The sequence below is a fragment of the Megascapheus bottae genome, chromosome 5 (genome assembly GCF_031878675.1).
Source record: "Megascapheus bottae isolate mThoBot1 chromosome 5, mThoBot2.hap1, whole genome shotgun sequence".
NCBI classification, from domain to species: Eukaryota; Metazoa; Chordata; class Mammalia; order Rodentia; family Geomyidae; genus Megascapheus; species Megascapheus bottae.
The window spans coordinates 77,551,946-77,622,700 of NC_143513.1; the positions used below are offsets into that span (position 1 = coordinate 77,551,946).

General features: G+C 43.4%; 3 protein-coding genes across 3 annotated transcripts; 1 reads left to right on the forward strand and 2 right to left on the reverse strand.

The window, feature by feature from the left end:
* Positions 1-5,799: 5,799 nt before the first annotated feature.
* LOC150063703 (transient receptor potential cation channel subfamily V member 5) lies at positions 5,800-34,385 on the reverse strand. The gene is made up of 16 exons (XM_090333440.1): positions 33,422-34,385; positions 30,567-30,709; positions 28,432-28,529; positions 28,134-28,256; positions 27,477-27,614; positions 27,060-27,158; positions 26,764-26,936; positions 26,224-26,370; positions 24,096-24,308; positions 12,308-12,394; positions 12,129-12,205; positions 11,693-11,858; positions 11,434-11,500; positions 8,972-9,240; positions 7,117-7,223; positions 5,800-6,210 (listed from the first exon to the last, which is right to left on the reverse strand). The coding sequence occupies exons 2-16, from the start codon at positions 30,674-30,676 to the stop codon at positions 5,913-5,915; spliced, it is 2,172 nt and encodes a 723-aa protein (XP_090189566.1). The 5' UTR covers positions 30,677-30,709; positions 33,422-34,385; the 3' UTR covers positions 5,800-5,912.
* Positions 34,386-34,443: 58 nt separating this feature from the next.
* Positions 34,444-35,997, forward strand: Sofu1 (sperm-oocyte fusion factor 1). Its single transcript, XM_090333439.1, has 3 exons — positions 34,444-34,510; positions 34,628-34,748; positions 35,266-35,997. The coding sequence occupies exons 1-3, from the start codon at positions 34,475-34,477 to the stop codon at positions 35,442-35,444; spliced, it is 336 nt and encodes a 111-aa protein (XP_090189565.1). The 5' UTR covers positions 34,444-34,474; the 3' UTR covers positions 35,445-35,997.
* A 24-nt stretch (positions 35,998-36,021) lies between these two features.
* On the reverse strand, positions 36,022-53,565 carry Kel (Kell metallo-endopeptidase (Kell blood group)). The gene is made up of 18 exons (XM_090333441.1): positions 53,527-53,565; positions 53,150-53,291; positions 52,720-52,896; positions 51,523-51,647; positions 51,126-51,272; positions 48,222-48,284; positions 47,941-48,129; positions 47,436-47,584; positions 46,559-46,688; positions 40,044-40,154; positions 38,781-38,879; positions 38,510-38,587; positions 38,080-38,180; positions 37,833-37,943; positions 37,626-37,693; positions 37,249-37,418; positions 36,892-36,984; positions 36,022-36,260 (listed from the first exon to the last, which is right to left on the reverse strand). Exons 1-18 carry the CDS (start codon positions 53,548-53,550, stop codon positions 36,099-36,101), a joined length of 2,139 nt encoding a protein of 712 aa, XP_090189567.1. The 5' UTR covers positions 53,551-53,565; the 3' UTR covers positions 36,022-36,098.
* Between the last annotated feature and the right edge of the window lie 17,190 nt (positions 53,566-70,755).

The window sequence follows — 70,755 nt, forward strand, 5'->3', positions numbered from 1 at the left end:
ACGAAATAATGTCACACAATACATTAAAAAAACCTCTGGTTTCCGTATCTTGGAGCATCAATTTATATGGCCATTTGTACAAACCTACTGAACTATTGTGATTCTCCGCTAAGACTATCCTAGATATACACTATTTATTACAAATGAGGGTAACCATGTTTCTTTGGGTCTGGCTTACTTAGACTTGGAAAAGCATTTATTTTTTTTTAACAAATGTGCATTTTATTATTATCTTGAAGTAGTTGTACACAGGAGTTGCCATTCAACAAGGCAGTTTATGACTGCAATGTGTCTTGATCAGTTTCATCTCTTTCAACATCCTCACCCACCCCTTCCAACCCTCCCCTCTCACACTCTTAATTTTGTAGTATATACGTTGAAAATCTTGCTGCATGCTCCCTTCTTCTTCTCTTCATTTATCTACCTACCACCCCTTGACCCCATTTTATTCCTTTCAAGTAACCACTTTCTGGTAATTTGTTGAAGTATACTTTAGCCTTTCCCTCAGAATCTACCATATTTTAGTTAATCCATTTGTCTAGGCTTGCATACCTCTCAAGGTATTGACTTATATATGTATAAACTAAATCTGGCTTCCACACATGAGAGAAAACATGCAACCTCAGTCTCTCTGGGCCTGACTTAGCATAATTTTTTTTCTAGGTCCTTCCATTTCTTTGCAAAGGATGCAATATCATTCTTTCTAATGGAGGAGTAAATGTATATATTTTATCTATTCCTTGTCACTCTCTCTGGCAGGCCAGCAGAACAAGAACATCTGTTCTCTGCTTTCCTCCTTTAGCACAAAGTTGAAGGCCAGTTGTAGAGTTCACCTCCATACCTCTGATGACACTAGTGGATCAATCCACGGAACTCTGTCCAGATCTCAGCTCTTTCCCCTTCATATTTCTCACCTCTGTTCTTCTCTCCTCTTCTCATTGCTCCCTCCACTTCTTATTCTCTCTTTCTCCTATTTCTCCCTTTTTACTCCTACCTTCTCGCTGTGTTCATGTATCTGTATCCTCTCCATTCTATTTCCTCTCCTGCCTCTGTCTGTCTTCTTCTTGGCCCTCTTACTTTCCAAGGTAAATCTCATTTTCTCTCTCTTTCTTCTCTGCCAACCCCCTCTTTCTCTCACACACAGAAGCTAAGAGAATTTCCAACATCATTTGGTGTGAATGGCTGATATTCTGTCATGTGAGCCTTGCTTGCTTATTGCAAATGGAAGCTTGTGGACACGTTTTTCTGCCCGTGTTGGCCTGGAACCTTGATCTTTGGTGTCTTAGCCTCCTGAATAGCTTGGATTACATGTGTGAGCCACTTGCCACAAGTTCACTTTGGTTTCTTATTCTTTTCCAGGTGCTTCTACTCATATTATGTATTCATCTTTAATGAACACAACCCTACTCAAGCTTACATATTGTTACTTCTTTTACAGTAAACAAAATAAAACATAGTAAAACAAAAATTAGAACTAAAGCCAAAGTGTATGTGCAATCAGTGGGAGAGCTTAAACTAAAAATATTCATCAACCATTCATAAGTTCAGTGAATGAATATTTATTTCACAATACTTGTTACCAGGAACTATGCCAGGCAATGGGAATACAATAGAGAATAAGACAGGCACCATTTTGTCTTCAGAGAGCTAATAGTCTACTAACAAAAACAGATATTTAAACCAATAGGGGCAATGAAATGCGAGGCTTTTAACACAAAAGACAGTACAAATGATATAGAAACATAGACTTTGTATCAGTAACTATGATCCCCAGTGATCTCATATATGCATATTCACACACGCATGCACACACACAGAGCACATGTTTAATCTTTCAGCCAATACCAGTAAGATAGTCACAAAGAGGAAAAGGGAATGGGCACAGCAAAGGAGGAAGGACCATAAATCATGAGTAAAAAAGAATGACAGCTAATCACTGGTAATCCTAGCTATGCAGACAGCTGAGATCTGAGGATGAGGTTCACAGACAGCTCAGACCGGAGAGTCTATGACACTCTTCTGTCTAACTAAACACCAAAATGCTGGAGGTAGAAGTGTGGCTTAAGTGGTATAGCACATGTCTCAAGAGACAAAGCTAAGAGAGAGCACCAGGCTCAGAGTTCAAGCCTCAGTACCAGCCTCTCCTCCCTTTAAAAAAAAGGTGGGGCAGGGTGGGTGGAGAATTACTGCCCAGAACCTAAAAAATAATTCATCTTGTTATTGGAAAAGAGTGCAAAGGCTGATTAAGTTTCCAGGAGTCTTCTTAAGGAAGAGCTTCTCAAGGACCATAGTTTGAGGAAGTGGTTTCATCTTATTAAGATGGTTACATCTGTACTGGGAACTGTGGAGCAGAGAACAGGAGTTGTGCAAAGACAGCAGTTGGAAAAGTAGTCTTAAAATACCAGAAAGGATGATGTTGGCCTATTTTAGAATAATAGAAACAATGTTTGGAGAGGCAAAAACAGGAGATTTTCATTGTTGTCCTGTTTTCTGGAGATAGGGTTTCTCCATGTAGCCTCAGCTACATTAGATCAGCCCAGGCTGATCTTGAACATGAAAACCTCCTGTATTAGAGTCTAAGTACTAGGATTACAGGCATATGCTAACACGCTCAGCTCTGTTTTTTTCCTAATGTTATTAGTGGTATGGAAAAATGTTTGAAATACCCTAACCAGGAAAAGCAAGAATTTTATTCTGATCTATCTATCTATCTATCTATCTATCTATCTATCCTTTCATATTATTATTATATTTTTGTGGGTCATGAGGCTTTAGCTTGGCCTGGGCACTGTCCCCAAGCTCTTCAGCTCAAGGCTACTGCCCTACCCTTGAACCAAGCCCCACTTCCCTTTTTCTGGAAGTTAATTGGAGATAAGAGTTCAGATCTTTTTGTGCCTGGGCTGGCTTTGAACCTTGATCCTCAGATCTTAGCCTCCTGAGTAGCTAGGATTGCAGGCATGAGCTACTGTACCCAGCCCTTTCATATTATTTTTTAAAATGAATGCATTATCCATGCTTGGGTGTACTGAGTGTGGTTTTGGAGGGACAAAGAACACATTTTAAATGGTGAGTCTCCCTAGGGAAAACATCTAAGGGGCTAGGGCAGAGGCAGGACACCATTTGTTGTCTCATCAAAATTATTTTTCAAGAATATCCACGAGACCTGAGATTTGCTGGCTATGGAAGTGAAGACAGATACATCAAGAGTGACACCTAGGATTCTGGTTTAGGCAACTTTAACTGCATGTTGCCAATATTTGAATGAGCATACTGGTAGAAGAGCAGATTTGTTGAGGAAGAAGAGCTGCTTGATGTAGAGTTGAAGTGACTATAAACAGTCCAAGAAGAGCAGTCTTATCAATGGACATCCAAGCTGTTCAAGGGACAGATCTTAAACTGAAGATAGGAACCTGCCAATCACGAGCTGCTACGTGGTAAGCCTGTAAGGCCGCAGGTAGGACTGCCCAGATGGTGGGGGCGGGAAAGGGGGGGGGCTGTGCGACAAGGTATTTAAGGGAGTGGTAGAACAGAAGAGTGGTAGGAACGTGAGAAGTGGTCAACAGTCAACTATAATCACAATGTGACAGACAGTTCAAGCAAAACAGTTACAGCTCAATGGGTTTACCTTCAGGAAGACAACTCAAGCAAGAGTGGGATTAGTAACCTGGATCAGGTCAAATCACAATGGGTTGAGAAATCCATGGAAAGCCACCAGACAATGGAATCTATACTTCAAAAGCCTGCCCTTGAACAGGGAATAAAAAGGGCAGTCACTGAAAGGAGAGGTGGGGTTGAGAGAGAATTTTTAAAGGCTGAAACATATATATACTGATGGAGCTGGTGGAAGAGGAGTGGCCAAAGATAGCACAAGTGAGAAAGCTCAGAGGAGACACTTCTGGGCACAAATATCAGAAGCCAGAGAGGGAATGGGATTGGTGATACAAATGGGACTTTAGCTTTACCTGGGTGTGGAAGTGTGAGAGAAATAAAAGAAGAATCACGATGACTCAGAACTTGCAACCCATGTCTCCTATGTGTACCATGTATGAGAGTGCATGTGTGTGGGTATGCGTGTGTGTTTATGTGGTCTCTCACTGCTGGGCATGCAACTCTACATTTGTGTTTCTCAATGAATCAGTTAAAGTTTGCCTAAATCCCTCTGGTATATCAGACAACAATCCTCCTTAAAGTAGTTGTGCAGTTTTGTTGTTAGTGAAAGTCATAGAAGGAATATAGTAAGATGGAGTTGAGGATATGAGTTCTGATAAGAGACAGATTAACGTAAGTTTATGTAGGAAGCCCTGCATATTTAGTTCCACATTTTCCCCTTTGTACATATCACAGGTCCTTCATAATTGCGATTCACTTCACAACTCAGCAAGGGATAAGTGTAGTTGGGGCCAAGAATGGTGGTTACAGGACACAACCCAGGAGCCTTTGCTTGTAGAAGGATGATTATCTGCAAATAGTCTGAAGGATTAAGCCCCGGAAGGCCTATAGAAGAAAAAGCCCATTCAGACCAAGATAGCATGGCTTACCACTTATCCTCAAAAACACACTAGGATGCACATAAAATGCAAACTTTAGACTTCAAATCTCAAAAAGCAAGGAAAGAGTAACTCACCAACAACCACAGCAATGAAATAACCCAATTCAAAATGAGACAAAGCACTTAGACATTTTTTTTGCAAAGATATACAAATGCTTTACAAAGAAGTGTATGAAAAGATTCTTAATAACTTTAGTCTTTTGGGAAAGTCATATCAAGATTTCAATAAGATACTATTTTATACCACCCCTTAGGAGATGATATAAAATGGTGAAGCATACTGTGGAAAAACAGTATGTTAGCTCTTCAAAAATTAAAAATAGATGGGCTTATAATTAAAAAATTCTATTTTTAAAAGTGTACTCTTAAAGATTTAAAAGCAGGGACTTCAACAGATATTTTTACCCTAAATTTTCCTGATAACATTCATTATTCATAATCACCAAGAGATGGGGAAAATACAAACATTCACTGATAAATGAGTGGCTAAACAAAATATACTGTGTGTGTGCACACATGTGCATGCATACAGACATGCATGCTATGAAATACTATTATTAGAAAAGGAATAAAATTCTGGTACCTGTTACCATATCTATGAAACTTTGAGACTCTTCTGCTAAGTAAACTAAACCCGACATAATAGAACTAACACTGCATGATTCCATGCAGCGGTACCCAGAGGAGTCCTACTCAGAGAAAGTAAAATATTGGTAATCATGAACTGAAGAGAGGGAATGACGGGGAGCTATTGCTTAGTAGGTATAAGTTTCAGTGTTTGATGATGAAAAATATCTGTGGTGATGCTTCTACACCAGTTTGGATGCACTTTTTGTCACTAAATTATACATCTAAAATTGCTTAAAATGGCAAATTTGATATTACGTGCATTTTGCTACAATAAGAGAAATTTTAAAGAAAATGAAGCGAAAGAGCTTTTCTTCTTGCAGTTTTTCATCTGGAGCTTGGTTGCTAGGCACAGAGAGTCTTACAGAGGGGCAGAAAAAGAGGAAGAACCATAATCTCTATGGTATGCTAGCTCTCGCTACAAGTAGCCCCATGGAACTACAGTCTTGCTAGAATACTGGTGCCTACATGATCAAGAACAGAGGATCCTGATATCAATCTAGCCCCCCTACCATGTGTCTTCAGTTGGCAGCTACAATTTTTCTCCCAACATGTGAGACCTCCAGGAACCCATACAATATATACAACATTGACTGTGTCCAGAAATGCTGATGTGAATGGCATCCTTTAGAAACTCTTCTATCTACACCTTCTCAGGATTCACTAATGAACATGGGAGCTAGATGCCTGTATATGCAGATATCTTCTCCCTTTCTACCCCTGTCCAGATTCCTCATCAAAAATGATAGATCTCCTCTCCATCCCCTTCACCAATGTCCAGTCCGATATTCAAGTGTCCCAGAGTGTTTCGACGAAGGATCGCCCAGCCCCGATGGCTGCTGCTGCTTTGGGATGTGGTCCTGGACAGGGAGGGTGTCTGGAAGACCAGAGAAGACCTAGCTAGAGTCTCACTCTCAGCTATGGAGGGCCGTTTTTCAGACATCCGCTCCTGTCCGTCTTCTTTGTCTGAACATTTGAAAGCTTCCACATAACGAAGCACCCGGAAAGGATTCTGGTCCTGATGGTTCTCAACTCTGTTGAAGAGAAAGCAGAAGGAATTTCACTGACCTGAGGAGAGACAGGACAGCAGAGGTGAGCAAGGAAGAAATCCAATGGGAAGGCTAGAAGAGGTGAGGACCAGGATTGATGCAGGAAGAACATCTAGGACCAGAGGAGGAGGAGGTGGAGAAGAGGCTCAACTAGGAAGCCAAGGAAAGAGGAAGAGCAATTAGACTTGGAGGGTTTCAGGATATGTGTATGGCACTGACTGATGGGAATGTGAAAGAGAAAATAATCAGTTAAGGAGCCACAACTTCGAGAAGATGCAATTCAGGAAACGCCTTAGGGAAAGGAGTGCCAGGTCAGGAGATAAGGATAGAATAATCTGGAAGGAAGTTAGATTCAAGACCAGAGTAAAATGGAAGGGGACAAGTAGAAAACACTAAAGCAAGTTGGATCTTGCTCATTGGAGCAAGATCACAATACAAAACCACCACTACCCTGAGAATCTTTTCTTTTTTTTAAAAAATCTGTCATGGGGCTTTAACTCAGGGCCTGGGCACTGTCCCGGAACTCTTCAGCTCAAGGCTACCACCCTACCCTTGGACCTTGGCACTGTCCCTGAGCTCTTCAGCTCAAGGCTACCGCCCTATGGCTTAAGCCACAGCTCCACTTCAGTTTTTTAGTGGTTAATTGAAGATAAGAGTCTCATAGACTTTAGTGCCTGGCCTGGCTTTGAACCATGATCCTCAGATCTCAGCCTCCTGAGTAGTTAGGATGACAGGCATGAGCTGGCTCCAAGACTCTTTGTAACCCCTCCATTGCAGCTCCATCTCTTTCTGCGGGATAGACGTCCACAGTCTGGTGACATCATCACCCAGTGGCTCTTGCTTCCGTGATGCACCCAAGTCCCCAGGTCACGCATACACACTGGCACCCACCTCAAGAACCAGCGGTCCCCCAGGCCATAGTCACAACCGCAGATCCCCGATCGAGGCCATAGGAAACGAGGCATCTTCCTCTCCAGCATCACCGTGGTGGCCACGACCTGGAAGGACCCGAGAGTCTCTGAGAGTCTCAGCAAGAGACACCAGGTTCAGAAAGACACGGTGCTCATAACAATACAATGGGGCTGGCTCCACAGCAACCTACACAATGAGCCAGCCTGCACCAGGAAGATACTTAGCCCCCCCCTCCCTCCCTCCCTCTCTCTCTCTCCCTCTCTCTCTCTCTCTCTCTCTCTCTCTCTCTCTCTCAAAAACAGAATCTTTTATGTTTTGAAGAAAACATTGACTCCTAGGTGATCATTCCAACCTCTGGACTATGAATCATTGTGAACTAATTTCATTTCCTTTTGTCATAGAAAAGCCACCAACCAATGATTCTGATTTAAAGAAAATGGTTAAATAGCCTCTGTATGACCACAGGGATGAAATGATACTGTTCCAGTTCAAGGAGTTCACAGAAAATGAAGCGTCCATATCTTGAGATGAAAAGGGATTGATTAATAAATAGCTGCATACTTGGCAGGGAAGTTTCTAGTAGCAGGCCTTGTGTTCTGTCCTTTGCCCAGCCCTCATTAACACAGAAATTAAACTTATCAAACGTATCTGTGACACAAAACTGGGAGGGATACATGATAGACACAGTGACAAAGGCAATGTAGAATGATCTGACTAAACTGGAATGCTGTCCTTCAGTCAGTGACACAAACGTGTGGCACTACATTTATGTCTAAAGAGCTCAGCTAAGGCTCAGTCATGTGCTAGTTGATCATAAGCTTAGAAAGAGCCAAGTATTTGCTCGAAGACTTGACTCTATTTTTAAATGTTATTGATAGTAGTGTTATGCCCAAAGCAAGGGAAGGCATGACCTCTCTTTGTATCTCACAGCTCCCCATCATCAAAGACCATTAAAGTTTCAAAAGGATCATGGTCTGTTAGCACAAGAACAGAGTGTGCACTGGAAAGGTCAGGAGTCCTTAGTAGTGGAAAGAGCTGGACATTTTAAAATGTAGGGGTCATGTCCTTGTATTCTCTCTGTCACCAGTTCCTACTTCCCTTGGTTTCCTAGCTGCATCAGATTCGTTCCAATTTAGGACTTCCAGTCATTTTGTGCTTTCTGCCAAGGTTGCTACTCTTTTCCCCAAAATAGACGTTCATGGCATTAGTTGCCATGATCCAACCTCTCTTTTTGTTTGATCCAGAGGGTCACTCCTTCACCATTTTCAATCCATTGGTTAAAGCAGACCAGCCTTCACCATGTACTAGGTAGTCAGGAGATTCTCCCAAACAGACACAAAACAAGCAGGCCTCTCCTCTATTAGCACGCCTGCCAAGACCCTCCAGCCCGCAGCCCTTAGTTAGGTTCCTTAGTTGCATTCTTCTTCTTTTTGTTTTACTTTAAAAATGTGAGTGTTATCACAAAGGTGATGTGCAGAGAGTTGCGTCCTTCTTAATAGACGCATTTCTCTGTGGCACTTCTCCTTCTGTAACTTTGCAGCCTTCTGTCAGGTGGTTTGTTTATTGTATATTTCTAACCTACCTATCGTGTCTGGGGCCCAGCTCCTAAACACATCCCAGCACATAGCCATCTCTGAAACACTGTGGTTTTGTGAACGAAATGCCTGACTTGTTACCTGTACCTTCCATCTCGCCCCATTCCCACGCACATCAGTGTATCTACATCTCACAGCCGGAGACGACACCACTGGCTTGTTCTATGACTTTTCCCATCCTACTTTGAATGTTCCCTCCATTGTCGGCCATGTAGCAAGGCTGAGGCTAAGCATTTCACCTGGGCTCTCCAGAGCTCGTCCCTCTCCTGGGCCACGCGCCAGTGAGTGTCCCCCATCATGGCAATGAAGAGGTTGAGCATGAGCAGGGTGGCAATGATGGCAAAGGCAGAGTAAGTGAGGCTATACATGACAGGCAGATCCACACTGTAGTTGGCAGGGGCATCGACGATGGTGAGGAACAGCTCGAAGGTACTGAACAGGGCTGTGGGGTAGTTAGAGAATTCCCCCAGATTGGCTGGGTCTTCTGTCTGGAAAATGACATAGAATGCTGCTCCGCCCAGAAAGAAGATATATGGAAAGAAGTTGAATTATCACAGTAAGTGCAGACCTGGTTAGAATTAGTTCTACTTCTGATATATACATGCATATATATACACATAGCTACACATATATGTATATATATACATATATATGCCTATATCTGTGTAGATACATACATATGTGTGTATATATGTATACCTACACTTACACAGATAGACACAATCACACATGTCTAAATACAGTTACTTGTACAACTGGCTTTCTCTAAGGTATTCTATGACTACCCATGTTTATTGTGCTGTGTAATGATAATACCCAAGCATTTATCAAAAATCATTGTTCGTGTATGTGCATAATAAGTTACCTAACAGATTCTTACCTTGTAGAAAACTAAATATTTGAAAGATAAGTTGTTAAAAAGAATGCTTGGAATCTTCAGCAATTTTAAACAACAGAGCACATGATAAGGCTAAAAGAAGAGCCACCTCCTTCTTCTTCTTCTTCTTCTTCTTCTTCTTCTTCTTCTTCTTCTTCTTCTTCTTCTTCTTCTTCTTCTTCTTCTTCTCCTTCTCCTTCTCCTTCTCCTTCTCCTCCTCCTCCTCCTCCTCCTCCTCCTCCTCCTCTTCTTCTTCTTCTTCTTCTTCTTCTTCTTCTTCTTCTTCTTCTTCTTCTTCTTTTCTTCTTCTTCTTTTAATCTTGATGGCTTCATGATAAGTACTTACCATTCTGAGATTCCCTAGGTGAACTTGGCCCCTCATGGCAAAGTTATTCCTGCTCAGTATGGAGCCTTCTGGCTGATGGTAGTTGAGTATCCTGGCTCTTACAACAACATGAACCCATTAAGTTGGCTTCTGTGTATACAGAGTACTGAACCAGCAGAATCCAAGAGCAGAAATAGGATCCCAGGCAAAGAATCGCCTCCCATTTTAGAAAAAAAAGAAAAAACCATGCTCTGTGGCCAATAGGATCATTTAGAGAAATTTATAGAAAATGATTCTAATACTGTAACACTGTTTAGGGGATGGGGAGGGAGGGTGTCAATTCTGAGGCTAGAATGCAGGGCCTACAGATTTCCTTTAGCCTTTTCACTCAAGGCTGGCACTCTACCACTTAAGCCACATTTCCACTTCTGGCATTTTGCTTGTGAATTCTCTCAGACCCTTTTTATAGCTCCTCTTTTGGTTTGCTCTGCCATGCGCCAAACTTTCCAACCTCTTTGCTTGTATCCCCTTTAAAAATATCTTCACTTTTGCCTCCCCCCGACTTTAAATGACTACCTATAGAATGAGAGTTCATTTTGTGAATACTTTAACCTCTCTTCATTTGAACTGCAAACACAGGAGAGTGAAACATTACATCTTTCTCTTTGATCTTGTAGTTTCTGTTGTAGCTGTTGTTTGTTCTGAGGCCTGAACTCAGGGTCTTGGATGCTCTCTCTTAGCTTTTGTGCTTAAGGCAGGTACTCTACCACTTGAGCCACGGCTCTACTTCTGGCTTATTGCCAGAATCTCATAGACTTTTCTGCCCAGGCTAGCTTTGAACCTCAATCCTGAGATTTCAAAATCCTGAATCTCTAGAATTACAGCCATGAGCCACTGGTGCCCAGCTTCATGTGTATTTTTTAAGAAAAGACTTTCCATTGTTTCCTGTTTAATGTCCCCTTTTCTCACCAAAGGCCTTTCCCAGCTTTAGTTTAATGGTCTTACAGAAAAGTTAGTCAACATAAATGGTACTGGCCCCAAACCCATAGGTTTATCTTCTCAGCCAACCTCAGTGATTTTGTTTTGTCTTTTGTTTGCTTGTTTTGTAGGTCATGGGGCTTGAACTTGGCCTGGATACTGTCCCTGAGCTCTTCAGCTCAAGGCTACCATCTACCCTTGAGCCAAGCCCCACTTATTATTTTTTAGAGGTTAATTGGAGATAAGAGTCTTAAGTATTTTTGTGCCTGGGCTGGCTTTGAACCTTGATCTCCAGATCTCAGCCTCCCGAGTAGCTAGGATTACAGGCATGAGCCACAGCACCCGGCAAACCTCAGTGGATTTGAATCTATAAATGAAGGTGTGAGTTTAGACTCAGTTTTCATCAGAAGACAATAAGGATGATGAAATATAGCATAGATGAGACCCGGGATTAGAAGTAAAAGCAAACGTCCTTTTTGAAATTCCACATCATATGACCAAGAAGAATAAACTCTTCTTACCTGAGGCAAATCCCAGGATGACCATAGCCATAAGCCAGCAGAAACGCATTAAGTCTCCAAATATCATCTATCAGAGACACAAAAGAAGGGAGGCTGGGGTGATTCTTTCTTCTTGGTCTCTGAGATGGTATTTCTGACAGATCAGGAAGTCTCTATGGTTCCACCTGCTCTACTCAGAGCAGCAGTTTCTCTTCATACCTGTCCCCATCTTCATCTACCAAAATCCTGTGGCTGAGCCAGAGAGATCCAGAGCACTGACCTTCTGGATCATGATGGTGAAGGGACCCAGCATCTGAAATCCTTGCGCGAAGTACATCACACTGCACCAGCCCAACACCAGGGCCAAGGAGATGGGGACCACTTCCCCATTCAAGTTTGTGAGCCTCATCACCATGGTCACCAGCACAAGGGAGGCATAAGTGATGCTGTGGAGGGAGCAGGAAGCCGAGAGTGAGACGTGCACTGGGAATGTTGCCACTTCCCTCTAATATGGAGGTGGTTTGGCTGGTACCAACTGTGAAACTTTGATGTGAGGACTAAACCCAACATCCAAAACACGCATGTAGGTAAAATAAAAACCCACTTGAAGAGAAATCCTTAGACTTAGGGTCATCAGTTATCACGACGTCCAAGAATGAACTGGACACACCTAGAGTAATGCCAGTAGGTAAGGGCAGGAAATGGAAGACACTCACATAATGACATGAAATGGACCTCCCAGGATCGTCTGTCCAAAATACCGAGAGGCTCCGACTCTGAAAATGTCTGGGATCTAGAGAGAGGAGAGTAAAACAAAACAGTATCAGCTCAAAGTTTGTTCTAGGGACCTCAGATGAGTGGCCTTCACCTGGGGCTCCCACTCTCTGCGCCTCACCTCCAGAAGCAGGATAATTACAGCTCCAATGACAGTCACCAGCTCCCCCACCAGCCGGATATTATCCTGGTAAGTCACATAGGCCTCCTGCGGAGGAAGTTCAGGACAAGAATTGCTTTCTGGTATGTGGAGATTCAAACCCCTTTGGACAATTATGTGTAGCCTCTAAGGTCTATTCAAGATGAAGAATATTCTGTCAAAATCACTTCACTGTGAGCCAGTTGTGGTGGCTCACATCTGTGATCCTAGCTACTCAAGAAGTTAAGATCTGAGGATCAAAGTTCATAGCCAGCCTGGGTACAAAAGGACCTGAGACCCTTATCTCCAATTAGAAAATGGGAAGTAAGGCTTGGCTCAAAGGTAGGGCGATAGCTACCCTGGAGCTGAAGAGCTCAGGGACGGCACCCAGGCCAAGTTCAAGCCCCATGACCCACAAAAAAAAAAAATCACGTCACTGTGGTCCTCATTGGGACCAGATTATATACTGACTCTAGTGACAACCTCAGCAATAGCACATCTTTTAAGTGTTGGGATACTAATTCATAAGGTGTAAACTGATCAGGTAAAGACAAATTTGAAAGCACTAAGACCCAAATCAATGCCAGATGTGATGGTCAATCGATGTGGTCACACAGTTTGGGAGCCTGAGGTAAGATAGTCAATAGTTCAAGATAGCCAGAGCTATACAGTGACTTCTGGGCCAGCCTGAGACAAGACTTTGTCAATAAAAAGAAAACAAAACAAAGCCAGAAGTGATGCTGAGGCTCAAGATGTAGAGCTCTAGCCTCGAGAAAGTCCAACGACAGTGCTCAAGCCCTGAGCTCAAGCCCAGGACTGGCAAAAAAAAAAATGCCAAGAAAACAACAGACTACAGTACCTTGTAATTGTTTCGTCCAGAGGGAAAAGTCTAGCTTTGTCAATCTCATCGGATCTCACACTATGTAGAAGAATTCAGGTTCCATTGTTGACCAAGAACCTACTAGCTCCAGTGAGATCTTGAACCAGTCATGGAAAATCTCTACATCTGAGGACTGTCGTTTGTAAAATGCAGGCTCTCATGCTTACCTCCTAGGCTTACTGCAAAACTCATCTTAGATGATATATTTGAATGGGCTTTGTGAAGAGCCATTCACACATTCCTTGTAGTTGTGTTATGACTGTCGATGTTGAGTAGGGTAGAAACTAGGCTAGAGATGTTTTGTGGATTTTAACCCTCAGAAAAATGGTCTTGCCTCTCCTGAGCAGAGATGTAGAAGAACTTGTCCTACAAGAGTGGGGTGGGAGGTAAAGTGCCTGCCTTGCTGCATCTATGCCCTATCTGTTCCTGTACAAATTTCTGAATTTCTTCTTAAAACTTTATATCTTGGTTGCATATGTTGAGAAAAGGTTACCAAGCTTTTCTTAGTATAGAGGAACTCGGAACAAGCTTTTCTGCTACAGGTACCAGGATCACTGTGGAGATGAGAGCACCCTCAGAGGACTGAGAGGGAATGACACCAGTTGTCAGAGAAAAGGAAAAAAGAAAAATGTGAAATCGCAAGTAACAGAGAAATTGGGGACAATGTGGGCTACCAAGCTTTCCACCTCCAGATGCCTCCTCTTCTCCAGCTCCTTTTCCCTTACAAAGCAGCTTCCTGTAGGTGAAGGTTGAGGTATTCTTTGTACAAATAACAGGTAAGCGGCAAATGCAGAAGCTGTGAGCTTTGGTCTCTTTCTAGGATCTTCCTGCCCTAGACTGTCCTCTGGGGGTTGTTTGTCTCTGATACAGGGTGTTGTTTACTTCTTTCATTTTAAACTGTTCTTTTTTTGAAAGAAAAAATACAATGTGTGCAAAAGTTTCCATAAACAAAATAATATTGACCTTTTTTTAACTTGGCTTTTGATTTCAGGGCAATTTTAGTTAGATTAAATGTCAGTTAGACTTGTTAGAGTACATTCTCTTTGTATAATTAAGAAAATAGTAGTGCTTTAACAATGAAAGGGGCTTTTGTAGTCCAGTGATCAATTTTTTTTATGTCTCTTAATGTGATAACCTTTGTTTGATTAACCAACCTGGCACTTTTAGAAATAAATCTTAAACCCAAATAATGACATTTTCCCATTAAGTTTTTAGCTTTTTATTTTTCCTTTTGGGGATTATATTCAAGATTTTCTGTCTAATTTGAAAGGCTAATTCATAGCTCTCTAGATTTATGATCCTTATAGTAAGGTTCAGGTATTGATCAAGGTTATATTCAGCAAAGTAAATTATCACAGGTACTGATTCTAAAGACCTTTCTGTTTAGCCTCCCAATTCCCTGGTTCTCCCTGAATTCACAGAACTTAGGCCTTAAAGCAAACACATGGAGGCTAATATAGGGTTTATCCAGCACCTATTTTCCCCTTTTCTACCTACATCCCCTCTAAGCTACTGAATTGATCTTTCTCAAATGCAGACATCACTAGGCTGTTTCTCTGTTTATATGCTGTTTCTGGGGGCCTGGAGTTTGGCCTACTGGTAAAAGTGCTTGCCTAGCATGCACAAAGACCCAGGTTCAATTCCTCAGTACCACATATATAGAAAAAGGCTGGAAATGGTGCTGTGGCTTCAGTGGTAGAGCGCTAGCCTTGAGAAAGCCCAAGGACAATGCTCAGGCCCTGAAGTTCAAGACCTAGGACTGGCAAAAAATAAATAAATAAAAATAAATGGTGTTTCTGGTTACTCAGTGCTTTGGGGATTAAAAAATACAGGCAAGATGGCACTGAACAGTGTTTTCTAAATCCTGACGATAGTGGAAATTCACTAAATAATGTCTAAATTTGATTAACAAATGAAGATAGAAGCATGTTATTCTGTCTACATGGGGAAGACAATCAGAATAAAGACCCAATAAGTAATACAAGCTGGCTATCCCCTGGCAGTGAGAGATGGGTGAGGAACAAGGGCAATCCAGCATGCGGTTGTTATCCATCAGCTCTGTCATTTGATTTTTCAATCTTTAGCATGTATTCATTAATTCAGAAATTCTCATTGTGAAATAAGAATTACAACAAAATCCAGATGACAAATGTGATGTACCAAGCCCTCCCTGCTCTGATCTGTGCCTGTGGCTATAGTCATACCTAGATATTGGGGTCCTTGGTTGTTGAGTCAGGCCCTTAAACAGAACGTGCCTCTGCTACCATCTCAGCCTGGCTGCCTAGTCCCTAGGTGTCAAGACTCAGGCCAAGCCAACTTTCCTCTGCTGCCTTTGTTCTTCTCTTCCCAGCTCAAGTTTTCCTCTTGAAGGCACGTGGTACTACTCTGTGTTTTCATCCCTCACCCAAGATGGAAAGATCTGGAAACTCCATGTCTTGCAGCTTCCTGAGACCAGACACATTTCACTCTAACTTTTTATCCTTGATATATAATATGGTAATATATAATGAGTATCATTACCACACTAGGAAAGAAGGAAGGAGGGATAGAAGAGGGAAATTGTCGGTTTGATTTCAGTTTCCCTTTAAGGTGAAGAAGTGAGGTAAAGAAGGACTCACAAAATGGAAATGTGAACCCCATTTGGCAGACAAAATGAGGAAAAGGATGTCAAGTAATGAGTCTTTTTTGATATCTCTAGATTCCAATTGTGTACAAGAAATACTCATTCCCAGACACTCCTTTAAAGAATAAATGTCTTAGCAGGCAACCGTGGCTCATGCCTGTAATCTTAGCTGCTCAGGACACTGAGATCTGAGGATTGCAGTTCAAAGCCAGCTTGGGCACTAGAAAGTCTATATGAGATTCTTATCTCTAAATAACCACCAGAAAATGGGAAATGGTGCTATGGCTCAAAGTGGTAGAACGGTAGCGTTCAGCTGAAGAACTCAGGGAAAGTGCCCAGGCTCAGAGTTCAAGTCCTACAACTGACAAATAAGTAAATAAATAAATAAAATGCCTTCCAACAATGACTGAAACATTTTTATATCACCGTGTACCTTGGAATTTTAGTAATTGTTAAGAACCAAATCCCCAACACAGGTTAACCATTTATTATACCTTACTGGAAATTGTCTTAATGAAATTAAGACACTAGCTGACTGAGGCCTTTGTTGTGAAGGAAATGCTCAGAGCAGGGCATAGCAGAGCTGAAGGCAATCATGGGTTGAAAAAGCCAGTGTGCACCACACAGGGAAGAGAGGGAAGTGTAGACTGCCTCTGATAGGAAGTGGGAGGGCACAAGGTCCAGTTGTCAAGTTCCTTTTTCTCTCTCAGCTCACAGACTTGAAAAGGGCCCTGCTGGCTCTTGATGAAGAGTTACTCCAATTTTCTAAACTAGGAAGGGGGTTTCAAAATATCTCTGCCCATCAGAGTTAACTGACAAGTCTTTTCCCAACAAGTTTGGCCAATTTGCTGTTTGTTTTACTAACAACAACAACAAAAAAGCTATGTGGATGGTTCTGATGTATATCCCAAGGTGAGAACACCTAGGCCATAAAAAGAGGAGAGAAGAGCTTAAGTTTCCTCAATATAAACAAATTCATGTTATTTGCAAGAAAATAGGTGCCACTGTAGGAGATCATACCAAGCAAGATCAGAGAAGCTTGAACAACAAAACATCAAGCTGGGGCACTATCTCAGGCCTGCAATCCTAGCTACTCAGGAGGCTGAGATCTGAGGATCATGGTTCAAAGCCAGGCCAGGCACTAAAAAACATGAAAAAGTCCATAAAACTCTTATCTATAATTAACCACTAAAAGTGGGGCTGTGGCTCAAGGAGTAGGGCAGTAGCCTTGAGCTAAAGAGCTCAGGGACAGTGCCCAGGCCCAGAGTTCAAGTCAGAACTTGACAGAAAACAAAACAAAGCAACAAACAAATGAACAACAACAAAAATCACATTGTATGTTTTCACTATATGTGGAAGGTAGACATACATATACAGACAGGAACATGCACATACATAACATATACACATATACCTAACTATGTATGTGGATAAACACAGATCAGTATCTAACTAAGATACTACATAGGAAGAGATGAGAAGGGGAACTGGAAAAAGAAAACTAGAGGATGAGTAATTTTAAAACACATGTTAAAAGAGAATAAATTTGGCTGAAATAGATTGCTTGTAACTATGAAAATAGAACAAGAAAAACAGTTGCAATTGTTTTGGGAAAGGGGAAAGAGGAAAAGGAAGGAAAGGAGAGGGATAGATGGTGTAAGACTGATTAAAATACATTATAAACATGTGGAAATGTAACCATCAAATCTTCTTTCTCACTAATTAATACAAATGCTAAAAATTATTATGGCTGTTTGAAATAGATTCAAATGTATAGAGCTTTTATGATTTAAATTTTAATAAAAGATACTATCTCAGGTTTCTGTGGTATCCTAATCTGCATTTTCTCAGAAAAAGAAACTGCCAAGAAATTGCCACTGTCTTTAGAAAAATCATAACACTGACAACTCCTTTGTGAGTTGGCATTTGAAATGGTATAGCCCCTTCCTTTTTAATTTTCCTTTTCGTACTTTATTTATTTGCTTGTTTTAACATAGTCCAGGCTGGGCTGTAACTCAATCTTCCCGCAGCGTCCCAAATACTCAAGTTACCTCCCTAGTTTTTAAAATTGTATTTTATTATCTTTAAAAAGTTGTATAAAGGAGTTATCATTAAACAAATCAGTTTATGGGTACAGTACATCTTGATCAGTATCACCGCTTTCAGCATTCTTCCCCATCCCTGTTAACTCCAACCATCCCCTCATTTTTTCCTTATTCTGTAGTAAATGCTCTGATTATTATGACTGCATTCTCCTGGCTTCCTCTCCTCTCTCTATTCTTCTTACAAGATTATGTCCCATCCCTTTGCCTGACATTCTGAATGCTAAAGAGAAATCACACCTAAATGATTAAATTGTTCACTGCCAAATAGCCTTTCTGCAAATTTGCAGAACTGGAACTTCTTCTGATCTTCAGATTACATTGTAATATGTAACATCCCTGTTTATTCTTCAGCCCCAATGTATCGACTGTCTTCAAGTGTGATAATTCTCACAAGGTTTACCTTGCAGAAATGCAATATATCTTTTTAAAATAATGACAAGAGCTCCAGGAGGTCAAAGTCCTCCAGTGATGTTCTAGCCAAATAACAAAGAAGGAACCACATGCTCTGAATGATAAAGACGCTATCCAGGACGCAGTGTTCCTGCTCAATGCTTCATGTGCCTCACGTACTTCATGTACCTGCATTTCCCAAGATGAAACTTGGAAGATGATAGATGAGAACTTCATCTTCTCTGGATACTGGCCCTTGAATAAAACTGAAACATGTTTTGGGGGACGGGCAAGAGGGAGCACAGAAGTGGAGGGAAGAGAAAATGTAATCATTATATTCAATGTGCATTAAGTCAAAGATGAACTATAGAACTTCAGGGTAGGAACAGGAGAGGAAACGGGGGAGAATTAAGGAAAAGATGACATTGACCAAGAAACATTATACTCATAACCTGGCTTATGGAAGTATAACCTCTTTGTGCATCTACAGGAGGAGGAGGAGGAGGAGGAAGAGGAGGAGGAGGAGGAGGAGGAGGAGGAGGAAAAAAGAAATGACAAGCAAAAACAAACAAACAAAAAAAACAAACTGACTTCCTTTCCACCAACTCATCTTTCCTGAGTATTAGATTTCAAATGACAAGCAAGTAGACATGGACCGGTTACAATTTTCCATTCCCATAGAAGTAATGACTTACTTTATATGCAATAGGGGCTCAGAACATAAAAATAATACTGTTGATTAACAAAGCTGGAGGATTAATAGTAGCTCATTAGTTGGAATGGGAAGCATTCTATATTTGCCCTCATTCCCATTTATCCCAGGGCCTCTCTCATCCTAACAGATTAAATTAGGTAAGGATATATAAATAGATCATGCCAGGAGAGTGGCCTAGTGGTAGAGTACTTGCCTAGCATGCACAAAGACCCAGGTTCAATTCCTTGGTACCACATACACAGAAAAAGCCAGAAAGGTTTCTGTGGCTCAAGTGGTAGAGCTCTAGCTCTGAGAAAGCCCAAGGACAGTGCTCAGGCCCTGAGTTCAAGACCCAAAGCTGACAAGAAAAAGTGGACCCTGACTAAATCAAAGCCTGTAGATATGGGCTTCTAATGCAATGGATCCCCACAGAGAAAAGATAAGAATCCAGTGCTCCACTTTGAAGGGTAAAGTGGTCTGTTTTGATATTTAGAGGTAAAGCTTCTAAGATGAAGGATACTTGTACCCAAACCCTAGCACCACCCTTCTGGCTGAATGTCTGTTAAAAAGTGATTAATCTCCTTGACCTCAGGTCTACTATTGTCTCAAGGGGGACAATTTTATTTACTAAAATATCCATGAAGATGTCATCCAAAGTGTGGTTGACAAAAATCACAACATGTAGCATCTTAGGCCCTACCTCTGCCTGATTGCCAGCAGCTCCAGTTTCACTAGTTCCCCAAGGGGTTGACCAAGGAAAGTGAAAAGGACATGATAGGAGTGGCCGGTGTTTGTTCTATTACAGAGGTGATCAGGACCCCACAGCAAACATGCGTAGAGTTGAAGATCACTTAGGATTTCAAACAGCTATGGTGCCTTGGATGGCCCAGCATTGTTGAGGAATAGTGATGTGCTGACAGATCCATCCCACTGTGGCAGGTAGAAGAGGATTTACAATCAATAGGAAACTCTGTGCCATTCCTACCCCTGTCCTCACTTTCCCTCCCCACATCCATTCCATTACACAGGAGTGCTGAGTTTTGCTTTGATAAGCCTTCTGATGCCAGCTCTTTCTGTCCATTTGCCTATGACATCCCTATGCCAGTTGTCCATTATCTCTTGCTTGTTAAATTATAATAGATATCCAGTTGGTCTCTCTCTATCTTCCTTAGTTCACTCAAATCTGTTCTGCATCCTGAAAGCATAGTCATTTTTTAAAAAGATTATCTCTGTTTATAGCTTTAAAATAATTTGAAACATACAATGGATCAAGAATTAACCCAAGTTCACAAAAAATTATATATTAATTGCTATTTCTTAGTAAGTTCGTTGAAAAACTAATATCCATGATGAAGTATGGTCTCTTTCTTCTTTTTAATCTGATTGATTCTTTCCCCTGTTCAGCTTGCTTCTGAGCTTTCCATTACTGTAGGGATAAAGTGAAATCTTTTAGATGATCTGCAGTGCCCTGTATAATTTGGCAAGAGTATGTCTGGAAAGCATTACAGAGCTGGCAGTAGCCAACCCTGTTCCCCACGTTCTAGTATCTCTCCTTTGATTGCATAGACTTTGAGGATGATTTTCCTGTCTCTAAACCTTTGTGTAAGAATTCCCTCTGCATATAATCCTCTTTTTTTTTTTTGCCAGTGGTGGGCTTGAGCTCAAGGCCTGAACACTGTCCTTGGACTTTCTCAAGGCTAGAGCTCTACCACTTGAGCCTCAGCACCACTTCTGGCTTTTTTCTGTGTATGTGGTACCGAGGAATTGAACCCAGGTCTTCGTGCATGCTAGGCAAGCACTCTACCACTAGGCCAAACTCCTGGCCATCTAACCCTCTTTTGATCTGCTGTTCACCAGGATTTCAATTCAGAGACCTAGATTGTTAAAAAATCTCTGGCCTCCTGGGGCAGCAGGCCTCAATATATATCCTCTCTCAGAACCCTCCTCTTTTCTTACCATAGGGAAAATAAAAACCGTGTTTAACGATAAGCTGTTTTTAATGAAATATCTATGCATATGCTCACTTGATCAATATAAATCAGATGCCTGTAACAGGCAGAACACTATATTGTATTTTGCATAAGCCATGGATGTTCAATTCTAACACTGGGAAAATTATTCAGCTGTATTTGCTTCATGACAGAATTAGTGAAACCATTCTAGAGGAGGAAATCACAAAGAAGAGCTTGAAGGATTATTTTCTAAGAGACAAAAAGATTTGTGTTGAAGGGTAAAAATCAATGCCCTTATAACCAAACAGTGTACTGAAAATCTAAATGACCTGGTGGAACTTGGAATAAATCTTGAAGAAAGAATCTGCTAGTTCGCGGCTCTAACTGACTATCAGTTACTAAAAGAGCCCCTTAAAAACACAAAGGCCATAGCTGGGCATGGTGGCTCATGCCTGTAATCCTAGCTACTCAGGAGGCTGAGATCTGAGGATCACAGTTCAAAGCCAGCCAGGGCACTAAAGACCATGAGATTCTCTTCAATTAATCACTAGAAAATGTGAAATCATGCTGTGGCTCAAGAGGTAGGGTGGTAGCCTTGAAGCTGAAGAGCTCAGGGACAGTGCCCAGGCACAGAGTCCAAGCTCCAGGACCAACAAAAAACAAAAACAAATAACAGAAAAACAACAACCACAAAACCCACCAAGGCCTCTACTTCAGATAGTCTGACTTCAATTTATTAAGTTCCAGCATAGTAGCTGTTCTCTCTCTCTCTCTTTCTCTCTCACTCCATACTCCCTCCTCCCTCCCTCCTCCCTCCCTCCTTTCCTTCCTCTCTTCCTTCTTCTTTTGCTCCTTTTGTCCTTTCTTCTTTCTTTCCTTCATTCCTGTCTTTTCCTGCTTTCCAGGTTTCTAACCTGCTATCATTGTGAAGAACACAAATCTAGCAGGATTTGTTCAAGGAGGATTTGCTTGAAGTCAAACAACTATTTAATTACAAAATCAGGACTAAAATCTAAGCCTACTGATTCCAGACTTTGAATATCCCAGTCACCTGGGAATAGAACTAAAGACAGAATATATGTTGATCTCAACTAGACCAAACAGAAATTGAATGCAAGAGGAAATTAATTCCAATCAATAGAATTCTTGGGAAAACCTGAAAGAAGTATATCTTTTATGTCTGAATAAAGAAGCATCTTAGAGGGGCCGGGAGTTTGGCCTAGTGGTAGAGTGCTTGCCTAGCATGCACGAAGACCCGGGTTCAATTCCTTGGTACCACATATATAGAAAACCCCGGAAGTGGTGCTGAGGCTTAAGTGGTAGAGCTCTAGCCTTGAGAAAGTCCAAGGACAGTGCTCAGGCCCTGAGCTCAAGCCCAGGACTGGCAAAAAAAAAAAAAAGAAGTATCTTAGAGTCATTAAGTCATTTCCAAAAGTGGATAAAGCTGAGCTAATTCCATGATTCCATACATTAGCTTTTGTGTAATTTATATTGCCTCACAGAAATAGAGATAATATTTCCCTTCATTTCAAATGTTCTGATATGCTACTGCTAGACTGCTCTCATAAAATCCAGGAAATTAAACTAGAAGTGATCTACATGGTCCTGGAGTCCTGTGATTTCTGCAGCTCCTAAAAGATCCACCTAAGAAATCCTAGAGTGATCAAGAGCCCAGAATTACAGACTTATTCATATAGTTAGCTATTAGAGTATGTTCATTCGTTTAAGAAAAGATGACATTAACTGGTGGACAAATGCATTCAACAATGTATCATATTTGTTCACTTTTACATTTCTAAGACTTTCAAGTAATAAACATTTTTCCCACTAGCTAACAAATTTTGTACAGTTGAAAAGCAAAATGGTCAATCACAATGATAAGTGAGGGAACCCTCATTCCAATCCAAATTGACTTACTTCTAAGGAACACAAATATTCCATGAACTTGGGGCCAAGCTCAGGGATTAATGCTGAGGAATAAAGATTTTTCCTTGGTGTTCTTTACTAACTAACCCTCTTACTTCTGTAGTCTTAACTCTCTTATTCACTGAACATAGATAATTTAAAAGTCTTTGAGCCAAAGCAGCTTTGACCTAAGCTAACAAAACAAAACAGTAGAAATGCCAAGGAGAAAGGAAGAAAGAATAAGAAAGGAAAAAAGAAGAATGGACAGACATTTATATATAATTATACTTATCCTCATCTTAAGAAACATAGACGGGATCTTTAGACTATCTGGACCAAAGAAACATGTTTGCATATAATTCTTTCTTCCACAAAAAGAAAGAGATAATACACAGGAAATTGGGGTGATTAACTGCCTCAATCCAACTGTTCTGGCAAAATAGTATCTATACTGTAAACATGTAAAACGACCATTTTAATGTGAGAGAAAGAGCTCAACAAATGCTTCTGAGGAAGCAGAGAGAAATATGGAGAAATATGGTGGGGAGAGAATGATAGAAACCAAATGTTATTACTTATTTTGGAGTTTTTTGCTTTGTTCTTCTCTCCATTGCACGCTATTGTCCCTGGTCTAATGTACGTCAGGGTATTTGCTTCTTGACTGTAGGAAGTTAATCTTCTCTTGCTGCCCTAAACTATCCCTGTTCTTACCCTATTATGAGTTATTTCTATGGTTTATATGTCCCACTAATGGAAAAAAATTCTTCATTCACTCTTCCTTGCTTGAAAAAAATTTCCTCATGTTTTCTTTCTTCCTATTATACCTGCAACATCTTGGTGGACTATTTTTAGTCGAATGAGTCAAAATTTTTACAAGACCATAAACCAAGCTTGCGAGTATCCCTAAACTAGTTAAGTACAGGCTTACGTGTGTGTGTGTGTGTGTGTGTGTGTGTGTGTGTGTGTGTGTGTGTGTGTGTGTGTAGAGAGAGAGAGAGAGAGAGAGAGAGAGAGAGAGAGAGAGAGAGAGAGAGAGAGAGAGAATCCATAGCTTCCTGAATACTCTTTTACTCATTAGACTCCCCCTCTTGGCCTAATCACTTCTGGTGGTTAGATGCCTAGAAGTTCTGGAGTACGGGAGACCTTTCCTGAATAGCATTGGTCTGGTCTCCAGCACCACCACCCCACACCAGTCCCTTTGCACCTCTGGAGAAGAATCACCTGTAGGAGCTTCTGTTGGAGAACCGTGTTATCTCGAGGACTTGTGCGGTTGCCCTCTCTGAACTTGAGGGGGCGGTAGACACAGCACGCGGTGAAGCAGATCATGTAGACCATGTACAGAGCGCCCAGCGCGCAGAAGTAGGGCTGCCCGTATTTCTTCCACTTGAGGCTCACCAACTCCTTCACTGGAGTCTGTTCTAGGATTTGGCGAGCCTGCAGTGGTAGAGAGCATTGTGTGGGGTGACCGACATATCCAGGAGAATTGAGTTTCCTCAATGTATTCCAGGGGAAAGACCATCCCCATCACAGTCCTCATGTATTCAGCCAGTCACTCATCTCTTTGACAGACATCTAGTCACCATTGACTATCTGCCAACCTTGTGTTTAAGTATCACAGAGAAAAGATTCCAGAACTCAACAGTAGGTGTATACATCACGAAGGCCTTAACAGATGAAGTACTACAGAGCTACAAAGGATCAGTCCATGAAGTCATGCAGCCAGCAGACTAGGAAAGTTTGAGAAGTCACTTTCCATTTGTAGGTCAGATGTAGTTGGGACTATTGGGATTGGTGGATATAAATTACAATGGGAAATAAAGCCAGATTATTGTGTAACGTAGATGCTGATGTAGGGAGTTGCATTTTTTTTTTTTATGAATGTGAAGGAAAGCAATTGAGAAATCCAAGCAGAGACTTAGTCCAATTTGCTCTACAAAGACTGTTCTAGTAGAGAAAATCAGCACAGCAACTGATGAAATGTGGCCATGAGCTAAGTAGATGAGCTGGGCTCTGACATATGTAGACATTGCAAGAGGCTAAGATACACATGAAAAGGGATGTGAGACAGGAAGAGGTATCTAGAAATAAGAAAATGACAGATATAAAGCAAAGATGAAGAGATTATTAACAGAAAGAAATGGCATCCCTAATGAATCTTGAGGGGAAGTAAGCCATAATGAGCAATTTCCATACAGTCTTGACAGTCTAAGACAAGAGACAGAGGTAGTCCCAGCCAGAGAGACTCATTTTGCCAAACAGTGGACTCCTCTGCTGAAACTAAGGGTGGAGATAGCAAGAGAAAGCAAAAGAGGGCCTGGCAGGCAGTGGTATAGAAGAAAATGGCGGACACTACATGTGTGGAACTCTCAGGAGAATATTGAGAACCACTCAAGGACAATAACCAAGGACACTTGCCCACAAAATCTGCATAATAAGGGTGCTAAACACCTAAGAAATTCCATCCCAAGCTCATCTGTTTCCAGATTATCTCTAAGGAGAAAACTCAAACTGACTGGTCAGTTTCTCTTCTCAATACTATTAACAATTCTCCATGTTTTATGGATCTGTAAGCGTTCTTAGGAAACTCATGTAGATAACCAACAAAAACTATATTTTACCAGTAGCTTGGATGATTCTAAAATCCAGAAGCATCTTCCTTCCTTCCTTCCTTCCATCTTTCCTTCCTTCCTTCCATCCTTTCCTCCCTCTTCCCTTCTCCCTATTTTCTCTCCTCTCATTGTTCTGTCTTCTTTTATTTTTTAAATCTTATTTTATGTTTGAGAGAAAGAGGCAACGCAGCCAAATCTGGCCGCAAAATTATAACCCTCTTGCCTCAGCCTCCTGAGTGTTGAGATTATAGTCCAAGCCATCACATGCAGCTGGCTCTCGCTCTCTCTCTCTCTCTCTCTCTCTCTCTCTCTCTCTCTCTCTCTCTCTCTCTCTCTCTCTCTTTCTCTTTCTTCAGTCCTCAACAAAATTTCTCCTTCATTCTCCTGCAGTTATGAAGGACAGACACTAGAAAATGATGAAGTTGACTGATAGGAAATGTGTTTTATTCACCTATGTTTTCAGTGTCTTATACGGTGTCTGGGACACAGCAATATGCTGAGGAAGAAAGGAAGCAAGATAAAGCAGAGGGAGGGAAAAGGGCTAGGAGAGAAAAGGGAAAGAAGAGAGTGGTCCAGGAGACAAGTGTTGAATAGTCATTCTCCACAGGCTTCGAGGCCTTGCTCTTCTCTTCCCATTGCAAGACAGAAAATGTCTAAACCCTAAGGTCACAGCATATGGAGATCTGTGCTGAATGTCAGCCACTCAGATGAGTGTCCCTGGCCTTTGTTCACATCAGTACCTCGCGTTTCTTGGAAGAGACCACGAGCTCCAGAAAGGACAACTCTTCTCCCCAAGAGTCGATCTCCGTGAGGTCGTAGAGGGTGGAGGTCAGCGGCCCATACGTCCACTGGATGTGCTTCCGCTTCTGCATCAGGTGCTGGAACATCTGAGAGGAAGCGGGTGTGGAATATGGAACACCCCCGCTCAGGAGGACAGAGAAGGGGCTCTCTTCACCACCCCACTCTGGAGGGCAGAAGAACCCACGCTTTCATTGCCCCCTAGGTTTGTCCCTCCCCATGACTCTCTTTAAGCCTGGCGGGATGGGAGGAGCAAGAGGACCACGGTTCTACATTGACACTGGAGATGGCTTCAGCATGGGCTGTAGTCTGCATAAGTGGCCAACACTTCAGTGAGATACATTGGGCAAGAAAAGGAACAGGGCCAAGGGACGGGAGCAGAGAGAACCGTGCTGGGATGGGAATGGGACCTGGATGTCAAGGATCAGTGTCTGCATCTACTGCCTGCCAAAAGGCTGGGACAAGCACGGGGGCACCCTCACCACAGTGTTGCCCTCCACTCCGGCCAGCTTGAAGGGGGTGAGGCCCTGGTGGTTGGGCACCATTTCCAAGGGCTGCAGGTGGTCCCCTCCATCATAAGACAGCAGCAGGTTGTACATCTGGCAGGCAAAGGTTTTGTTGGGCTGCAGGATGAGGATGTGAAGCACTGTGTTTCCTGGGGGAAGAAGGGGGAGACTGTGGCCTCAGGCCCGAAGTCCTATTCTTCCCCTTAGCCAGCTGCCCCCCTCCTCCTCACACTCCTGCAGCATCCAGCACCCCACCTTGTCCCCGCTCTTACCCAGGGAGTCTTGGGCGCGAAGGTCAGCTCCATGCTCAATGAGCAGCCGGACGATCTCCTCACTGCCCACACAGGCAGCAAAGGACAGCGGGTGCTCTCCTGGGAACACAGGGGCAGCTATGTCAGGGACGGCAGGATCACAGGACCAGAAGGACATTCTGCCCCGGGTGACTGCCTCCCCTTCCCATATCTCAGCTGAGAGCTTGAGGACACTTGTCCAGAAGAACCAGAGGAAGGACAGTGCTAATGTCCCGAGGAGACCTGGCCTCTGGCCTCAAATCCTCTAAGGGCTGCCCTGCCCAGTGACCCAAGGCATGGAGCTAAGGGCCCAGTTCTCTTTTGCCTTTGCCCCTTTTTGCCCCTGCCCAGCTCTGGTTCTTCCCCTCCCCTTCCTGCCTGCATGACCCTGGCTCTCACCATAGTAGATGAGGTTGTGGGGGCTGAGGTGGAAGGCGGAGCCCGTAGCTCTGGCCGAGACACTCGCCCCTCGGGCAAGCAGGGCACGCACCAGGTTCACGTTCTGGTTCATAACTGCGATGTGCAGTGCAGTCTGACCTGGCCCAGAGAGAGCCATGAGTCACAGGTCTGTTATTTCCACAGTTCCTTAGGTACACAATACCCCCAGAACTTCCTGACACCTCCTCACAGAAACATTCCCAATAGGTTCCATAGAGTAGCCAGAGACTGAGGGTTCTCGGTCCTTCTGATTGACCACCCCACAGCCTCACACCTTGTGAGAACTGACAGAGTTACTTAGTATAACTACGTACTTGGTTTAACTTAGTGCATAGTATAACTAAGTACCCTGTGACCTTAGGTGAGAAAGAGATACAGAAAGATGTCCTCAAGGACCATGAAAGGATTTAAGGAAAGTGTGAAAGTGCTAATGGAACTCCAGGGTGCTAGAAAGCCAAAGCCAACACTCTTACATTTGTACCAACTCATAGAAAACAAAGTATTCTTGCTGACCTTGCATCTCTTCCCCATACCCCATGCATCCCAGGCCCTGTCTAGATGAGGCCTGGCCCTCCCCTAGTCCTGTCTTTGCCTTGAATAACTGTGCGGTTCCCTCACCTACAAATGGTTCACACGCAATAGACTCTGTGACGAGATCTGGGACGACCTCCATCAGCACCATGGCGGCCTCCATGTTGTCATAGAGAGAAGCTACATGCAAGGCCGTCTCCCCCAGGGCTCCTAGAGTAGGATAGATACACAAGGATTCCAAACACTCGCGGCTGATGCTCAGAGAAGCAGCCCCTCACTCCAGAAGCCTCTCTAAGGCCTTTTTTGCCAAAGACCTTTAAGTCCTGGGGGAGGGGCGGGGCAGAGCTTGCTGTCCATAATTCTGTCCATTAAACTCTGACCTTACCTCTTTGTTGAAAGTCCCACTTTGGGTCTAGTAGAAGTCTCTTAAGGGTACACAAGTCATTTTCTTTGGCTGCTCGAAGCAGTGGGGCCTCCCATATCCTGGGGGAGGACACACAGTCGGGTGAACAAAGCCACAAGGATGATCATGAGCAGAAGGAACGGGGGCATTCTCTAAGACAGACAGGACTCTGAAAAGTGTGCAGTAACACATTGGCTTTGTGACTCTTGAGTTGTCTGCTGGACTCAAGGAACTCAGTGAAAACTGGAACAAGAGCTTGTTTCAGGAGGCAGACCCCTTATGAATTCCTCCCGAGAGGGACAAATCCATGTGCAGTCTGTGGCTCAGCTTGGTCCCTAGAAGGGACAGTTCAAGAAGGGGGGTGGCATGGGATTTAGAACCGGTAGTCAAGTTATCCTTGGAAAGATGTCCTTATGTCTGGCTTGCTTCATCTAAGAGCAGTCAATGTATCAGGAAGCTGGGAGGTGGACTCTGGGGAGGAGGGAGTGCCTCTGGATGATGCTCTCAAGCCTAGTTAATAAACCTCTCTCTGCAGTCTGGAGATCAGATAGCAAAGGAGGACCAGATTAGCTGTTTGACCTCACAGATTCTACAGGGTTCACAAACTACTCAAGTTCTGGCCATTTCTGTGGGCTGTTGAGCTACATGTTCCTGCCTTGAGTGAAGAGTTTGGACTGAGCTATGGGCAAAGCATTTCTCCTGTACTTTACCCTGAGATATTAGGCCCCAAATACTTCTCACAGCCCTGAGCTTTTCTTGGCAGGTTGAGGTAGTCACTTCGCAGGACCTCAGTTAATCTTTATGTCTACCTCTGCCTGGATCTGAACTAAACATGAGGGAAAGCTGGGGCCTGTCCTGTTAGACATTGTATTATTGGTCCAAAGGCAAACACAGGGTCTGGAAGGTTGAAGGAAATAGGTGAGAACAGAGGAAACAGACAGATTATTGGCTCCCCAAAGCTCCCCTGTCCCACATTCTTCACTTTCATTGGCCACAGATGTCAAATGCAGAAAGTGTTCCAGTCAAAGAAGCCGCTTGTTATCATACAATGCTGTGCTCCCAGGAAATACTTGCAGAATAAGGGGTCAATCCCTCCCCTATCTCACCAGGGCTTTCAGTCCTGATGAGCTATGTGTCTCTGACCAGTCTAGAGTGGCCAGGACTGAAATCTAGAGCTCATTCTCTGTCCTAAGGTCACTGTACAGAGCTGCTGTTCTTCCCACTGTGCAGAGCTGCTGCATTTCCTTTCTGCAAAGGGAAGGCACAGAAGCCAGCTCTCTCAGAAACCACCCTGGGCCTACTCTCATGGAAAAAGTAGGCAGGTGAAAGATCCAACCACAAGGTGTGGACTGGACGTTGGCAATGAGCAGAGTTCCTGTTTTGTTAGGGTTAGAAGAGGTCTTGCAAAGGCAAGACCCCCTTCTCACAATCATTAAGACGTTCGAGACAGAGACAGCAGTCCACAGAACCAAGTCGGAAGCCCTTCAGAGTCACAGAGAGGACTGTGTCATTCATGGCTCTCCGCTTAGTCCGTCCCTGATTGAGAAGGACAACCCCACAAACACCTGAAGGTGAGTCCCTGCCTTCTGCTCTTAGGCTGTTCCTCCTGGATCTGATTTAGCCATTGAATGAGCAGCCTAGAGATGGACCAGCTTCCCTGGCACTAAGGCCCCCCAGAGCATCAGACTTGTTCCCATGTTCTCAGGACCTAGTATGTACCACATAAAACATAGTTAATAAACGGCAGAATTGAACTCAGCCCACTTCAATGTCACTTTCAGATCTAATCCTTTCCCAAGAACACCATATTCAAGTGGCCTGGCTCTTTTCTCTGATCTCTTTTGGTCCTTTTACTGTCCACCTTCATGGCACATTGCAGGTTCAGGCCTTAGCTGTCATTCTACCCCTGCTCTGCCCCTGGCTTTTCTGTCCATACTCAATGTCTCTTTAGATGCCCCATGCTACACTACCACTGAGAAGGTCTGGCTGGGGTATTGTACTGATGGGGAAGGGGTTGGAGAAGCATATTTAAGAGCACTGAGTTCTAGGGCACCCTGTCAGGGACCCAGTCTCCATCAGAAATCAGTGCTTGGGCTCCAGTATCCTCTGAAACTCACCTCTTCTGATGTAACATGTAGAGCTTGTCCAGGTGCTGGTCCCAGTCTTGATCTTCGATTAGCCAGCTAAGAAGTTTCTGGAGTTGAATCCAAGGTCCTTTGGCCCCCATGCCTTCTTGCAAGCACTTGCAGATTATGGGAATCTGATCAAAGGAGAGGGTCCAGCTAGAATGGCAACAGCTGAGAGGAGTCAGAGTCCGCCTGGAGTAAAGACCCAGCTGGGGTCTTTTTTGTGTCTTCTGTGGTTGTGGGTGTGAGTGCACACACAGGCACTGGAGGACTGGCTGCCCTGCTGGGGAGAGCAAAGATGGGGTGGAGCTCTCCACAGGGCTGAGCCTGGGGGCACAGAGCCCAAGAGGAGGAAACTTCTGGGTTCTTAGAAATGGACTGGGCAGCTGAGACCTGAGAGGCTGGGGGTGGGGCTGAGGAATTTGGAGAAGGAGCAAGGACAGAGTTCTGAAAGGGGGAGGGGTCTACACAGCAGGATGCAGGAGCACAGATTGTAAGGACTTCTAGGCCAGGAAACCAGCAAATCCTGGGTTAATTCCAGGTACATATTCTGGTGAGTATTCTGAGCCTCAATCTCTTCGCTTCTACTGTATCTACTGTAGGGACAGTAATCACTGTCACATGGAGGTATTGATGAGGCATCATATCACCAGAGCTCACAACTTGTTGCTTCTCCTTCAAAAGACCCCACTGATTGCTTCTCCCAATCCCACGCCAGGAGTCTCAATCCCTCAGTAATTTCTGTCACCAGTCCCACAGCTCTTGGCAGGATGTAGCTGCCACTTCTGCTTTCTAGGCTATCCCTCTTTTGTGAGGTCTCCTCCACCCTTGTCAGTTTCTCAACCCCAGAGAAGCCCAACCGTCAGGTATCCAGAGATGTCCATCACTGGAGAGTCCTCACAGAGTCCTGGAAGTTAACAGCAGGAACCAAGCAGAAGTAGATGATGAAGAAATCTTGGGATCCTTTTCAGGAATAAGATAGCAAGAGAAATAAGTAATAAGACACACTCATGTTACTTTATCACATGGATGGCTTGTGTAGATAATTCTGATTGTTTGCAAAGAAACATATGGTTATTGATCATATGGAAATAAGGCAAAAAGAGTTCCATTTTCTGAATTAGAAGACTGAGCTCAAAGGGAGCTATTCAGGACTAGAGGCAAAATGACCTGGCTTTGACTTTACAGGTCACTCTTGAGACCTTGTTACTGCTTGTGACACTTCTGCCCAACAAGACGAGAGATCGTTTGGGATATGTTGTGAATTTCTTTGAGGTCTACAAGACAGGGGTACTAACCCCTTCTTTAGAGGTCCCTTCTGGAAATTGAGGGGAAGGGTAAACCAAAAAATAACCTGTGGAGAAGGACAAGGATTGAAGGGAAAATAAATAAGCAAAGAAAAGAAAGAGGAGATGCCTGAGACAGGGAGGACTCGGGGGAGGGGGTCACCTTGTGAAGCATTTTTCTGCCTCACTGGGGGGTTGGTCTCTGAAGCCTGGGGACTTGCAGTCTAAGGAGATGCAGGGGCGATAAGGCTGAGGTGGGGATTGTAGATGCCTTGATAAGCAGGGCCCACAGGTCTGGAAAGGAGCACTTGCCAACCCATAAAGCTGATTCTCCAGGGGTTGGGGCAGGGAGGGATTGCAGTGGAAGAGGTTGGCCTGGTCAAAGCCGCACAGAGCCGGTGTGCAGGGGGTAGCCACTGAGGGCATCCACCATGGGTCCAGGAAGAAGCCATGTTCAGACCCCCGCTTCCTGGGTGTTCAGTCCTTCCCCAGCCCTCTGCCTTTGCAGTCCTCAACAGCAGGGCAAAGACAAGGAGCCTGAAAGGGACTAGGTTTTCTCTCTGCCACTCTCATCTCGTTGATCATCCCTATGGCCTTCTAGCTTTCCTCTCATCTCTCCCTCTCCTTCAACTCAGTTCTCCTCTGCTTTCCACAGCAAGCACACCTACAGCTTCTGTTCCACTGGCCACCTGCTCAGGCTGTCAGCTAGAGAAGCAGGACGGGGCCCCTCCTCCACCTTCAGATCCTAGAGACCTGACACAGAATGGGGGAAGAGGAAGGAGAGGAGGAGGAGGAAGAGAAGGTGGAGGAGACAGCATTCTGATTTTTACAGTCCCACCACATCCACCCCCCCCCCCAGCATCTAGGGGAGATTTAAGCCTTTCATTTTAATTTATTTTAATCCTACATTAGTAGTGATTATCATTGGGTGGGTGGTGGATATTATTAAGGTTTTTGTTTTCTTTGTATACTTTTAAAACTCTTTATACTTTTGTAGTAAGGGGGGGGGATGTGTTAAGGAATTACTGGTCATTGCAAAGATCTACCTCACAGATCAACCCACACTCTAGGAATCAGGCAGGTGAATGGAGAGGTGGTGGAAGTTAATGATGTGCCAGTTCAATCTGGTCCTTTCCATTCTGACCTGCACCTCCTGCATCCGCCCTACCCGTTCCTATCTACAGAGCTGAAGATGGCTTCTTCTCCTGCCAGGGGAACCAAGAGGCTCCTCCCCCTCAACTAGCCAGAAGGAGATTAGTGATTGCAGTTTTTCCATGTAAGCGGCTCCTTCTTTGGAGCTGCAGGTCAATGAGTGTAAGGTAGGGTAAGGAAGGTCACCTGCTGCTTGAGTTCCTCCTCCCCCACCTTAAGCACCCTTCTGTACCACTCCCTAGTCCCCTGTCACCTGACTTGGCTCACCAGGAAGTAAGAGTTGCCTTCTGCTCTATGTGGGCTGGCCTCCCGTGAACATGCCAGCTAGCATGGGGTAAGAGATCATGCACTTTTCATTTCATAATCCCCTCTTGCAGAAGGCGTCCATGTGTCTGCACCTACCCTTACCCCTGCATTGGTGTGCTTTCTTCTCTCACGATGTACACAGACAGCAGACCTTGTGTGAGTCTCCTGTCACTAGCAGCCAATCTGACTCTCTTGCCTGATTTTTCCTTCATCCTGCTCCCCCAATCACAACCTTCCAACTCTTCTCGGAAGCCAACGAGCTAATGCTCACCAGGCGTATGGACAGCCTGGGTATTAAGGGACAGGAATGGGTTTTCTTCAGCTTTGATGTTTAGGTCTACCACTCTTTGTCTGTTGGAGATGTGCCTGTAACAACTTGTTTCCCCAGTGTACTGGTGTAGAGCAAGGAAGGAAAGAAGAGGGAAGGGTATTTCAACCTGAAGTCACCGGAGAGCAGAGGCTAGGACAAGAAAGGAGAAACACTAGGGAAGAATGAGAAGACGACTTCTCCTTGGGGGTAACACATTTGCTCTCTGCCCCCCTTTACACACTCAAGTATTTCTTTTTTTTTTTTTGCCAGTCCTGGGCTTGAGCTCAGGGCCTGAGCACTGTCCTTGGACTTTCTCAAGGCTAGAGCTCTTCCACTTGAGCCTCAGCACCACTTCCGGCTTTTTTCTATGTATGTGATACCGAGGAATCGAACCCGGGTCTTCATGCATGCTAGGCAAGCACTTTAACCACTACGCCAAACTCCCGGCCCCACACTCAAGTATTTCATGCTCTTGTATTTCTCTGTCTCTCCAATGTATACATGGAGTCTGTGCCTTTTCTTTCCTTTCTGTGCTTCCCTCTATCCCTGACAAACTGCATGATCTCAGTCAAGCAGGAGAATCTTTCCTTGCGTGGACCTCCAGCTCCTCAACTGAATAATCGCTTCATTGGGAAATGCCAGTGGCTATGAGGAATCTAACAGTAGACTGAATGCACAGGTCTTCTGCAAGTTCTGAAGTTCTTTTAGTTTTCATCTCCCTAGACAGCTCCACCATCCACTGCTGGCATCTGGTCATTCTCCTGGCTGGCCGTGGAATGCTGTAGTGAGCCGGAATGAGGGTCAGACCACGGCTGTGATGTCATAGAGCACAGGTCAGTGGTCCTATGGAAGAGAAGAGGAGGAAGCGACACTGGGAAGGGGTGAGATCTGGGACAGGGCAGGGAGGGAGGTGGGGAGGAAGTCCTCTTGGCACTGGGGAACTGGGGGGCAGAAACAACAGGTAGGTGGGCAGGCCCATGACTTCCCTGGGCTCCCAGCTCTCCAGGGCAGCAATCCTGATAGCCATCTTGCTGCTGTTGTGGGTGAAGGAGGCAAAGCCTCAGAAGGGCAGACCAGACCCCAATGACAGGAGCCAGGAAGAGAACATGCCCTCTGCAGGTAGGTGGTGACAAGGAAGACAGAGATTGGAGGAGGGGGGGGCCACAGCTAATGACACATGAGGCGAGTGTGGAATCTCGGATGGGTTTGTACGGTGAGATACACTCCAGCTCTCTTCTCTCCAGATGTGAATTGTCCAGAGCAGGAACTCTTGGGCAGAGCACATCCTGGGTCATCTGTTATTGCCTGTAGCTACTGAGGGGTGAGCACGAGTGTACTTGTCTAGCAGAAGGGCCTTTGTCTTTCGGTTGCTTGCAAATGTTCCTTACTCCCCAGTTCAGTGGAAGAGGCAAAGTGTTAGAGGCAGGAGTCTGTGTTTGGGTTAGGTTGTGGTTGAACTGAGAGAAGAAAAGACCCCTAGATGAAGCATCTTTAACCTCCCATCCAGGTCAAAGATGAAGCAGTTGGGCAAAACACTTCATCTTTCATGTTCCCTTAGGACATTTACTTCTTCCCCATCCTGGTCTGGGCAGGTCAGGATAGGACTGTCTCTCCTTCTTCCTCTCCCTATTTCCAGACCAAGACCAAGAACAGTTTGAAGAGCATTTTGTGGCTTCGTCTGTGGGTGAGCTGTGGCAAATGATAGATATGGCCCATCAGGAGGAAGACACAATCTCAAAGACAGCAGCAGTTCGAGACCACCTCTTCAATCTAGCCTTCTGCTTTAATCTGGCCAGTATCATGGTTTTTTTATGAGAGAAGTTGAGGCTGAGGTAGTGGCCTGGCTCCTAAATGAGGACCTTGATATCTACCTCCGCTTCATGATGGCTTACTGATTCTCCTCTCCTGGATGGGCTCCAGGCCATGACCCCTCCCTGGAAGGACTAACGCAATCCTCCCTGCCTCTTGGATAAAGCCCTTGGCCTCAGGATGCAGCCGCAGAAACAACAGCCATTGACACTGATGAATCGCTGTCCCGACCCAGAGCTCCACATCCCACGGCCAGAGACACCCGACCAGCTCTGTCCAAAACAACAAATTTGTGAGAGGAGACAGCAACAATTAAATAGCAATACAATTCTGAAAAAAGAAAAAGTGGAAATAGGTCTCTGAGATTTAGCGTGAACTCTTGGGTCTTTCACTTGTTCTGGTTAATTGCCTGGCCTTTGGCTGACTAACTGACCTTCAGACTCATCAGCTCATCAATCCTTGGTTCTTCGCTTGTGCCCGTGGAACCTTTCTTGGCACATTTCCCTCTTATCTTTTTCTGACTTCCAGGAATAGAACATAAAAAGTAAGCCCATTAAGAGATGGCAGATGCCAAGAGCCAGCTTTTATTGAAGAGGGGGAAAGCTAGTGCTCCAACTCCTTGGGTAGGGCCTGACAGGTGTGGTCTCTTTGGTAGTCAAGTTACCAGAGCTGACAGTGGTTGGAGGGGTTCATGGGGGCACCGTGCGGACAGTAGAAATGCTTGGCAAAGGCTGGGTTGTTACTGAGGGGTCCATTGACTCGAAGACTGGGAGGGTTATGAGTGTCCAGAGGGTCCTGAGTGTTGAGCTCTCTACACATCACCTGAGGAGGAAGGTAAGGAACACAGCAAGATTAACAGGGTAATCGGGACAGGGCAGACATTGGGGAATGGGGGGCCTCCACGGGGAGTAGAAATAGAGTGTTCAAGGAGACATCTTCACTTGTACACCATTTAATCTAGCAGTGGGCGTGGGAAAGGCCCGAAGGGTGTGATACACCATTTCTAAAGGACCTGATGTGTGGTCTAATGGAGAAGTCCCATGAGGACATTGTGTTAAGGAGTAGGGCAGGGTGCTGGGCAAAGGGACAAAGGTACCTAAAGAGTTCTGTCAAGTTGGAAACACTCCTGGGAATGAGCTCTCTGAGGAAGAATTTGGTATAGTCAACCTGTTGTAGAAGCCTGTTCCTGAGGTGTCAGAGAAGAAAAAAGTTGGCAGGATTTGGAAGTAGAGAATTTCTCTTCTTAAATTGGGAGGTGGGGAGGGTTCAAGTGGCTGGAGTTGGGCTGGAATAACTTGTCATGATGTGAAGGCTGGTTCCAAAGGGAGAAAGGGTGACATCTACAGTGGCAGGTAGAAGCTGTGGGAAGGGTGCGTTTGGGATACTCTAACATGAGCACCCGCGATGGGGCATTGATGGAAGCATGCTCTAGGGGGAGGCAGAGGCTGTGTACCTGGGCATAGCTTCGGAAGAAGAGCTGGTGGGGGTTGAAGCCCTTGGGCAGAGTAGTCTCCCCACGGTACCGTACAAGCCTCTCGCTGTAAGCCTGGATAAGGGCATGAGATGGAGAGTTTGCCTTTAAGCTTCAGACCCAACAACATTCAGAAGTCTAACGCCTGGCTACCCAGTACCCCACACCAGGTCCTGGGCCATCTTCAGCACTGCGCTGACATCCTGGTCAGAACCAGAATAAAGAGGAACTTGTCAAGAGACCTACGATGCCCTAGAACATGAGGAGTCTGTGGAGTGTCCTGGGGGTCTCTCTGAGGGCATAGGAAAGGCCCAACGATGAGTCATGCCACCGACGCACCTGCAAAGCAATGGCCAGTCCGGCCACATCAGCAGCGCCCTCCAGGAGCTCGTGGCAGCTGTTGAAGGAAGGCCTGCTGGGAAGCAGAAAAGCGGCATAATGGTTCTCCAGGCACAGGATCGCCTCCTGTAGCGCACGGGGTTCACAGGCTTGCCAGCCCCCAGGGAGTACTGTTGAAAATGAACCAGAATGAACTGCTAGAGGATGGATGAAGGGGACATGGGAAGTACCCCAGACTGATACAGCTCCATGCCCACTGCAAGTGGACAATCCCCCCTGGAGAGCCCTTGAAAAATCTTCCTTTTCCCTCCATACCAACTCTGAGCTCCTCCCTGAGCTCCCTGTGGTCCCCCTCCCCAGTGTTCCCCGTTACCCACAGAGCTGGTAGAGGACATGCAGGAGCTCATGAGCCATGATGAAGCCAGCAGCGCCAAAGTTCACCGCTCTAGGGAACACAATCCTGTCATAGTGGCAGCATCCTTCCTCATTGTTTAACCCCAGTCCTCGAACCCCAAATCTCAGTCCTTGCCACATTTTGCATCTTCTTGAGAAAGCCCCTGCCCACCCTCATAGAATGGTCAGACCTTGGGTAGCCAGGGTGGAAGAATGGAGGTTGGAGGAGGCCAGCTGGGAAGACCACCACATGGTCACTTGTGGAATAGTAAGCAGTGACTGCCCAGGGGGACACTTGCCATCTGTGGGGAGAGCACACACAGACACAGCTCTATCATTCACTGTCCCCAAGGCGCATACAGTCTCTCTTGTGCCTTTCCTATCCATTAGAGATGCACTATCTCTAGGACAGAGTGTCCACCTCCATTGCTTTCATACCTGTGGGAGGAGAAAGGCTGCAAGAAACTTTGGACATTTCTAGCCTGAAGAGATCGTACACAGCTCAGGAAAGACTGCAGGAAGCTGGGTCCAATTTGTATCTGAGGGGAAGGCAGGAGGTGACTTAGATGCACAGAAACATATAGATGGGTGTGTAAGCTCTTACACACAAACACAGTGACGCTGTAGTTACTCTGTATGTACAGCAGCAGCCAGATAAATACACATAGGCATGTCATAGAGTGCATGTGCATATGTGCATACAAGCATGGATCATAATCTTCTCTGACCAAAAGACACAGCCAGCATCAAAGAAGTTGGTTAGAAAAACCCAGGGAAAATAATTGCCTGACCCATAGAGCAAGGAGATGAAAAATCAAGGACATGGGGTTGGTGGCAGCGAGGAGATGCAGAAAGGGCAAGGACCCACATCACTGTATTCCTTTCTGGCCAGTTCTGGCTTCAGGGCCCATTTGGGGGACCCCATCTCCACGTTCAGTTGGGTGACCTGGGGAGACAGAAAGGTTGCAATAACCTAACACTCGCACGAGTCTCTCAGAGCCTTCAGTACTATCTCTGGGATGTGTGTATATTGTGGGGTTTTTTTGTTTTGCTTTGGCACTCTCTTCTATCACTATCTCTTGATCCAGTGTTTTCTACCCTCTAAACATATCCATGCTGGCCTGTACTCCTGGGTTTACCCTGTCCAGGGCCTCTTTCCGGCTCTCTTCACTTATCCAGGAAAGCTTCCTGAGGCGCATGATGAGGACATCCTTGATCTCAGTGAAGAGCTCCATGGCCTGGGGGTGACATAGGTAGAGAAAGGTCAAGGTCAGGATTGGCATCAGCCTGGGCACCGCACAACCCCTGGCTCTGGAAGCAGTCTTGTCCTGAGGGATACCTGAGCTTAAGGAGCAATCAGAGCAAACCTCAGAAAGTCAGTGGAAAATAGGAAGTTCTATTTCCTAGTGTACCTCAAACCTCCAGCACACCAAGGTCTGTGGACCTGGAAAGGCAAATTCCAAGCACACAAAGGCAAGTGGAACCAGCTCCCGAAGAGTGGACCAGGAGGATGGCTTCTTGCTGCAGAGGGATCTCAACCTAATGATTTGTTACTCTTAAGGCAAGGCCAATGGCTCCAAAAGCAGAAGGAAAAGAAGGCTGTCATTCCTCTCTGCTCTCTGGGATCTTGCCCCACACGTCTTCCTTCTCAAGGCAGACATTTCCTCTCTTTCATTCATTTTCCTGAGCAATTCAGTTGCCCAACAAGTTGGAGCCTCCCCAGCTTCACAGCCTGAGTGAGTTGTCCCTGATTTCTTAGCCATTTAACCTCATGCATGTAGATTTCTTGAAGGAAGAAAATGAGTGACAATACCAGAAGCCTAGGCTCTAGGATCAGACTACGTGAGTTCAAATCCTATGTGTGGTATGTATCAGCTACTTGACCTAGGCAAGTTAGCTAACCTATCTGTGCATGAATGCTCTATGCTGTAAAAATTATGATAATAACAGAAGTAGTTCACACAAAGTATGTGGTTTGTTGTTGTTTTTTTTACAAAAGTCCACATCCTATGACAAGTCCTCACAAAATAATCTTTCTGTATGCTCCATGCCATCCTATGCTCATATTGTATGATGTGTTGTTCAAAAGTTGCAGATAAACAGGGAGGAGTCCCTAAAGGTCAAGAAGTTTTATTTTCTCATTTTATGGTTGAAGAAACACATTACCAGGAAAGCCAGATGACGTGTCCAAATTAGCGTGTGCTGTGAATAATTTGTATCCTGTAGCTGAGTAGAGCTGCCCAATGGATGGAGCTGACCCCTGGGCTCTGCCTCTAGGTGGACATTCTCTACTGACAGATTCCCAGCCATGCGTACCTCTGAAGGGCACAGGCCATCGAGCCTGGACATGGTGTGGGGTGGGAAGAGTAGAGGGACAGAGGCAGGGAAGAGTTCTCACATACAGCACTTTGGATGCTCTGGCCAAATGCCTCACGAACAAACAACGTTGCCAGGGTAGGCTCAAAGAAGGATCCTGTTTCCTCCACACACTTCATCCATCGGGGTTGGGCTGGCTGTAGAGACAAAGCTGGAGTGAGTGAATGCTATCTAGGATTCTCTTCTCACTGTTTTCCTAGGCCTGACTTGTGTGGACCTTCAGCCCAGAAGATGAACCCTTCAGTGAACTTTATCTCCTTTTACCATCTCTGCTGATGCACACTGTTTCTCAGTCAGGAAGAAGCCTGCCTCCCCTCCTCCTCCTGAACTGAGCCCCACTGAGAAAATTTCCTTATTCGTTGCCTATTGATTTGAATGCAGGGGCCCTGGGAGCTTCTGAAGATCAGAAGCTTCCTGTGGAGAGGAGAAGGGGAAGCTGGACACTGGTGACCCACATTTGTAATCTTAGTACTCAAGGGACTAGAGATCTGAGGATCTCAGTTCAAAACCAGCCCTGGCAAGAAAATCTATGAGATTCTTACCTCCCATTAACCACCAGAAAACTGGAAATGGTTCTGTGGCTCAAAATGGTAATGCTACGTCTTGAACAAAAAAAATTCAGGGACAGCACCCAGATCCTGAGTTCAAGCCCCATAGCTGACCAAAAAAACAAGACAAAACAAAAACAAAAAGAGGAGGGGAACCAAACCCTGATCCCACCCAATATACACAAGCATGGGTTTGGGATTCCAGCGATGATCCCATGCTCTTGCAATCCTTTGCTGAAAATAGAAGTTGAAAACTGCAATTTCTTTTCTCTACTATGACCAATGCATACTGCCCAAGTGGGTGGAACATCTTATATTATGGAGAGGAAAATCACCAATAAAAGTGGACTTTAGATGCTGTATTATTTGCTAGGAGAAGATGAGCAAATAGCAACAAATGACTAAATGCATAATTAAAAAAAACAATAGTAAAACTTGGCCAAATCAGAAAAAGAAAGTAGGATGGGAAGATGGAAAATTGAAGCTTCATAAACTCAGAGACCATTAGCAGTGAGAGAGCTATTGGCATATTTGTGGGTTGTTTGTTTTCTAACCACAGAGATTAGAAATCGATGCTGGGTAAGCTTTTGGTGATGGACTAGAATGGTAGAGGGGTAAACTCAGAAATGACCCAGCGTGAATAGACAAGCACACTCAAGGAGCCAGCGGGAAAGAGCCAGTACCTGGCTTGCAAGTACTAAGTTATTGCGTTGATATAGATCAAATGAGGTAAAGTATTATAGCTTTATCTGATTTATGCCTCAAAGAACTGTTGGCCACATGGTGGGGAGGGTACCACTAATGTCCTCAGTACAAGCAGGGCTTGATTTCAGATTTGCAGAGGTGGACAGAGTATGCCATGGAGTGGTGAATCATGTGGTAGTAAGTAACAAGAAAACTCTTGTACTAAGTCTGCCAGTGAGTGACTTTATCTTGGACATAGCTGTCTACCTTTGTGTGTTGTTTGCTGTATCGTAAGGTCTGTTCACATCTTTTCTCACATAAATTAGGGACTCTTTCTGGGGCTGGAGGCATGGTTTGGTTGCTAGAACACTAGTTAATCTGAGAAAGTAGTTACCATGTTCGAGTCCCAATCTGAGATCTAAAAAGTAAAAAGACTTTCTGTGATGTGCTAATTGGATCTTTGCAACTAAGAACTGAAGGAAAATATGAATTGTTTGCAATAACTGGTTTAAGTTGAGAAATCTTCTGGCCAACTTCAGCATTCTTACTTTTCCAAAAGGCATAGTTCCAGGAATGCCTCTTCTCCACTACTACCACACCTGGGGCAGTGGCAAGCAAAGAGTACCAGGAGGGTTTGCCTTGGAGCCTAGCAGTGTGGACTTTTCAGCCTTTTCACACCCCAGACTCTTGACTGCTTCCCCTTTGCTAATGACTGACTGAGCCTTTACTCAACATTCTTTGCAGTGGAATTTGACTACTCAAGATAACAGATGCCACTCAGGCTATGACAACAGCTATCATTCTCAAGATATAAAGAGATAGAGTATAAAACACTGGTGTGTGTGTGTGTGTGTGTGTGTGTGTGTATAAGAGAGTAGAAAGAAAAACAGAGGAAAGGAGAGGAAGGAAGGAGGACCAAAGAGGAAAGAAAATAGAGGAAAAAGGAAAGACAACTAGAGAAAATAATCTTCATGTATAAAGGATGGAAATAATACTTCAAATGCAAGACAACAGAGTTCAGTGGATTCATTTTAGACCACTGAAAACAATTGTACATGAAAAATTTCAAGTCACGAACAACAATAAGTAATCACAAAAATCAGGGGAAATTTCTAGAGTCTGGAAAGAAGTAATAACTTGGCCAATCTTTAATAAGGGTAAAGTAGAATTTAGAGTCTATAGGCCAGTGGGAAATCTGTAATATTCTAAACTAAGTTCTGGGAGGAATCAGTAAAAGTGTAGTTTTTAAACAATGTGTAACTGCTAAGATTCACTGGGATCATTGAGGACAAACAATACAAAACTAATAAAAAGTTTTTTGAGGGCCAGGAGTTTGGCCTAGTGGTTAAAGTGCTTGCCTAGCATGCACGAAGACCCAGGTTCGATTCCTTGGTACGATATACATAGAAGAAAAAAAAAGCCGGAAGTGGTGCTGAGGCTCAAGTGGTAGAGCTCTAGCCTTGAGAAAGTCCAAGGACAGTGCTCAAGCCCTGAGCTCAAGCCCAGGGCTGGCAAAAAAAAAAAAAAAAAAAAAAAAAAAAAAGAGTTTTGAGTTAATAGATTCATTAAACTGTGGTGTAGAGAACCACAGACTAAAATAGGCAGTGGTCTGACATCAAAGCACAAGGCACAAGCTGCTCTGTGAATTGGACAAAGTACTCCCAGCCTAATTGACATTATCTGGGCTCTGAAGAAGACTGGGTTGGCACAAAACACGTATGTACTCACAGGACACAATTCTGAATACCTTCATGCTATTTGATCTTTATAGGTTGGTAATTACTTCAGAATTTGTAAATTAGCCAACAAAATGTACCTATAGACTAATTTTATCCTCAGTGGCTGCCACAATTCATCCTTTAAACAGAATATTAGCATTTGCTAGTATCAGTTTTTAACTTAGAATCTGGGCTTTGGGTATACCAGTTGTCAAATGAGAATAATGCCTGTTCTACCTTCCACAGAGATTTGAGGATTGGGAGAAAGGAAAAGAATTCCAATGGAATGCCATTAACATTGCTTTGGACATGCTAATAACAATCCTTTGCCATTATCTTAACTTCAGGTAACACCACAAGTTAGGTCTTTGTAAATTAAATGTAAAATCAATGGTACATGATAGTATAATATGAATGGACTCTTGTCCCACTTAATAAGTAAACAGCGATGATGAATGACTCAGATCTTCCTACAATCATGACTACATTCCTTCAGACTTCCTTTGTTGATTTCTTTTCTCTCTAATGCCACTCTATATATTTTATTGAGTCTATTCTTCTCTTTTCTTTACTGGAATATACATGCACAAAGGCAGGAATGCTTGTCTATTTTGCCCAGTGCTATATTCCAAATGCCACCATATAATGGACTTACAGTCCATACAGTAGACACTTAATAAACATTTGTCACATTGAATCGAGGAATTTATGTCATTAATAACCTTTCCCCTTCAGGGTCTTAACTGTAGTCTAAAAAAAAAATGATTAAAATTGAAAATCACCCAAGGTTGAAAAGGAAAGGTGGCAGAAAGGATTTTTGAAACAAAGATCTAAATTTACCTGATAAACTGGGATATTGGAGTGAATATAAACAGTTCTTATTTAGCAAACACAAATATTAAATCCTTTTACTTTCCTAAGACTAATATTCAAAATTAACCAAATGCAGATGGCACCGAGAATAAAGAACCTATAAATCAGAATTCCTTTGGAAGACTATGCTAAGAAGTCTATAATTAGTGACCATTGGCTAGAACCAAAGTTTGGTCAAATCAAACCCCAAGCCTTCGTATTGTCTTTGACTCTCAGAACTTCCTCTCACACTGAGAGTCAAGAAATCCTAGTGCATCCCTTAAGAATCATTCTTTTAAAACATAAAGTAAGCTCTTCTGCACATCCCTGTTTCATTGGAATGCAGTCATCCCTGTGACCTGCCAGACCTGCTCTGGCTCTCGCCTTCCCTCTCATTCCCACTTCCCAGTTATCCCATTGGCACCACTCCAGTTGCTCTGGCAGTGTTTCTGACACTGGGGGCCTGCTTCAGTGGTAACAATGGATGTAGTCTTGAATGCAAGTCACAGGTCACCTCTTCTTAGTCACAACTTCCTAGGGGATTCCCAAATTCACCAACTTTTAGCCATATTCTCTGCAACAGTGAGATGCAACCTTTTTCTTTACCGTGAAACTTCTTCCTCGCTCTAGGTATTCCTTCTAATCCTACCTACTACCAAAACAAAAATTCCACTCATACCTCCAAGAGTTTTCTAGGAACACAGAGTCAATGAGTGGTAACTCAAGCCACAGAAAATGCAAAGTTAGAAATATTTACTGTCTTGTACTTTGCTGAAAGGTTTGCTAAGCCAGTGTTTGGAGCCTTCATGTATTTCTCAATCCTTTGGTTACAGACACCTAAGCCAAACTGATCTATTTTGAAGTCTGTTCCTTCTCCTTGCTTAAGAGCAATAAGCAATGTGATCTTAGGAAAGTTATTCAGCTTTTGCATGCCTTGAGTTGCATCTGTGAAATAGCGATTAAAAACCTCATGCATTTTTGAGAGGATTAAATGACATAATCTCTGCTAAACCCTACGTCTAGTACTTGACAGAGACTAGCCAAGAGATAGCAATCGTCATCACCATGTTACGTCTCATATTTTTCTACTGTTATTCCAAAAGGTGAAGTGCTTTGTCCAAGGTCACTTCACTGTTTGCTGCTAGAGCTTGATTCAGCTTCAAGGCCAAGGGCAATTATGCGCCCTCATGGAAAGGCTGTGACTTCAGGACCCGTGGGCCTCCTACATTCTTTGAGCATGAGTATCAGCACTGGCATTCTGACCTTCCCAGACATGACATCAGGCCATGGGCACTGGGATTTACAGGAAGCCATTTGTTGCCAGGAATTTTGTAGCAAGCCCACAAAGAGAAGTTCTGATCAAGAGATAGACTGGTTCCTTGGGAACTTGCCCCAGGCCTGCCTGGTGAAGGCCTTGAAAGTGGAAGGATCAGGAGCACAACGAAGAAACCCTCAGACCCCGATGTCAGGGTTCAAACCCTTGCTCTAATCATCACTATGTATTTCACACTCTCAAGTTCCTTGATATTGCATATCCATTCCCCATCTTTAAAACTAAGGTAAAACGCTGTCTGTGGAATTTTAAGAATTAAGCTGGTTAACAGACCAAAGATTTTAGGGAAATGTCCAGGACATGTTAGTGCTTAGTGGACAATCACTATATTCGAATTTACATTTCCCTTCTCTGAATCCACAGATACATTAAGTCTCTAAAGTAGAGCAATGGCCTACAAGATAAGAAGGAGAAAATGATTTTTACAAACTGAAGCCAGAATGTATCCATTTTTTAAAAAATGTAGCCAGTCCTGGGGCTTAGAGTCTGGACACTATTCCTCAGCATTTTTACTCAAAGACAGCACTCTTGACCTCCAACTTCACTTCTGGCTTTTTGGTAGTTAATTAGAGATAAGAGTTTCTCAGACTTCCCTACCTGGGCTGGCTTCGAACTGCAATCCTCCAGATCCCTCAGCCACATGACTAGTTAGGATTATAGGCATGAGCCAGTGGCACCCAGCAAGATATATCTGATTTACTAGATATTTCTACTTGTATTTGAATGTACCTAGGATTTTAAGGTTCTTGCTGACAAAATATCTCTGCATCTTAGGTAATTAATTCAGCAGACTAGTTAGTAAAGCTTATTTCACACAATGCCCTCCTCAGAGATATTACAATCTTTAATAAAAGTTCATGCATGATCTAATAGATCCCACTGCTTCAGACATCCAGCGTGTGTGTGTGTGTGTGTGTGTGTGTGTGTGTGTGTGTGTGATGCACATTGAAATACTGAACTTGAATTCACCTCATCTGTGGGAAACCACTAAGTAGAAGGAAGTTCCATTCACTTTGCTCTGTTTGTTCTCTCTGTGAATGTTGAGCTCCAGGTCCTTCCATCATAAAGCACAGGATAAAAGAGCAAATAGTTTAAGGCTCATGACAAAGAACAGTCCATGATCATTTCAGTTATATATTGAAGTTTGACTACTCAGCAAAAACAAAACAAAACAACAACAACAAAAACCCAGCAACAATATAACAGAATTGGCCAGGGGCTGTGTTGCTAAAGGCAAGCTGGTTCTCAAATTACACTCTGCCTTCCCATCCTGAATGCTTCCAAGCAATGCTCAGGCATGGAAGGGCCTCTACTCATGAACCTCTTCCCTTCTCTTTCAGAGGTGTATACCATAAACTGCCACAATCTGAAAAGCCCATGGCCCCACCACCCCTCCCGCTCCTCACCATGAGTGGTTGCTTAGTCAACTCCAGCAGTTTCTGGGTCAGCTCTCTGCGGGCCTCTTGGAATTTACTGTCCAGGGCTGGGGAAAGGGTCCATACCAGCCCAAAGATCATGTGGCTCTGCAAGAAGTCTCTGTGGAGACAAAGGGACCCCCTGTAAAGCTCAGGGCCCTGGGAATGTCCCCCCAACATCTCTCTGAGTAAGTCATCTTGGTACTCCTGAGGGCAGCTCCTCCTCTATATTTACGAAAGAATAACATGGGTCAAACACACACCCTTTCCTAGTGTGGACTAAGCGATGACAGAAGAAAGCCTGTGCTGCACTCCTGTTTAAGCGCACAGATGAATCTATGTGAACCAACACCTCCTGGCTTGTCTCAAGTGCATCCCCTAAGCACCTCAAAGCTGAGTCCAGTGACTTCGCCTTTCCCTTCTGGCTACTCTCCTATCAGGGGGCCTCATTTAAATCCAATGGAACCCACATGAATGTTCCTTTGCTTCCCTCATAAAAGATGGCTAGGTGTTGCTGCCACTGGGTTATTAGGAAGAATGCTTGGAAATTGACTGTTGTGTTCAGGTAACTGATCCAGGGTCACCTTCACCCCTCGCTCAATGAGACTCCTTTAGGACATAACAAATCATGTTAGAAGTTCTGTCTATGAGGGCTCCAGAGTCCTCCCACAGAGGAGAGAAATGCATCCCATGCTTTCTTCCCTAGAGCCACCAGGCTTCACCATCTCCAACTCCATCTCCCCATCCTATGTCCTCACATGCGAGCAGGACCCTCCTAGCCAAAGTCCCCTTGGTCTTCGGCTGAGACCAATGTGTCCTCTGACTTTCCTCCTAGCCCCACTACCTGCCCAACCCCACTTGAGCAAACCTTTGGCTCGGCAGCATTTCTTCCACCAGTTGTGACATGTTTCGTAAATAGTCCAGATTATGGACCACCAGGGGCTGGGAGGGACTCAGGGCCATCGGTGTAAATGTCGCTTGCAAGCAGGACAACCAGTCGATGGCAGGGGCCATTTCCTTAGAGGAGGGACACAAAGCTGAAGGGGAGAGGGGAAGGAAGACAGAAGGCAGGGGAAAGGACTGCTCTCTGGATTTGAGAGCGAATAAAGGGAGTGTTGGTTGGGGGAGGGAGAGAAAGGAAGGAGGAAAAGGACAAAGTAGGAGAAGGAAGAAGAGGATGAAGAGGGGAGAGGAGGAGGAGGAGGAGCAGGAGGAGGAGCAGGAGGAGGAGGAGGAGGAGGAGGAGGAGGAGGGGGATTGGAGCCAGAAAAAGTTAAGGATGGAAAGGAATCAATGGCACCATGAAGATAAAACAAAAATAAAAACAACCAGAACGATCATTTGCCCATAGTCTGGGCCTCAGTTTCAGGCACCTGCAGTTGATCAATAGTGATCATGTTGAAGAACTTGTCCTGTGCTTGCTGCTTCTCCAGGGGCCTCAAAAACTGGGACAGCCTGGAGGTGATAGTGATGGACAGGGAAGCATGTGGCTGCACATTTTCAGGGTCAACTCCCAGCAAGGTTTCCAGGCGAATCAGGTACGTCAAGTATGCACGCACAATCTGGAAGAACAAACATGGTGAGAGGTACCAGGAGCCCCTGCCACCTTTCCTCCCGGTCTCAGAGGGTAGGGTTTTGTCTGTCATCATCTTACCTGGGCATAGAGCTTCTGTTCCTGCTCTTGCTTGAGAGGAATGGCAAACTCTGGCTGGTCTATCTGGACACAAGAGAGACTGGAGAGAAACGGGGAGCATGGGGGATGAAGAGGGCGGGTGCAGGAAGGGAGGGGAGGCACCCTGGGAAATGGCTTAGGGGAGATTACAATAAAAAGCTGATAAAGAAGGAGCAGAAGTGTGAAGAAGGGAAGGATGAGGGGTAAGAGCATGGAGAAAGGGTCCAGTTGTGGGAACACAAAGTTGTTACACAGATGCAAAAATGTCTAGCCATTATAATTCACATGGAGATGATGTTCAGCAAGAAAGAAACACAAAACAGTGTTGGGCAAGAAGTCATTGCCTGGGCCAGGATCAGGCTAGGGTCAGCAAGGTGAAATAGTCATCTCAGATGCAATAATCAAGAGGCATTCAAGACTCAGAAAACAAGATGTTTGCCAAGAGGGTAACAATGGTCAACAAGAAATGTACTCATTATCTCACGTATGTAACTGTAACCCCTCTGTACATCACCTTGGCAATAAAATTAAACCAAAAACAGATGCTTGTCATTTGACCTGTAAACTCCTGCCATTATTTTGTTCTCATTATAAGTATTTTCTTGATTTTTCCCCTTCTCTATTTCAAATAAACATATATACAATACACCAGATACCAAAGTCAGATACAGTAACAACATGAGATACACCATAAGGAGAGAGAGAAAGAGAGAGAGAGGGAGAGAGAGAGAGAGAGAGAGAGAGAGAGAGAGAGAGAGAGAGAGAGAGAGAGGGAGAGCGCACAAATAATTTCACACAGTAGGTTAAGAACAACAAACACAAAATCAAGATGACTAGGAGGGAGTGAGGAAAGGCAAAGTGGGAGAAAAACATGGGAAGGGGTATCAATGTTCAAGAAGTAATGTACCCACTACTTGATGAATGTAACTGTAACCCCTCATACATCACTCCGACAATAAAATACAATTGAAAAAAAAGTATTTTCAAAATAAAAAGGCCCATTTTAAAGTTTTGTTCCATTTGAGAAAACTCATTTTCAAAAAAATTCATAATAAGAACTTAAAATTTTCTTCATCACAGATCTTTGCGATGATTTCTATATTTAAGGCTTTTTATTAAATGCTCTTTATCCTGATATTGAGTGTTGGGGAGAGGCTCTCTCTAAAATTTGTACCCTCTCAGTACTCCACACATTGTACCCTGGTTTGCCCTTGGTTTTGAGGATCTTTACTTCTACACTTGCCTTTTTCTCCTCCAATTTCTTTCCTTCTTTTTTTGGCCAGTCCTAGGCCTTGAATGCAGGACCTGGGCACTGTCCTTGGGATTTCTCAAGGCTAGAGCTCTACCACTTGAGCCACAGCACCATTTCTGGCTTTTTCCATGTATGTGGTAACGAGGAATCGAACCTGGGTCCTCATGCATGCTAGGCAAGCACTCTACCACTAGGCCAAACTCCCTGCCTTCTCTCCTCCAGTTTCAATATCACACTCCCACTAGCTCCAACCTTGCCTCTGCCACAGAAAATCTTTCACTTGACTCTTCTGTCACATTTTTAAAGAGTGTGTATGCGTGTGTGAGTATAGTGTAGGTGCTCACTCCCTCTTCTTTTACACCCCTAGTATATCCACAATTATTAAGTCTCTCTGGCTTCCTGGGCCAGTAGTAATCAGGCTCAAGTCCTTATCTTCAATCCTATTTTTCCTTCCACTGTACCCCACCCACCCTCTGCCAAGACCAGTCTTGCCATAGTCCTTACAAAGGAATCACAGTATTCCAAGTACTTCTCAACTCAGCGATGCACTGCAGCCCTTCTAGTATCTTTTAGCCTCATTTTCACCAGAATGAATCAAGGCTGCTTCGAAATCCAACTCAAGATCTCTTCTTTGAGCCATTCCTTAGCCATTTCAGATCTTAACTAATCCCCAAAAGGCTACACCTTAAAACTGAATTTTAGAACATTTCATACTGATGATCAATTCTGAAAATAATCACTATCTCCCAATGTTGCAAAAGTCTTGAGAGTAAGGGTCAAATATGTAACACTCTCATTACTTAGCACACGGGTAGTGGTTTGCACCTGGGAGAGCTGCTAGCTGCCTGGGGAGAAGGAACTCTAGCTGCCTGCTCTGAGTTGACCCACAGTTTTCAAATCAGAGTGTGAAATACTGAACACTTAAGGAAATGAGATGGTACAAGGGCTTCTCCTAACTCACAGCTGGGGAGAATGTCAGAAAGACTTCCTGGAAGATGCTCAGAACCAACATTTGAAACCATGCAAGAATCTTCTAGGCCAAGTATGGGGAATTGTTTCAAGCAAAGAGATAAGCACATGCATGGGTAGAAGGAATATCCTTGGGACCTTATATGAATCAGCAGAGCTTAGGGCATAAGGGAGCAAAGGAATGTGGCAGGAGATAAGACTAAAAAACTGCATATGGCATCAGATGGGGAAGCATTCAAAGCTTTGCAAGGATTAGGGACCAGATCTTGATGACCTAGTGGTGGCTTGTTAAAATGACAGGCTTTTAAACATAGACAATAGCATCATTATCCTTTTGTTTAGAAAGGTCTCTGACAAAAATGAAGAGTAAACATGAACAGGAAAATCCTAGAAACGGAGCACTTGGTATGAGGTCCAGAAGAAATTCAGATTAGGAAAAAGGAAGGCCAGAACGACTCCAATCTTCCCAGAACTGGCCTTGGAGTTCCTCCTCCCATCCCCTCCAGGGTCCCCAGCTCTCAGAAATCTCTTAAGGTAGAGTTATTCTCTGTATTGCACATTTGTCTTATCTCCTAGCCTGACATCTTCCTCTTAGAGATGACGTGACAGGTTAGAGTTAGAGGTAGGTCCAGGCTCAACAGTGGTTTTGCCAGTTCATCCCTCACCTGGATAACTGGTGTGTGTGGAGGGGAAGGATGAGGTCGAAGATAGGCTTTGAAGAATGGGAAGTGGCCATATTGACTCATGAGAAGCCTCAGAGTTCGGTTAAGGTCTAAAGAAGTCCTGTTTCCAGTCCTGTGCCAGCCACCAAGCTGGGAAGAAAAGAGATGGAGCTGAGCATAGGGATCTGAGATTCACATCCCACTGGCTTTACTTTTCTTCTCTTACAGCTTTTATCTCCTGATTTCTGAGCCCTTTGCTTCCTCAACGTCTCCATATGTCCCTTTGTCTTTCTCAATTTTCAGCCTAGGGTCTGATTCTTTCCAGAATAAACTTCCTGCTAGAACTCTGGGGTCATTGAATGTGTTACATATCCAGAAAAGTTATTCCAGCTGTTCTCACCTCCTCAATAACTTGTCTGAGGGGACCAGCCCCTGCAGCTTCAATGGCATCTGTGTCCATGCAAGACTTATAGAATTGGAAGGCTTTCTCTTCCCCAGAGCCTGGGTGCCAAGACCCTGGGGCCTCTAGAAAGGAAGCATAGGAGAATTAAAAGTGAATGAAGGCTAGTAAAAAGATGAAAGAAGCAACAGGGAACTTGTCAGAAAGTAAGGGATGTTCCCAGCAGTAATATGAGAGGAAGGGAAAAGACTCAGGGGAGGAAACTGGGAACACAACTCAATCTGGAATGGATTAGAGCAGAGGGAAGCAGTGTAGGCAATAGATGAGGAGGAGGAGAAAGACAAACAAAAAAAAAGAAAGTGAAAAGGGAAACACATGGAAGAAAGGAAAGGAACAGGAATAAGTAGATAAAGGAGAAAGGATAGAAATGGAAGACAAGTATAAGATGATTGAGGGAATCTGAAAATTTCAGTAAAGCAGAGAACTTTAGAGCATTACAGTGAAGGAAACTCATATGGGTAGGTTTAGTACAGAGAAGAAATGGGAAGGCTCCCTTAGTCCAAACTCCCTTCATCCCTGGTACCCAGAACATGAACAAACACAACAACCCAAACACACATCCATCCTAACCATCCACCATCTAACCTCCTCTCCCCAGTCCTCCTGGTATCTTTTTATTCCAGCGTGAGAACACATCTGAGTATTTCTTTTACAGCTCAATGCCTGAACTGGAAATGGCCTACTTCCCACTTTTTACCCATTAAAAAAAAAAAGGAGGAAAGACGCCAATCTGTGCCATCAATGCATTCCCTAGGTTTTTCCTTGGGCTGTAGGACTTGCCTATACTATACTTTTTTATTTCCAAGCCCTTACCTCAACCCCTCAACTTCCTGGGACCTACTTCCAACCTCTTAGCTGCCTCAGTTCCTCCTGCTACTTTTCCTTTCAGATCTGACCATTGATTTCATCTACAAAGAAATATTCTTAATCTCCATTGAGCTTAGCTCTCTAGCATATCCTTTGCACCGACTCATCTGCCCCTTACCCACCACCAAAATGAACACCCCCACACACACTCTTTCCTCACTATCCCCAAACTTCCGCTTAGAGAATGACACATAGAGTTTGGAGAGAGTCGTGACCACCTAGTTCAGCTACCGACTGACACAGAGAAATCTGGCAGTCTGCTTTCCTCACCTAGTAGTCTCTGCAGCCGGCTTTTGTTTTCCTCTTCAAGAGCCTGAAAAGAACTACTGGTCCCTTTGGCTTTGTCACAGGCAAAGCTGAAGAAGTCATCACAGGGGGCCACACTGTTGTTTCTGGGGGCCAGGTAGCGAGTCAGGAGATCCAGGCACACAGGTGTTTCACAGGGGCCTGTGGGGAAGAGCACAGAGCTAGAAGAGTGGAGGGAAAGGAACAAGAGCTCCCCCAAGGGGCAGAAAAGACATTCCTAAGGAGGAACAGAGAAGTGATGGGTGGAAAAGAATTGATCTGACTAGTGGCTTGACATGGGATTCCTGAAGGAAGGAAGAAGTCAAGATTCAAGGGGAACGGTGAGGATCCGAGTAAACCAGCGCCCATGACTGAGGGGGGCTTTCTAAGTGGGGGCTTTCATGACCATGCTTACGAGGACCGCAGCTCCAGAAAACGTAAAACCAAAGTACAGAAGAACCAAGGAGCAGGCCAAAAAGCAGGATAATGATCAGCAGCCTTCTGGTTATTGCCCAGTGTCTGCTCCATGCAGCAGGTATCCTCTCCTCTGCAGACACCTGTGCGGAGAACCAGGAGATGAAAAAGGAGAGAAAGGAAAAGAGAATAAAGACACTAGAGTTTGGGCCCTCTTGCACAGAGAGATTTCTGCTTATTCTCGGTAAATCTGGGACTTTCTTGGATGCCAGGGAGATGAAGAAGCACCTCTCTTGAGGAAGGGTCATCCAATGGGTACTTGTGTGGCTCCTTACAACTACATGGCACGACCCAAATGTCATGAAAGAAGCCACTTACCTCTTGGCTCTGGAGAGGCCCCATTCCAGTGGCCTGGCTTGGCTCTCTCAGCTCTGCTCCACTTTGGACCCCACCCTCCTAGAAGTGAGAGAAAGAGGAAGGAAGAGGGGAGGGGAGCTGGGTCAGGAAGGAGGGTCCAATGGCATTCTGCCATTTTGACATCATATCTTTCACCTTTTCATCCTGGGAAATGTCCCAGGTGGGCCTCAAAATTGCTTCATCCCAGAATATTCCATTTCTCCCCTTGCCTCCTCCACCTTCCCTCTTTCTCCTCTGGAAACCTCATGTACTCGCCTCTGTGGTGGGGGCAGGGCCTTCACACACAGCCACCCCCCCACCCCCCACCCCCACCCTAGGTAACTGGCTCTGGAAGTTTCTCCAGGGAACTTGCCATCACTTTGCTTCTCCCTGGCTCCCAGAATTCTTCCTGGCTCTTCTCTAGCTGCTGGATCTGAAGACTGGGTTTCAGGAAATGGCTTCCCTCCTGCCCCCACCCCAGTCCAGCGGTCCTGGAGAAGGGGCACTTCTGCCACTCTGCCCCCTCTTTCCCCAGGCACACACTATTGGCCTCTGGGTGGAGCCTGTTTATCAGTGAAAGACACTTCAGCCTCTCCCCTTGCTTTATCTCAGCTACTCAGGGGGGCCCGGGGAGGAGCCTCCCCTCTCAAACAATCTTGCCCTTGGTCTGCTCTTCTTATATCCTGCTCATAAAGTTTCTTTATTTCCAGACTGTTTCTCCTCCTTTCATTTCTTTTCTGATTGAAATCTCTTGGATTCTTTCATTCCGGGGTCAAATGCCTCCTTGCCCATTCACACTGTTCACAAGCATGCCTAATGGCTTTTCCAGGAGCTCTATGGTCCTGATGGTTGTAGGCAGAGTGGAGTATTCAAGACATCACCCAACTAGGAGACCCTTACCTGCTAATTATTAGCTCTGTGTCAATATAAACAAGCCACTTAAGTTCTCAGGCAGGTAAGTAAGTTTTGTCAACTGGAAAATGAAGGTAATATTGTCCCAATGCCTGCCTCACAGGGCCTGATAGCTGCTACAATGGAATGAGCTTTCCTGAACTCGTGTGTGTGTGTGTGTGTGTGTGTGTGTGTGTGTGTGTGTGTGTGTGTGTGTGTATGCTGGGACTAAGACTGGAACCTAGGGTCTGGGTGTAACTCTGTTACTCAAGACAGATGCTCTACCATACAAGCCACAGACTCACTTCTGACTTTTGGGTGATTAATTGAAAGCAAGTCCCATGGGATTTCCCTGCCTAGGCTGGCTTTGAACCTTGATCTTCAGATGTCATACTTCTGGGTAGTTAGGATTACAGGCACAAATGGCTGCCACCTGACCCTGTGCTCTATCTATATTCAGTCATGCCAGGGGCTTGAACTTATGTCTACCATCTTGTTGATTGCAAACAATTGTGTAACATGTACACCTCTTCTTCCTTCATACCTACACAGCATGATTCATAAATGCTAGTGAAATAAATTTTATTCCAAGCTAGAAATCCTTCATACCACAGAGCTTTTACTTGTACTCTCAAAAAAGCAAGAACATTTCTGGGAGCAGTTGTTTTCCCTCAAACCCATTTATCCTCATCCTAGGCAAAATGAGATGGGTAAGGGTAGTCATACTAGGGGCAAGCTGGCAAACTTTCATCCCTATGCCGAGACCAGGCTGCACTTGTTGGGATGAAGGCTGATAGAAAAGGATAGCTCCATAATTGGAGATGTATAGCTACCATTTCATTCTAGGGAGAGCCAATAAAGTCATAAAGAAAAGTCAATATGTCATACAGATTAAATATAAGGCATTGGGTGGGGACAATAAAGTCTTTGTGACAAAAGGAAATGACATCTAAGACAGGCTGATATGGTGCTGGGACTGAACACTGAATACAGAGTAAGAGTGGTGGCCATTTGGGGCTACAGAAATGATGAAGCGAGGGCATGGCCTGGGGTGATGGCAAAGAGAGAAAAAAAGAAGAAATCAGGGAAACTGAGTCATAACAGAGTCACAGATGAGTTCCCATTGTGTTCCCTAGGGGCAGACGCCACAGAAGTAGAATCTTGGTTATCAGTATGCAGATTTCAGCTTGGGAGCAAATGAGAGTTGAGGATTTTAGAAGTGTTGGGTCCTCCTGGGCACCAGTGGCTGACATCGGAGATCTGAGGATTGAGGTTCAAAGCCAGCGCAGGCAGGAAAGTCAGATTCTTATATCCAAGTAACTGCCCCAAAAAACAAAGCTGGAAGCAGACTGTGGCTCAAGTGGTAGGGCACTAATCTTGAGACAGCACTCAGGCCCCGAGTTCAGGCATAAAGAATGGCACACACACACACACACACACACACACACACACACACTCACACATGCACACAGAGTCCATACTAATGGTATCTTCCTTCCCCCAGGAAGTCCGGTTTTCTTCCTGAGAATACACAGCTTCCTGGCCTTCTCCTTTGCGTCTCTATCTTACCTTATCATTCTAGAGAAATGATACAGGGACAATTGAGATTAGGTAAGAGTAAACCAGTGGTTGTTATTTCAGTTGGTGCTGATAACTAAGAGTGCACCGAGGGGAGGGGGCAGTGTGCTGGCTGATGTTCCTGCTGTGGACTGCCACCAAAGCCTGGACTTAGGTTCCCTCCTTGGAGAAGCTGAGCCAACAGCTGTGCAGGTGTAACAACAGAGTTTGCTGGGTTCATCCCTCCATACCCCGCTGTCTTCTTATGTTCTGTTCCTGCCCTGTTCTCAGAGTCTCGTGCTGTTCCAGGACCTGCACCCCACCTTATCTCCCACAGCCTGTTCAGGATGACTCATCCCCACCCAGCCGTGCCAGCCATGCATGCTGAGTGGCTGCCACTCAGCGGGGCCGCAGGGAAGAGAGGTGAGCTAGGAGCCATGGCTCACAGTATCTCCACAGACAGCTTCCTGCTTGCCTTAATTGCTCCAGCCTGTCTGTTGGAATTGCCACTTCTTCTTTCCACGTAATAGTATGATGAGAACAATATCTATATTCTTACAGAACACTTCCTAAGTGCCAGGAATGGACCACACTCTTTGTTCATATGGATTTTCTCCTTTTGTCTCTACAGCGATTCTAAGGGGGAGGGGAGATGTGAGATACATTTTTAAAATTCTGTTTTGCAGACTTTTGAGAAAGGTAAGTACATGGAATAAAGTAACTTCCCCAAATCCTTCCTTCATTCCTTTCTTTTTTCTTGCTTTCTCTTCCTTCCTCATTCCCTTCCTTCTTTCCTCATTTCTTCCTTCCTTTCTTTCTTCTTTCCCTTTCTCCCCCTCTCTCTTCCTTTCTTTTTTTATCCTTTCTTCCTTCCTTCTTTCCTTCCTTCCTTCCTTCCTTCCTTCCTTCCTTCCTTCCTTCCTCCCTCCTCCCCTCCCATTCCTCCCTCTCTCCCTGCCTCCCTCAATCCCTCCATCCCTCCCCACCCTTTCCTTTCAAACAAGATTTCTTTCTATAGACCAGGCTTCCCACATACTTAGTGAGTGGTTCATGTTGGCCTGGAACCCATGATCCTCTTGCTTCAATCTCCTACCCTCCTGGTGGTACTGGGGTTTAAACTCAGGGGCTCAAGCTTGCTAGATGCTCTGCTACTGAACCATACCTCCAGTCCACTTTTGCACTGATTATTTGTGAGATAGTGCCAAAATGGTTGCTTCGGGATACATTTGGACTGTGGTACACTTATTTATGTTTCTTATGAGGCTAGGACAACAGGGATGTGCCACTACGTTCAGCCATTGGCCAAGATGGGGGAACCCATAAACTTCCTTTTTGCCAAGATTAGCCTTAAGTCCACCAATTCCTAGGTGAGTATGGTCTTCTTTACCTAGAGTTTGGGACTGCTGTGATTTTTCCTTCTTTGAACATCAGTCACCTTTCATTTCACACCAAATGAGAAGGGTTAGAAGAATACATGACACATTAAAAAAGGAGCACATTGCTTAAGCCTGATGACTATGCAAACCAGGTGATGCTGCAGGCCTGCACTGAAACAGCTCAGAACAACCATTAGAGACAAGTTGCACTTCCGTGGCTGTGCATTCTCTATGCATTGTGTGCATTTTGCCTGTCTCATGAGAAAGAGGCCAGGACCAGCATCAGAATGTGCAGGCCAGAGGGCTTCCTGCCAGTAAGAAGATGTAAAAAAATGAAGGTAGGAATATGACAGGTACAAAATTATTCATCAGAGTACTCTAGTCTTGTGTTCCTAGTGAGAACCACTGTGAGAGGCCCAGAAGAATTCCATGAGACAGAGACAATTTGGGACATTTTGGTCTAATGGGAAGGACTCTCGTATCTTGTTAAACATCAAACCTGTCCCAACCTGTCCTTCTAGCCTCTTCCCAAGGGACTGGCTATTGCAAGTTAGGAAGGAGGAAAGAGAAGAAAGAAAACAATGGATTGCACTCGGGTTTCCACCCCCTTCTTCATGCCTGAAATGAATGCATGCTGGAGAAGGAGAGAGATTCTGAAAGAGAGGACAACCCAGAGTTCTGGTGGAAGATTGGAAGGTTTTATTATTACATGTAAGTGACTGAAGCATATCTTCTTAGTACCTAAGGCGCTATTGGAGTTGCCTAGGCTTTCCGCCAGGAGTGATGAGCAAGGTGTTAGAGCAAGTTGTGCAGGAAAAGTGGCAGCAGAGAATAAAGTCTTCCTGCCTGCCCTCTGCTGAGTCTAGCTCAAATCACCAGTCGCATTAACTACAGAGCCAAGGACAACAAACTTCATTTCTTGCTTTCATTCCATGAAAAAAATCGAAGAATTGCACTTAAGCATTGTATCCATAGACTCTCTAATCAGAAATGTCATACAACCTTCAGCGCTGCGTGACTCCATTACAAGTTCACTAACTGTTCTCTATTGTGCAAAGGATGCATGACAATACATTTCTCACTGGGGACAACAGAAAAGAAAGCAATAGGACAAGTTCTGTGACTGCCCTTGAAGAACCCAAGAAATATAATTAGGAGGTGAGGGAGTATCCCCATTCTTCATTGTTTCATAATAAATAGTCGTAAAGTTTGTCACTACCACCCCAACACCTGACAATGCACTGGCTCTCCACACTATAGCTAAGCAGAGGTCAGTGTGCTCATTGATGTATTTGGTTTCTAAAGCCCCAGTTCTGTGCTGCCGAGGATGCCTCATTCATGTTTGGTGATTGGCTGATGCTGCTGGCCCAAGCACCTCAGGTCTCTACCATACAGCCCCTTTAACAGGCTTGCTGAGCTAGTTTCCATGGCAACTGGATTCTGAGCACACAGGAGCTAGAAGGCTCCAGAGAACTGGGCTTGGATGTCATGTACATCGCTTTACCTTAGTCAATTTGGTAAATGCAAGTCTTAAAACCAGCCAATATAAAAAAAAGTTGAAAATCAACTCCAGTTGAGAAGAAACTGAAAAGAATTTGTAGCCAGTCAATGGTTTCCCTCATTTTTCATAATCGGTATAAACCTTGGGCTCTCCTGAGGTTTACAATAGAGCCAAACTTAGATACATAAGGCTATATAGGATGACACTAAATGAAAGGACATCCAGGATACAGAAACAAAAGCCATATAATGAGTGATTGTTGTCCTTAATGTACTATGCGATTTCTCACCTCTTTTGCTGTCCCTTGGTTATCTCATATTGCTATAGTATCTTACCTTGTTATCTGCTATATTATATACATGTTTATTTGGCTATTTGAAATAGGATAGGGAAGGGGGGAAAACAAGATGAAGGGAGGGGGTAGAGGGAGGGAAATGGGGACCAAAACATGAGAAAAGGTATCAATGTTTGTGAAGTAATGCACATTCTATCTGGTCAATATAATGTAACCCTTCTATTAATTACAATAAAAATATATGTAAATATAAAAAGAATTTGTAGCCAGGTTTATTCCTGTTTCATATGCCATAGGAGTAAAACAATTCCTTTTTAAAATATTTATTTTATTTTTTGTTGTTGGGGTAAAGTATAGAGGGATTACAGTTACATTCGCCAGATAGTAGGTGAATTACTTCTCACACAATGATAGCCCTTCTCATGTTTTGTCTCCATTTCCCTCTCCCCATCCCTCCCAATCATCTTCCCTTTCCTATTTCAAATAAACATATTTACAAAATACCAGATAACAAAGTCAGATACAGAAATAATATGAGATTAACCCAAGGGCAACAAAAGAGAAGAGAAATAACATAGTACATTAAGAACAACAATCACACAAGATAAAGCTCTTGTTTCCATATCCTAGAGATCCTTTCATTTAGTCTCATCCTACATGACCTTATGTACCTAGGTTTTGAGCTATTGTAATCCTCTGCTAGGAGAGTCCTAGATATGTACTAATTATTACAAATGAGGGAAACCATTGAGCCTATGTTCTTTTGGGTCTGGCTTACTTCACTTAATGAAGTGTTTCCATTGCCTTATGAATGGGGCGATGTCGTTCTTTCTGACAGCAGCATAGAATTCCACTGTGTATAAATACCACATCTTGTTGATCCACTCATCAATTGAGGGACATCTGTGTTACTTCCATATCTTTGCTATGGTAAAACAGTGCTGCAATGAACATCATTGTGCTAGTGGCTTTAGTATGTCCTTGTTTCTGGATATTTGGATAAATGCCAAGGAATGGGATTTCTGGGTCATAGGGGAGCTCTATGTTTAGTCTTTTGAGGCACTGCCACACTGCTTTCCATAGTGGTTGAACAAGTTTACACTCCCACCAACAGAGTAGTAGGGATCCCTCCTGGCCACATCCCTGCCAGAATCTGTTATTAGATTTCTTTTTGATTTCAAATAATTTTTTAATTAAAGAATTTATTAACATTGATCTTTACATTATATTTCAAATGTCATGATTAACTAACAAGTATTTAAGAAGGGAATCTCTGTATACAATCAGTGGCACTTAGGTATTAGAATTAAGCATTAATTAAATTAAGCATTAATCTGTAATAAAACTATGTCTATAGAGTATATAGACTATATAGAGTATATAGATTATTATATAGATTATTAGATTTCTTGATCATGGCCATTCTAACTGGAGTGAGGTGGAATCTCAAAGTTGTTTTGATTTGCATTTCTTTTATGGCCAGAGATGTCGAGCATTTCTTCATGTGTCAATAGGCCATCTTATTTCCTCTTCAGAGAAGTCTCTCTTTACGTCTTTAGCCCACCTTTTATTGGGATGGTTGTTTCTTTGAAGATTTTTTTTTGGAGAGATTCAATTTTTTACCTATAGATATGTTTTAGATATGAGAAAACAATTCCTTTTTAGGTTAAAGATGAAGAGATCAAGAAACAAGGAGAAGGAAATCATGGTTGTCCTTCCCTTCCTTCCTTCCTCCTTTCCTCCATTATTCTTCCTCCCTCCCACTTCTTTCCTTTTTATTTATTTCCTTCCTTCTTCCTTATCCTTCTTCATTTTTTTTGCCAGTCCTGGGCTTGAGCTCAGGGCCTGAGCACTGTCCTTGGACTTTCTCAAGGCTAGAGCTCTACCACTTGAGCCTCAGCACCACTTCCAGCTTTTTTCTATGTATGTGGTACCATGGAATCGAACTCGGGTCTTCATGCATGCTAGGCACGCACTTTAACCACTAGGCCAAAACTCCTGGCCCCCTTCTTCATTTTTTTCCTTCCCTATTTCTCTCTTCCCTCTCCCTTTTGTCTCTTCAATTTTCCTTTCTTTCTTTCTTTCTTTCTTTCTTTCTTTCTTTCTTTCTTTCTCTTTCCTTCTTTCTGCTTGCGCTCTGCTGTGTCTAGCTCAAATCACCAGTCACAATAAGTGCATAGCCAAGGACGACAAAGTTCATTTCTTGCTTTCATCCTGTGAAAAATTGAAGAATTGGACTTAAGCATTTATCCACGAAATGCCTAATCAGAAATGTCATACAATCTTTCTCTCTCCCTCTTTCTTTCTCCCTCCCTCCCTCCCTCCCCCCTCTTTCTCTCTCTCTCTCTTTCTTTCTTTCTTTCTTTCTTTCTTTCTTTCTTTCTTTCTTTCCTTCCTTCCTTCCTTCATTATTTCATCTTTCTTTCTGAGAGTGTCTTGCATGTAGCCATACCAGGCTAGTCTTGAACTCACAATTTTCCTGCTTTAGCATTCTAGGTGTTGGATTACAGGCATCTGCCTCTACGCTTGTCTTGTACTTATTATAAACTGAATAGTGTATCCTAATTTATCTACTCAGTAAAGCCTAACAGGAAAAGCCTATGCTTCCAGGTGTCTGATTTGCTCTCATTTGTTGTTTCTTGTGTGTCTCTTTTCCCATAGTAAATTGGTGAATACCCCTTTCTAGACCAGGTCATATTACCCCACTTGTGGGGACTAACTTTCTCTTCCTCCTTTAAAGACAGCCATAGATCCAAGAAAGAAGCATCCTCATATCGCTGCCTTATCTTCTGAAGGCTGTGGACAAAGGGATGTGAGCAGGGTGTGTTACAGGGGCCATATGGACTCTTATTTAGGAGATAGTTGGCATTTTTGCATCATGCCTACCTATTGCGCTTCTGTCTGGAATTTTTCCCCCTTCCTTCTGTTTATTTTTTGTAGTCAGTTGTCTGGTTCTTCCCTCGATTCTGTTTTTTTGGAAGCAGACAGCTGCTTAACATAAGAATGTGCCTCCCACTTCAGGGATGGCACAGCCCACAGTGGTGAGCTGCACTTCAAGAAACCTTTACAGTTGATCATATTAATTTTATTTAGGCAACTATAGTTTCTTTTTTATTGTTATCAATAGAAGAGTTACATTATATTCACCAGCTAGAAGGTGCATTACTTCACATACATTGATACCCTTTCTCATGTCCTTGTTCCCATTTCGCTGCCCCTACCCCCACCACTCATCTTGTTTTCCCCCTTCCCTATCCTATTTCAAATAACCAATAAGCATATACAATATTTCAGATAACAATGTAAAATACTGTAACAATATGAAATAACCAAGGGACAGAAAAAGAGATGAGAGATAACATGGTACATTAAGGACAATGATCACTCATTATATGGCTTTTGTTTCTATACACTGGAGGTCCTTTCATTTAGTGTCATCCTATATGGCCTTATGTATCTAGGTTTTGCTCTATTGTGAATCTCTGCTAGGAGAGCCCAAGGTTTCTACAGATTATGACAAATAAGGAAAACCATTGAGTCTATGTTCCTTTGAGTCTGGCTTACTTCACTTAATATGATTTTTTCTAGGTCTTTCCATTTCCTTAAAAATAGGGCAATGTCATTCTTTCTGACAGCAGTATAGAATTCCATGTGTGTAAATACCACATTTGTTGATCCACTCATCAACTGAGGGCATCTGGGTTGGTTCCATATTTTTGCTATGGTAAACAGTGCTGCAATGAACATCATTATGCTAGTGGATTTAGTATGTCCTTGTTTCTGGACAATTGGGTAAATGCTAAGTAGTGGAATTGCTGGATCATAGGGGAGCTCTATGTTAACTTTAGTCTTTTGAGGAACTGCCATACTGCTTTCCACAGTGGTTGAACGAGTTTGCACTCCCACCAACAGTGTAGTAGTGATCCCTTCAGCATCTGTTGTTATTAATGTTCTTGATCCTGGCCATTCTAACTGGAGTGAGGTGGAATCTTAGAGTTATTTTGATTTACATTTCTTTTATGGCCAGAGATGTCAAGCATTTCTTCATGCATCTATAAACTATTCTTATTTTTTTCTTCAGAGAAGACTCTCTTTAAGTCTTTGGCCCATCTTTTAATGGAATGGTTGTTTCTTTAGATATTAGTTTTGGATTGCGGGTTTATGTTATACCCTGCTACCTTACCAAAGTTTTGAATCAGCTCAGGCAGCTTGGGCGTGGAGTCTATAGGATTCTTTAAATACAGAATCATGGCATCTGCAAAGAGGGAAAGTTTCACTTCCTCTTTCCCTATTTGGATCCCATTTATGCTTGCTTCTTGCCTTATTACTCTGGCTAGGAATTCTAATACTATGTTAAAGAGGAGTGGAGCGAGTGGGCATCCTTGTCTCATTCCTGATTTTAGAAGAAATGGCTTTAGCTTTTCGCCATTAAGTATAATGCTAGGTGTGGGTTTGTCATACACAGCCTTTATTATACTGAGGAATGTTCCATGGATTCCTAGTTTCTCCAGAGCTTTTAGCAGAAAGGGGTGTTGGATCTTGTCAAATGCCTTTTCTGCATCTATTGAGACAATCATGTGATTCTTGTCCTTGCTCCTGTTGATGTGTTGAATTATATTAATTGACTTGTGTATGCTGAACCAGCTTTGCCTCCCTGTGATGAATCCTGTTTGATCATAGTGTATAATATTTTTTGATGAGTTGTTGTAGACGGTTGGCCAGTATTTTGTTGAGAAGTTTTGCATCAATAATCATCAAAGAAATGGATCTATAGTTCTCTTTCTTTGATGAATCTCTGTCTGGTTTGGGGATGAGGGTTATAGTGGCTTCGTAGAATGAGTTCGGCAAAGAGCCTTCCTTTTCAATTTCGTTGAAGAGCTTGAGGAGTATTGGTGTGAGCTCTGCTTTGAAGACCTTATAGAATTCAGCTGTGAATCCATCTGGCCCTGGGCTTTTCTTGGGTGGAAGGTTTCTTATTGTCAGTTCTATTTCAGTGCTTGAAATAGGTCTGTTTAGTTGGATTTGGTCTTCTTGGTTCAGTGTGGGTATGTTAATATTGGCTAGAAATTCATCAATTTCTTCTAGATTCTCAAATTTGTTGGCATAAAGGTTTGAAAAGTATTCCCTTATGATGCTCTGGATCTTGATAATTTCTGTCATGGTATTATCATCCTCATCTGTGATTTTGTTTATTTGGGAGTGCTCCCTTCAGTTTTTGGTGAGATTTGCTAAGGGTTTGTCAATTTTGTTAATTTTTTCAAAGAACCAACTCCTTGTTTTGTTAATTCTTTCTATAGTTTTTTTGGACTCCAATTCATTTAATTCTGCTTTGATTTTAATAATTTGTTTCCTTCTACTGGGGTTGGTTTGTTGCTCTTTTTCCAAAATCTTAAGGGGCAGCATTAAATTGTGGGTTTGCGATTTTTTTCCAATTTGTTAATGTAAGCACTCAGAATTATAAAATTTCCTCTGAGTACTGCCTTTCCTGTGTCCCAAAGGAGCTGATATTTTGTGTGCTCCTTTTTGTTAAATTTCATAAACTGTTGAATTTCTGTTCTGATCTCTTTGATGACCCATTGGTGATTCAACAATATGTTGTTCAGTCTCCATGAGTTACAGGGTTTTCGTTGGTGGAGATTGGTGTTCAGTTCCAATTTGATGCCCTTGTGGTCTGAGAGAATGCAAGGAATAATTTCAGTGTTTCTGAATCTACACAGGTTTGTTTTATGCCCTAAAATGTGGTCTATTTAGGAAAATGTTCCATGTGCTGCTGAAAAAAAAAGTGTATTGTGATGTTGCTGGGTGGAATAATCTGCAGATGTCTGTTAGATCTAGTTGGTCTATAGTTGTTCAATTCTGAGGTTTCTCTGTTGAGTTGTTGCCTGGTTGATCTGTCCATAGATGAGAGTGGTATGTTAAAGTCACCAACAATCACTGTGTTTCAATCTATGTATGGTTTTTAGACAACTCTAGTTTCTGTCTCTCTGGATTTACTCTGACCCCACCAACACACATGTGCCATTACCTAATGAAAGCAGACTCATTAGATACGGATGATCGTGTTGTGAACTCTGTGACTCCAAGGATTACCAATTATGTGGAGGGAGCAGGATTTTCTGTGAGTTTAGGTCACACAGCACTTTATGCCTAGAATGTAGCTAAAAGGTGGAAAGGAAGAATTTTGTCATAGACTACGAAAATGTTTCTATGCCACACTGTTTTTTCTGGTTCACGCAGGCAACTGGATGCTCTTAGGAAAACTGTTCAGTGTGGTACTATTTCAATAAGTTAGAAAACTACAGTCTTCCCCAAAAGATGTAAAGCACTGTAGGTATTTCAGAGGATAGTTAATATATAAACAGAATTGAGAAGCCAAAGGCATGAGAGCCAGTGAATAAGGCCTAAAATTATCAACAAAAAGAAGAGATTACAAATCTACAGACTGCAAGGACAAAATGGGAGCGATCTTAACTGAGCCTGGGATTCGACCTGTTCAGAAAGTCAAGAGGAGTGGGAGCTGGAGCCACAGAGGATCCATATGTGCTAAGCACCTAAAACAGAGAGGGGGGAGAGGAGAGGAAGAATGGGAGGGGGAAGATGAGGAAGAGAGAACGGAAAGAGACAGCCATTTTGATCTCTACTTTGATTCTCTCACCATTGGCTGAGTCTTTACAGAAGGGAAGGAGATGGGTTAACATCACAGTTCATATGAATGTCTCCAAAGAGCCATCTTGAAGAGGGATATCGGCACTTGGGACCCTCACTTCTTTATCTTTCACTACACAGCTGCCCAAAGGTGAGCAGCATCTTCTGTCACACGTTCCACAATGAAGGACTATGTGACCACAGGCCCAAAAGCAGTCACTAGTGGAAGCTTCCAGAATATGAGCCCAGATACACCCTTTCTGCTTTTCCATTGATTTATCTCTGACATTTTGTCGTAGTACAAAAATCTGATTGACAGAGTTCAATCTTGATGACGGAGTATGTGAGAGAAAACGCCAGAATGAGCTACTGACAGAAAGAGAGTGTGAGGCACACCCAGTCCTGCTTCATCACTCAGTCTACCAAGGATAGCTCAAAGTTGAGCACAAAGCTTTTTTTTTTTTGGTAACATGCATTGGCCCAAAGAATCTTAAGAATTACATCTTTTCATCGTTTGGAAGTAGAGTACACTATAAGAGTACTCAGTCCTATTCCCGCGACACTCTATAGCAGCAGTGATTATGATAATAAAAATACCTCTGCTGATAACGGACATCATCTCAGGAATTAAGAAAAGTTTAGAGAGAGCTCAGTAATGAGTAGAGACAACATGGTAACTAGCTTATTTATCTCCTTTGGAAAAAATCTCCCTTTAGGGAAATTTCAAAGACACTAGAAGTGAACTCTGAAGCAAAGATATAACCAGGAAATTTGAGTTATTGATATCCATTTGACATTATGGTTATCTACAGATAGCAAGGTGCTACTTAAATTTCTTTTAAAAGCATGAATATTTCTTTTTAAAAGCATATCCTGTGTTATAATAATAAGTAAAAATGGCTTAGTTATTTTTCTTTTAAAATATCATTATGACCATTAAAATCCCTGGAAATTGCATGCAAACTAACCTAAAGACTGAAGGTGAAGAGAAGCAATCAGTGTCATTGGACACAAGGAATAAAAGGGTAGTAGCTTTTTTGAGTTTCCTTTTGAAATCATATACCTCAAACATGGAACTAAAGAATTTAGACACCCAGAAATGCAATAGACAATAAAATATGCAATAGATAATAAAAGCTCCAAGGAAAGCTTCTCTCTCTAGCTAAAGCACCAGAAAAACAAAGAGGCAGCCTACAAAGCCATAAAAACCTACAGTAATTACTTAAACTAACAGCCATAAAGAAAACTGGCTCCACTCCCATCTATGCAGGCAAAGGTCAAATGAGAAGCCTAGACATGTTGGAAAGGCTACAATGGAGGAGTTGAAACACACACACACACACACACACACACACACACACACTGAATCAAAGACCAGTCAGAGGAGCACTGATGGAGGACCAGGAGTTTAACTATGAATGATTGGTAACAAAAAAAGCTCCCTTTTCATAATATCTTTGGAGGCCAGGCAGTAAACAGACATTCCCTCACTTTCCCCTTCTCCTTCCCTTCCCCCATTTCCTTCCTCTTTTCCACCCACTTCCTTTTCTCTTTCCCCTTCTAAACAAAGAGGTACCCTACAGGCCAAACAGGGGGCTTGAAATCCTATCCTTGACCAACAGTCATGAAGAGCCCTAGAAGTCACTTAGGAAATTTGAATTCTTTCCTCACCAGGCAGTGAAAAAAGATGATGTACCCTCATATTCTATTGGATAGGTGTCATGAAAAAGACAGCCAAAATAGTAAATTTAAATAATTTAACATGATGAAGTACACATTTCAGTGAAAATCTCTCCTGTACTAGCCACCTTGGAGATACAAAACTGAAAGAAAAGAAGATAATAGATCAACACAGATGTGGCAGGAATGTCAGAATTTTAAATAAAGATTTTTAAAGAAAACGACAATGAAATTGCTTAAATAATTGTTTTAACTGAGTAAATGAAAAAAATATAGCTTTAGGAAGTACTGAACATAAAGAAGAATCCAGAACATATTACATACATACATCATGCATACATACATACATACATATATACATACATATATAACTACGGTTAAAATTTCAATAGATTAACTTGACAATGATTTGGAGGAAGGAGGGAGCCATGTTTATATGAGAATCACAGAAATTTCTTGATCCAAACAATACAGAAAGAAGAGACTGGAAAAAAATTAATAGATCCTCAGAAAATCATGGGACTTCAATAAAAAGATAGCCAACTTTCATGACATCAAAAAAGGGTTACACAAGTACTCAAAGAAATGATAACTGAAAAGTCCTTCAAGTTCAATGATAGATGTATACCTGTAGATTCAAGAATCTCAGCAAATCCTAGCGAAATGAGCCCCAAAAGAGTCACATTGTACCAAACTTCTGAAAACTAGATATAAAGCTCCAAAAGCAACTACACATGTATGTGGAAAAAATTCAAATGGCAGTGGATTTCTTGTCAGAAATCATTTAAGAAAGGAAGAGCTGGCATATTTTTTAAGTGCTGCAATGATGTGAATTTTATATACAGAAAAATAATATCCTGCAGGAGTCATGCAATGATCAAGACGTCTCAGATGAAACCAATCTCAGACAAGTTGTCATCAGAACAACCCTGAAAGAAGTTTGACTGAATAAAAATCTCAATTCTCACCTCAAAGATTCAGCAAAGGTAATAGACCTAAGGGCAAAAAAAAACAATTTAATTAAAACCAAAAATGGGGAAAAGTCAATGAAACAATAATAGCCACTCCGAGAAAAAAAAAAAGGATTAAAATGGACAAGTCTCTGGAGTTCTGGAGTTGCAAGAATTTCCTTGGACACATCTGCCTCCAAACTGGCCATGCCAGATGGCTGAATGAATGATTCTGTCAAGTCTAGCATGATGAGCAAAGGTGTCACGGAGACGCTGCTTATGGAGCAGTGGGCTAACTCAGTGGCTTTGGCTACATAGAAAAGATTTTATGTTGTAGATAACATCACACTAACCCGAGGGCTTTACAGACTTACGGGCACATCTGTAATATATGCCACTGTATGGGGATTCATTCCTACAGGGTCAAAGAGTCCACCAGAAAAGCCATAAAATTTTTTTAAAAAGTCTTATTGTTGTGTAAGACTTTAAAGGCAATTCAGAAGACATTTATGGCAGACTATACCAATAAATGTAAAACAACTACAAGTATTTCCAGGACTTACAAGGTTTTTGGCACATTTTTATACCCTGCCTTGGTTAAATTGCCAGTCTCCTGTATAATTGAGAAAAGAGGAGTTACGTGGAATTGGGACAAAAGGACTCAAGAGACTTTTGAACAACCCAAGATTCTTGTGGAGTAGGTAAGAGAATTATGTATTCTATTGCTTCTTTTTCCTGGGAACCCTGTGCTCTGTCACTGGGGGACTATAGCAGACAGTGCCAATAGAATTCTGATCCATACCACGGAGAGAGGCTGAAGCTCCATATACAACACAGCAGTATCTGCTGATCACCTAGGATGCCCCAAAACAGGTGGCGTCTCTCGCTGGGACTACTTGAGTCATGGCTATGAAAAAAAATACTAAGCTGTGTGCCAGTGTCTCACACCTGTAATCCTAACTACGTAGAAGACTGAGATCTGAGGGTCACAGTTCAAAGCCAGCCTATTCAGGAAAAGTCTGTGAGATTTGAGACACTTCCAATAAACCATCAAAAAAAAAAGCTGGAAATAGAGATGTGGTTCAAATATTAGAATATATTAGAATATCAGCCTTGAGCTGAAAATCTAAAGGATAGTGCCCAGGATGTCAATTCAAGTCCTGGTTAAAAAAAAAAAAAAGGAGGTGGAGAAAGTACAGGAAGAAGAGGAAGGGAGGAAAGAGGAGTAGGAGGAGGTTACATCTGAAGGGGACACAAGATCAGACTTCATAGGCACATGTGCTTAAAATAACAACTAAGGAGCTTAAAGGCACCCCGTGTTGGTGGGAACCAATGCTTGCAGAAGCTATTGTTAAAACAAACTCCTTGCCAAAGTAGGGAATCTTCCCTCTCCTGAGTTCTTTGCCAAGAAGGCCCTCAAAGCCTCCCACGGCAGATAGGCTATTACCACTGCAGTCAAGTACATGCCAGAACCACATACACGGGTTTCAGAACACGGAGAAATCAAACTGAGACTGAACTGGATGCTTCCTTCCTCCAGGCTAGCATTTGTAGTGCTGAGGGCGCTGTGCAGGCTGCTGGGGGGAGAGGGGGCGGCGTGGAAATATCGTCACCAAGAGTCTCACTCAACTGTGGAACTCGTGTGTTACAGGAATCCCTGTGGGAAGTGCCCATGGGTGCAATAATCACACAAGTAGTAGGAATGCAATAACCACTTTCCAATCAGCCATTGTGCCTGCTCTGCAGGAGGGGGGCTGTTTGGTACTATAAACCAGGACAAAAAGCCTGGCTGGGAAAGTAATAGGCCCCGGTCGTGAAGTCAATGCCATTGTTTTGTTAAAGAATATCATGTGCTAGTGAAATTGCTGTTGAACTTTTATGTCTATTGTCTACCAAAGTTGGAAGGGGAACCTCTTCTTGTGGTGAAGAACAGCCAGAGCAACAGCCCACAGAAGATCTGGCTGTTGGAGGAACATTGAAGGGCTTACACTTGTCCTGAAATACGCTAATGTGCACCACTCCTGATATTAGGGCAATTTCTTGGAAGTCCCATTATTGAGGTAGAGCCTTCTTTAGGCAATAAAACTGTGGGAAGCCATGCAGTCGAGAATGTCTCAGTCCCAGAGTGAGTCTAGAATGAGTACATGTGAGTCCTGAGCCACAAAGGCCACAGTATGGGATGGAATAACTGGATGATGTCTCAGCATGGGTATTTGAATATTCATAACCCCTGTTTCTTTTTTTATATATATTTTTTATTGTAATTAATAGAAGGGTTACATGATATTTTCCAGATAGATGGTGCATTAATTCCCA

Excerpts from the sequence above, each read along its gene's own strand:
- LOC150063703 (XM_090333440.1), bottom strand. The coding sequence starts at position 30,676 with ATGGGGGCCAAAGGACCTTGGATTCAACTCCAGAAACTTCTTAGCTGG. Across the intron at positions 26,937-27,059 it reads TCGCGCCCAAGACTCCCTGG|GAAACACAGTGCTTCACATC; the intron begins GTAAGAGCGGGG and ends TTCTTCCCCCAG. Across the intron at positions 6,211-7,116 it reads GGGGACCGCTGGTTCTTGAG|AGTTGAGAACCATCAGGACC; the intron begins GTGGGTGCCAGT and ends TCTCTTCAACAG.
- Sofu1 (XM_090333439.1), top strand. The coding sequence starts at position 34,475 with ATGGAAGAGAAGAGGAGGAAGCGACACTGGGAAGGG. Across the intron at positions 34,511-34,627 it reads GGAAGCGACACTGGGAAGGG|CTCTCCAGGGCAGCAATCCT; the intron begins GTGAGATCTGGG and ends CTGGGCTCCCAG. Across the intron at positions 34,749-35,265 it reads AGAGAACATGCCCTCTGCAG|ACCAAGACCAAGAACAGTTT; the intron begins GTAGGTGGTGAC and ends CCCTATTTCCAG.
- Kel (XM_090333441.1), bottom strand. The coding sequence starts at position 53,550 with ATGGGGCCTCTCCAGAGCCAAGAG. Across the intron at positions 48,130-48,221 it reads AACAGAAGCTCTATGCCCAG|ATTGTGCGTGCATACTTGAC; the intron begins GTAAGATGATGA and ends TTGTTCTTCCAG. Across the intron at positions 37,944-38,079 it reads CAGCCTTTCTCCTCCCACAG|ATGGCAAGTGTCCCCCTGGG; the intron begins GTATGAAAGCAA and ends CTCTCCCCACAG.